This window comes from Nicotiana sylvestris, chromosome 12 (assembly GCF_000393655.2).
Source record: "Nicotiana sylvestris chromosome 12, ASM39365v2, whole genome shotgun sequence".
Lineage (NCBI taxonomy): Eukaryota > Viridiplantae > Streptophyta > Magnoliopsida > Solanales > Solanaceae > Nicotiana > Nicotiana sylvestris.
Genome location: NC_091068.1, coordinates 20,609,086 through 20,681,174, shown reverse-complemented (window position 1 = coordinate 20,681,174; position 72,089 = coordinate 20,609,086). Strand labels below are relative to the sequence as shown.

The window sequence follows — 72,089 nt, the reverse complement described above, 5'->3', positions numbered from 1 at the left end:
ACCGGTCAACCCAAATTTCCTTCTTCGCGTTTTAGGATCCCCCGCGCGTTCGCGAAGAACAAAGTTCGCACCAAAAACCATCAATTTTTCCTCACACGAAAATGGGCATAACTTTTTCATACGACGTCGGAATTGGGCAATTCTTGTTGCTATGATTGCGTAATTACGATACGGATCTAATGGTTCAATCCAATCATAAATAAAAGGTCGTTTTCTCAATATGGTACCCTTTATGTTCAGAGAAACAACGTTGAAACATCAAATAAGAGCGCGATACAACTCAAACACATCCAAAACACACCCGAGGCCCCTAAGACCCCGTCCAATTATACAGACCAGTCCCAAAACATAACACGAACATACTCGAGGACTCAAATCGCACCAACTTGAGGCCTCAAATCACACCAAACAACATCAAAACCATGAATCAACGATTAAATCCCCCTTTAACTTTCAAACATTCAAACTTCGACGAATGTGTTCGAATTACACTTAAACATTCCAGAATGACGCCAAACTTTACGTACAAGTCATACATTACGACACGAAATATTCCAAGGCTTAGAACCCCCAGCGGACATCGATAATACCAAAGTCCACTTCAAACCAAACTTATGAAATTCTAAAACCTTCAAATTGCCAACTTTCCACAATAAGCGCTGAAATGCTCCGGACCACCCAGTTCTCAACCCGAACATACACCCGAGTCCGAAATCATCATATGAACCTATTTGAACCTTCAAATCCTGATTCTAAGGTCATTTACACAAAAGTCAAACCTTGGTCAACTCTTCCAGCTTAAAGCTTCCGAATTGAGAATTTTTCATCCGAATCAACTCTGAACTTCCCGAAATTCAATTCCAACTGTGCGTACAAGTCATATTACATGAAGAGAATATACACAAGGTTTCAAAACACCGAACAACCGCTAGATCTCAAAACGGTTGGTCTGGTCGTTACATTCTAGGTGTTATTTTGGCGATTTCATCGCGCGAGCAAGTTTGTTTGATATTTTTGAACTTGTGTGGATGTTTGGTTTGGAGCCCCAATGTCACGACCAGGAATTTCCACCATCGGGACGGTGATGGCACCTAACATTTCACTTGTTAGGCAAGCTAACGTTAGAGAATTATTAAGTTAATCCTTATTCAGTTCAGTAAATAACAACAAATAAACTAAAACAAATTAAAGCGAGTGCAGAAATATATTTAACAGCCTCAATATTTACTACAACCCGGATCTGGAGTCACAAATTCACGAACTTCTAAGATTTACTACAAGTAAAAGTCTGAAAGAAATACAATTATTTTGAAAGGAAAGAAACAGTAAATTGCAATGTCTAGAAGGGGACTCCAGAGTCTGCGAACGACGGCAGATCTACCTTGAGTCTCGTGTAAAATGAATCCAACAGCTAACTTTACGATCAGCTCGGACCGACGCCAAAATCTGCACAAGAAGTGAAGAGTATAGTATGAGTACAACCGACCATATGTACTCGTAAGTGCCGAGCCTAACTTTGACAAAGTAGTGACGAGGCTAAGGCGGGTCACTCACACTACAGCCTGTACGTAGTATATATGATAAAAGCAAAAAAAATGCAAAATAGAATAAAGCAGTAAATTGCAAGAAGTAACTACAACTCCCAAAAATAAGTCAACGGCGTTCAGAAATTACCGATCCTTAAGCGCAAAAGAGAATACCGTAAAGCTAACACATATCAGGGAAATATAAACACATAGGTTATTGCGGGGCGCAACCCGATCCCACCGTACATCTCATATTCCTCCCTTATTTTGTCATAATAGCATAAACAACAGTGAATATAAATAAAAGTGTTGTGGCGCGCAACCCGATCCCACCATATCACAATATTACAATCATAGTTCACCCTTATAGCACAACAACAATCCACCCTTATCACACATGTTGTGGCGTGAAACCTGTTCCAACTTTACAGCATAGATTTACCCGTATTCCATCTCAATATATCACCCTTATTTCACCTGTTGCGGCATGCAACCCGATCCCACCATATGAACATCAAGTGCTATATATACATAGTAAATTCACAATTCAAATCAAGAAAACCCTTCACAATACTTAAATACCAAACCGAAACAAATATGAAACTTGTACACCATGAAAATTCACATAAGTAATACTACACAGCGAGACTAATTCAGAATATACAACTAAAAGGTACCGATAAACCAGCTTAAGAAAATAATAGGGAATAATGAAACTATGGAAGAACTAATATCACGAACAGGAGGAAACAATGACTAACAAGTAGCAATTAGGCATGGGAACACAATTAGAGCATGTAACAATTAAGATAGAGAAAGAGATAATATAAGAAAAATGGGAAAACAGATAATTTGGCGGCGCATAAGTACTCGTCACCTCATATATACGCCGCTCACATAAAATTCACATAGCAAATAATCCGAGGGTTCTTAATTCCCTCAAGTCAAGATTAGACATAACACTTACCTCGCTCCAAAGACCACTCATTGCTCAATCACAGCCTTGCCTCTTAAACAAGACTCTGGACCAATAGAATCTAGCAAATTACCAACCAAACGATTCAAATTAAGCTTTAGGAACTATCCACGATTTCAAGAATTCAATTTAGGCCATTTTTCAAAAAAGTCAACAAAAGTCAACAACCGGGCTCGCTTGGTCTAAACCCAAAATTCGAACTAAAATCCGATTACCCATTCACCCCCGAGCCCGATTATGTAATTTTTTTGGAATCCGACCTCAACTTGAGGTCTAAATCCCCATTTACCAAATCCCTAGTTTCTACAAAAAAAAAACAATTCCACCATGAAAACCTTAGATTTTAGGTTGAAAACTTGTGAAATATAGTGAAAGATTGAAAGGAAATAGGTTAGAATCACTTACCAATGATTGGGGGAAGAAGGAGTCTTGAAAAAATTGCCTCTAAGGTTTTAGGTTTTGAAAATTTGAAGAATGAACCAAAAATCCCGTCTAAGTCATATCTTGTTTAGCTGCAAATGTCGCATTTGCAACCTGGGCTTCGCATGGGAATAAAATGTTCGCAAATGCAAAACCTGAGGATCACAAATACGACCCATGTCTTCGCAAATGCGAAGAATATCCCTCCCCAGCTCCCATCGCAAATGTGAAACTTTGTTCACAAAATGCGGACACTAGCCATCCACAAATGCGACCTTATAATCGCAAATGTGAACCTAGGCTGACCCAGGCACACTTCGCAAATGCGAATAAATGGCTCACAAATGCGAACCTGACAGAAAATGAGAATGTTCGCAAATGCGAACTCTAATCTCGCAAATGCGAGATCAGAGGCCAGTTCCCAAAAATTGCAGACACCAGCAAATGTTCTAAGTCTAAATCACTCTGTAGCTTATCTGAAACTCACCCGAGCCCTCGGGACTCTAAACCAACTATGCACACAAGTCCTAAAATATTATACGAACTTGTTCGCTCGATCAAAACACCAAAAAAATACCTAAAACTACGAATTGAGCACCAAATCAAATGAAATTTTTAAGAAAACTTTGAAACTTCTATTTTCACAACCGGACGTCCGAATCACGTCAAACCAACTTCGTTTCTCACCAAATTTCACAGACAAGTCATAAATATGATATTGGACCTATACCTGATTCCAAAACCAAAATAAGGACCCGTTATCCAAAAAGTCAAACTTTGGTCAAACATTTCAAATTCATTAAGCCTTTAACTTTCAAATTTCGACAAAGTCCGATATCTCGGGCTAGCGACTTCCGAATTCAATTTCGGGCATACGCCCAACTCCTAAATCACAGTACGGATCCACCGGGACCGTCAAAACACGAATCCAGACCCTTTTACTCAAAATGTTGACTAAAGTCAACTCAAATAAAGTTTTTAAGCAATTTCTTTTTTCTTTTCTCAGTTTTTAACATAAAAGCTTTTCGAAAAGACACCCGGACTACGCATGTAAATCTAGGAAGGCTAAAACATGATTTTTTTAAGGCTTTAAATCATAAAATTAGGTTTCAAAACATGAAATGACCTATCGGGTCATCACACCCGAGGGCTCGGGTGAGTTTCGAATTGGCCAAGTAGTGAGTTTAGACTTAGAAAAATAGCTGGTGTTCTTCAGTTTTGGTGCATGACTCAGACCTTGGAATTACGAGGTCAGGCTTCACATTTGCGTTGATGCAGGCTCACGGTCAGGCTTGCAATTTATTTCCTCGCAATTGCGAAGAATAGCTGGGCACCACAGGTTCGTATTCACGAACAATTACTTCGCAATTGCAAAGTGGGACTGGGGCAAACTTGATCGCATTTGCAGTATGGCACAGTTCGCATTTGTGAACAAATCATCGCAGATGCGATGATAGCGGAAATGTTGGGACTTTGCATTTGCAAAGAAAATCTCGCATTTGCGGGGTTCGCAAGATCTCAATTGCGACAACTGCGCCTGGTCAAAACCTGAGTTAGACGGGAATTTTTTCATTCTTTCAAATTTTCAAATCTAGAGAACCCTAGAGGCGATTTTTCCAAGAGCCCTTCTTCCCCAATTCATTGGTAAGTGATTCTAACCTATTTTCTTTCAATTTTTCATTATATTTCACAAGATTTCAACCTAAAATATTTGGTTCATATGGTAAAAATTGGGGTTTTGGGAAGAATTAGAGGTTTTTGTAAAATTAGAATTTAGACTCCAAATTGAGGTCGTATTTCGAAATAAATTACATAACCGGGCTCGGGGGTGAATGGGTAATCGGGTTTTGGTTCGAATTTTGGATTTGGGCCAAGCAGGCCCGGGAGTTGAATTTTGTTGACTTTTTCAATAATGACCTATAAATTGAACCTTTTTTATTCGTGGGTAGTTCGTAAGGCTTATTTTGAATCGTTTGATTGATAATTTGCTAGATTTGGTTAGTTCGCGGTTAACCTTGACTTGAGGTATTAGGACTTGTTTGTCTATTTGCTACATGTCTAAATATTGGGTACAACGTATATGTGAGGTGACAAGTATTTATGTGTTGTTGTTGGGTCAAAGCATGCAGGTGGGACTTGTTTCTTGTAATTTATTTCTTTCTTCGATCATGATATCTATGCTTAGACTAGTTAATTACTAAATTGATCGTTTTTCTGCATTTATGAGCTATTTGTGATAATTGACTATTATTTTTGAAGTTGAGGTTGGTATAGTGGAACCATTATTGACGTAAGGTCTTCTTGCTCATTCAATCTCCCTATTGTTATATGTTCATTGTTACATGGTGAGGAGAGTGTTAATGCATGAAGGATGATGCGGTGCCATATTTGAGAGTTAATGCACGAAGGGTGATGTCGTGCCATATTTGAGAGTAAAAGCACGAAGGGTGATGTTTTGCCGTATTTATTATTTTATGGTGAGATTGAGAGTAAAAGCACGAAGGGTGATGTCTTGTCATTATTACTGTTTCATGGTGAGGCTGAGAGTAAAGCACGAGGGTGATGCCGTACAGTTTTATTCATTATGTTTTGTTCATTTTGTTGGTTGAAGGTTCATTGACTGATTCTTATTATCATTCTCTGCTGTAGTTATCGTATCGTGTACCCCTTTCACATGTCCCCTCCCAATAGTACTTGTTAATTCTTTATTCGTTGTTATGTTGTACGTATATTTCCGTTTGTATAGGTTTATTTACGTGGGTGTCCCGTTATAGCTTCATCACTACCTCGTCGAGGTTAAGCTCGACACTTACAAAGTACATTGGATCGGTTGTACTCATACTATACTCTACACTTCTTGTGCAGATTACTGGTACCAGCTGTACGTGAGGTGCATTAGCTTAGATTAGCATTTGGAGACTCGAGGTAGATCTGCTGGTATCCACAGACCTTAAAGTCCCCTTCAATTTTCCCTATTTACTGTTCTTTTTATTCTAGACATTTGTATTTATTTTAAACCCTATTTATAGAGACTCTAGAAGTTCGTGAACTTGTGACTCCAGATCAGGGTTGCACTTAGATATTATTGATTTTTATGTCATTTCGTACTCCAATTTAGTTTCATTTCGGTTTAATTAGTTTTACTTATTTGAATTGATTAAAAATTGGCTTAAAGATCCTCTAACGTTGGCTTGTCTATCAAGTGAAATATTAGGCGTCATCACAGTCCCAAAAGTGGGAATTCCGTGCCGTGACAAATGAATATAGCTATTTGTAAATTATTACTACTAACACTAGTTATTAAAAAAGTTTCATAACCCACAAATAAAAAAATATTATTATCAAACGAAATAAAGTAAAAAACAAGATTTGAAGAGAAAAATATAAAGAATTAAATAATGAAGTTCTATCAAAAATTAAAACCTGACGAATTTTTGGATGAAATTAAATTTACTTTTATATCATGATATTAATGTTTGATCTCAACTTCTGAATCATGATTAAGGAATGGAGCTTTTGACGAGTTAAATAGTTGTTCATGAATTTTTGACAATCTAACATACAATATTATATCGATTGCGCAGTAACTTTTTGACGAGCTCGTGCCCAAGACATTGGATGCATGCCAAGCATACGTCCCGGGCGCTTAAAGCAGAAGCTTCACAGGACAAGAGCCCCCACATATAATCTAAGAGTATTTAACGGGTGTCTAGCCCGGAGACCCTTTCAGTTTTGTCTAACCTCTATTTGGCAAGTGAAAACAAAAATTATTAAGATTCAAGAGCAATCTTAATATTTGAATAAATTATTAAGATTATTTGTTTATGTTGGAAGTCTTGATATTTAGGTTAAGAGCAATCTAGATTTTATTTTATATAAATTATTTCTTATTTAATAATGTAACATGACCATAATTTTTTTGGGTTAACATGAGTATAATTCATTCGATACTATCTTCGAACTCTTTAATTTATCTGCTCAAGTAACAATTTTCTTTTTATTAATTATTTTGTATAATATTTTAAGACGATACTCAACAATCAAAACAAATAACAACAAAAAAAGTTAAAAATATAGTAGAGATAGAGAGAAAGTAGGAGGGGGGAGAGAAAGAAAAACGATACTCGGATAATTTTTGTCATTGGTGGAACACCAAAAAATCACAATAAATCATATTTTTTATTTATTTATTAAGCCAATTAAATAAGATCAACATTCATCATTTTCAGAAATTTACATATTTTTAGTAAAAACATATTATTGTCTAATATTATACGATGTTTTAAAAGATTATATATTTACTAATATGGATACATGCACAATACATGTACCGTAAGACTAAGGAGTAAATAGAAAGATTTACACAAAAGGATTTGATTTGTTACTAATATTTAGAAACGGCAGTTGGGGTATACCAACAGGGACGAACAGGGGTACTTTGGTAATTATGAGTTTATTCAGGGATAAATTGGTAATTAAGTCAACACGGTACTACGTGTACTGCAGTTTTACTGTGTAAAACACTATTCCTCCAGTTTCTCCAATTTCAGTGCAGTCCAGAAATTTCTATTGCTTTTGATTTTGCACAAATTTTTCCAGTAAGATGTCTCGATGTTAAGAAATCTAAGAGAGGCGCAGTTCCACGATGTTTTAGAGATTTAGCTCTGTCAATTCATCTTCCATCGATGTTCGTCGTTTTACTACTGATACCAGACTTTCTTATAACTATTCTAGAAATTCATGTGGCTTTGGCTCTCCTTTTAACCGATTCTGCACATGCACCTGAAGAAGATGGGCAAGAGAGAAAGTAAGTCTGAATCTTGAACAACTATTTTTCTCTTTCTCTTACCCATCTTATGCATTTATTTTGTTTGCTCTTCTTTTGGCCTTGGATTTTGGTTTCATTTCAAAATTTTGGTTAGGTTTTCCTGGTTATTTTTTTAATTTTACTTAGTTTTTATCTGTTATTTCTTGATGGGCATGTAAACATGTGATTCTATTTTTCGATATTGATCTACAATCGTCATACTGCCTCTGGAATTCTCCTTGTATTTTTGCTTTATTTTTGTTCTTAATACATCGTGTGCAAGTTTGGTTATTTGATTGATGCATACATGGTCTTTACTTTATCTTCATGCTTCTTAGTTGATTTTGTAGATGCATGTGGTTGATTGTTTGAATTCTTCTTGGAAGTACACTGAAATTACAATCAAGAAGAGGACATAGTGATGGAAAGGGAACAACTTTGATGCAACAAAGATGTTTGATGATATGCCTCAAGTGCTGCTTAAAGAAGAAATAGTAATGGAATGGAAGAACTTTGATGCAACAAAGATTTTTGTCGAAATGCCTCGAGTACTATTTAATTTTTTTTTATTCCTTTTTTCTTAGGTGTCCTATAACGTAGAGATCTAGCATCAACCCCAAAGATACAGAATTTCTCAATAATATAATGTGCGTCAATAGTTAAATGAATACTTGTACGAAATGCATAATTTACTTATATATTTATGGTAGTATTATTGTTTATATAAATAAACAGGAAAAGTCAGATACACTCCAAACTGATGCTGAGTTCTTTGGTGGCTGCCATTTTGCTACTTGGTATGTATTGATGATTGAATTAGCTCAACATCAATTACATTTTTTATCAAGTTTAAAAACCTCTCAAAGGCTGCATTATAGCTACGATGCCTTATCTGTTACTTTTTATGGCTACAATAATTAATTAAACGTGTAATTTTCGTGGTTGTGCATGTGTTGGGTGTAAGAAATATGCCGAGATTTCAAGAGTTGAAATTTCAACAATGCCCTAAAATTAGTCAAGGCAAATTTTATCGAGGGTAATGCACAATGTGGTACCCATTTCTTTTGTGTATTTTTTATAAGGATTTATTTAGCATTTTTTTTTGTTGGTTGGATACTAACTTCTATTAGATGCCGAGTTCTTGCCTGATGACTTAGTGTTATTACTTACCTTATTACAGATGTGGGAACTCGACAGTTAGGTGAAATTATTTTTCCATCCTGAGAATTGCCAAACCTTTCTCTATAATTCAAGTAGCTCTTCTCTATGTTCCATATTTAAGCTTTCACATTCATATATTTTCATTATTTCTGTAGGTGGTAATGATAAATAAATTTATTTTACCTTCTTCTCTGATGAATTCAGCGAGCTTCATTGGTGAAAAGACATTGCAGTTCTAAGTGAGTGCCACTTCTCTTTATTCATCTTATTTCTTTTCATCTTTCTTATTCTGTCTGGATTGTTTAATTGAACTTGAGAATGAATAAACTATCGAGAAATTCACAATTGATTAAACAAATAGAAATGGAGGGAGTATATTAATTTTCTCTTTACAATTAGATTTCTGGTTAGCCTTAGTTAGATGAGTAGTATTGATAATTCACTCTTCTGTCAGGTGAAAGTCGGTAAAAGCTGCATGCTCTTTTCTTTGCGGTCAGTGATAGCCACATGTTCTTTTCTTTCCTAAATGCATACAATTATGCTTTAGTGCATCACATTACATAAAGTAAAAGTGGAGGTTAAATGGCAAAGATTGAAAATGAAAAGAGTATAAACTGAACAGGAGAATAAGAATGGAAGATATGAACATGTCCATTTGAGAATGAAATAATTTATAGGATGGCTATTTAACACATGAATACATATCATAGAAAATCCATTAAAACTATTTTCCATACCAAATCTATTCAATGGACCAAGTAAAGAGTGATAAAGATATCATTCGGTGCTCCTCTAGAAATAATGTTCTTTGTTTATAAATATACATTGTTTGGTAATATTTTATTGTCATTTGAGATAGTATTAATTTATTATCTTCTGTACTCTCTTTCTAAGCTTCCACTTTGCACTTAGGTTGTCTTATTTTGCATATTTATTTAGGAAGGAACATACGATATTTCTATGGCTTCGGTTTTGAATAGAAGTTCATTTCCTTTGGCCATTTTCTATTTGTTGGAATGGGAAGAAGAAGTCTTTGCTAGCTTCTTTTTATATTTTTGGTGGTGTAAATGAAAAGCAGCAAGACATTATTCTTCGATTGATTTGTTGCAACAATTTTCCAGGAAGGGAATGAACCAAAACTACGCCTGTCCATGAATTAACCCATATTCCTTCTAAGTTTCGATGCACTTCCACTTAATATTACTTTTCTACAAAAATATAAGAAGCTTAAATAGAGTAATTTGAGTTCCGTGGATAAAGTCCCATAATTAAACCTGGTAATAACAATCCCACAATTGAAACAAGGTAAATCGTTACTTAAAGCTAATACTGCCAAAAGCTCTTCAAGAATTATTACAATCCAAACAAGTTTCTTTCTTCTTTTCCTTTGTTGGTTCTTGGATATAACATAGAACAATTAATGCAGAAATCTCATATAACATTTTAAGATGATTCAATATGTTAGATGTTCTACAATTCTTTATATCGTGTATTTTGCATTTAGAATAGGACTTGGAAATCCTTTTGTTACATGCATCTTGTAAAATAAAAGAATCTAAAATTGTTTCAATGGGAATTTTACGACTTTATTTTCTTTGATGTTCAAGTTATCGTGTTTCTGCTTTGAGTTACATTTTGTGCATGAAGCACACAATAGCACTTTTGTAGTTCCCAATGCCTTTCTCACTTATATGCAGTTCATATTCATTCATTTTATGAAAGAACAATGCGAAGGGTGGGCTCTTCCTTTATAAGATTACTTTGGGTTCCTCTTCTTTCCTCAAAATTTTGAAATATTATTCATTACTTAGAGTTCCTTTTTCCCCTTCTAAATTTGTTTCTTCCTTACTGCAGGTGAAGATAACACTTTGAGTTTTGTACAAATCAGCAAATCTGAGTGTGACAGTGAACACTTGAGTTTGATCGGCCATTTTGGATTGAGAACATATAAACGTTTTTCTTGTTTAATTTTTAATATCTATTTTGTTCTTAAGAAGGTCGATCTGGAATAGTGAGATTCGTCTCTTTTCCCCTTTTATGTTCTTTCTTGTGACTACTTTGGTACTATGTCATTCAAATGAACGAGTCTCACTATTACATCATTGTACATCGTGTGCACCCTGTTTGATGATTGCCTGAAATGACTGAATAATTTTTATTTCTTTATTTTTCTGCAGGTGTTCGACAATATGTCATATGTCATCCAGGAGTCCAACAGGTACATTATCTACTTCTACTTCACATGATTGTTAAATAACATATATGTTGTATTTGTCATTTTGTATAAGAAATATGTTAGAGATGTACTTTGGTTCCTTACATGTGTTTTCTATTGCACTATTGCTATTGTTTGTCTAATTTTTTGTTAACAAAAAACATTAAATATGACTTATAGATATTCAAAGTTATAATACCAAATTCCATTTGCTTGCTTGTGATATGAAATTGCTGGCTGATTAAGGTTAGGAGTCCTGCAAAGAGCAATGAAAATGGTATAAAATATCTCAGGATACGCCATTAGACTCCCTTATGGATTGTGGGGTTGATTGTAATCTTGAAGCAATGTAAGAAATGTTATCAGCAGGCTGAAATACATATATTATGAGACATCTGCCTTGGTTTTGGGGTTGAGTCCTATTGGGAGGCTTGCAAAATATTGAAAATCCCATGATGGCAGTGACTGCTGTCACAGAACCTATGTCAATATTATTTGGCACAACAGTTGGATTGACAACTTCAACAAATATGAAAGTGGTAAGATTTTTGGAACTTGTTGATTGATACAAGGTACGTAGTGTCACCTCACTTGAAAGTATAGTGCAGACCAGCATAAGAGATTCTACAGAAGTTTGGCATGAATAGAAGTGTTTTGGATCACAACCATAGCCTGCGGTGCTTGGTGCTACTTGTGCATATTATAGATTTTGATTGCAGGAGAGGAATATAAAGAAGAATAGGGAGAACATGTCAAGGGGGAAATTTGGAGGTTCACAAAACTCTGTTTGAACAAAATTCTTATACTAGATGTGGTTCAAGAATCCGGGGATCTTTCTGAAGATGAGTTGGTGCAAAAGGCTAGCCTAGTCATGGAATTGGAAGAGATTGCCAAAAATGAAGAGTTAATTTGGAGGCAGAAATCAAGGGTTCAATGGTTAAAACAAGGGGATCGAAATACTAAGTATTTTCAGAGGATTGCAAATGCCCACAGAAGGTTCAACAACATTGACAAGCTCAATATTAATGGGATACAAGTGGATGATAAGGAAGTTATAAAGGGTGAGATCTTAGCCTTTTATCAGCACTTATACACTGAATCTGAAGCATGGAGGCCAAAGTTCAATTTTCCAGATTGTCCTAGAATTAGTGAGGCAGAGGAGCAATTGCTACAGAGGGAGTTTGAAGAGCAAGAAATCATAAGGGATTCAATGCTGGAAGGTGGTGAAAGAAGATTTGATGAATACTTTTCAAAACTTCCACTCACAGGAATTGTTTGAGAAGAGCTTTAATGCTACTTATGTAGCATTAATTCCAAAGAAGGCTGGGGCGATGGAACTAAAAGATTATAGACCTATAAGTCTCATAAGTAGTGTGTATAAGATCATTTCAAAGGTGTTGACAGAGAAATTGAAGATAGTAATTCTCAAACTGGTTGACACTCAACAAATGACTTTTATCAAAGGTAGGCAGATCATGGATGCAGCCCTAATAGCAAACGAATGTGTTGATTCCAGGGTTAAAAGTAAGATTCCAGGGATCCTTGGCAAACTAGATATCGAGAAGGCATATGACCACATAAATTGGAACTATTTGCTGGAAACTCTGAAGAATATGGGCTTTGGAAGGAGGTGGATCAAATGCATAGGATTCTGCATCAGCACTGTTAAGTTTTCCATTCTAGTTAATGGTTCTCCAGAGGGTTTCTTTTCTTCACAGAGAGGGCTAAGGCAAGGAGACCTTTTGTCTCCTTTCCTTTTTATAATTGTAATGGAAGGTCTGAATAGTATGATTAAGAAGGCAAACCAGGAGAGGTTAATAAGGGGTTTCAAGGCAGTGAATAATGTCAGTAGCAATCTAGAGTTACTCATCTGCTTTATGCGGACGATTCTTTAGTGTTCTGTGATGCTAAAGAAGAGCAAGTTAGACATTTGAGGTTGATCTTATCTGTCTTTGAAGCTGTCTCACGGTTACATGTCAACTGGAGTAAGTCACAGGTGTACACAGTTAATGAGGTCACCAACATTCAAAGATTGGCGGGGGTGTTGGGCTGTCAGGTGGGAAATCTCCCAACAACATGTTTGGGGATGCCCTTGGGAGCAAAAAATAGATCCCAGGAGTTATGGAATGAGGTGCTGGAGAGGTGTGAAAAGAAACTTGCTGTATGGAAAGGAAATTATCTTTCTCTGGGAGGGAGGATTACTTTAGTCAATAGTGTGCTAGATGCTCTTCCTACTTACATGATGTCTTTTTTCCCAATTCCTGTAAAAGTTGAGAAAAGAGTGGATGCTTTAAGGAGGAAATTCATACGGCAAGGGAAAAAGGAGAAGAAGGCCTACAATTTGGTAAAATGAAGCACTTTGCTAAAAAGCAAGAGGGATGGAGGTTGGGGAATCAGAAATTTGAGACAACATAACAAGAGTTTACTTATGAAGTGGCTATGGAGATTTTCTCTGGAGGATCAAGCTTTATGGAGGAAGGTTATCTGTGAAAAATATGGGGCAGATGGAAGGTGGTGTACAACAGGAGCTTCTGGACCCTATGGTGTAAGTGTATGGAAGTCAATTAGAAATTTATGGCCAGGATTTATCAGCAATGTTAGTATCAAAGTGGGGAATGGCAATAAAACTTCTTTCTGGAATGATGATTGGATTGGTAATGGACCTCTTAAAGAGGTTTTTCCAGATTTGTTCACTATACTGCAGCAACCCCAAGCTACTGTGGCTGAGGTATGGAGTACGCAGGAGTGGAATGTTACGTTCAGAAGGTTCCTCAATGAGAGGTTACGAGAGTCATTGAATTCTATAAATTGTTGGATGGCTTTAAGGGCATCACAGAAGAAGAGGACAGACTTATATGGGAAAGAAACAACGGAGGAGTATATACTGTAAAGTCAGCATATGGAGCCCTGAATAGCTCTGGTCACATGAACAATGGGACATGGCACTGGAAGCACATCTGGAAGGTGAAAATCCCTTTTAAAGTGGCTTGCTTTTGTTGGCTTGTAGTCAAAGAGGCAGTTCTAACTCATGACAGTTTAATGAGGAGAGGAATGCTTATGTGTTCCAAATGTTTCTTGTGTGGAAAAGAGATTGAAACAAACAGCCACCTCTTTTTACATTGCAAAGTACCTAGTAGGCTGTGGTATCTTTTCATGAGTATGAAAGGTGTGAAATGGGCAATACCTAGGACAACTGCAAAAATGTTAGCTTGCTGGAATGACCCAGGTATTCTGCCTCGTATTCTACTGAGGCAGAAGCATTGGTGGAGGTTGATCCCAGCATGTATTTGGTGGACAATTTGGTTGGAGAGAAATTCAAGATGCTTTGAAGATAGAGCTAACACTGAACAGAAGATCAAGATGAATTGTATATTTTTGTTTCACTTTTGGTGTAAAGAAGCTCTGGTAGAGGATGTAGAGTCTATAGGGGATATTATTGGGTCTTTGTAACTACCACAAGTCTGGGTTTGCGTTTTTGCTCTTTTTCGAGGGTCTTGTAACTATCTTTAACATTTAGCATAATCTTTATGCTAAAGGTTCTACTTAATTTATAAAACTTGTTACCTTCTCAAAAAAAAAAAAAAAGATGAAAGGAATCAAGGTGTAATCAAGTAATATATGTCACCGAGCATTAGGCTATTCAGTAAAAAGTCAACTATGCTCGACTAATGATCGATATACAATTTATACACAAGCTATGGTTTTGCATTCTGAGTCTAGAAAAGACAATGTATTTTTCTGCTGCATTGTGACATTACAAAGCTCGTGAAATTATTGAACATGTATGTAACGAATGTGGAACCAAAATCGCTCTTCTCCATCAGCCGCAAGTAAAGACATCCAGTTCTATTATAGTTTGTTTTGCATGTGTTAATCATATAGATAAAGGTGAGTCTATTTGTTATTCTTACCTGTGAGAGTGTGAATTAAGTATTTGTATTTCTGACCTTTGTAGCCATAGGCATACAATAGAAATTTCGTCTGATATGAGTTTAGTTCAAATTGGTAGCTAAAACTATCCTTTTTCAGGTAAAGCTGGCATAGGTTTAATACCCCTCTTATCTTATCTTGCAAAGTGAGCGCTGTTTGAATGCAAAGATGCTGTAACCCATCTTACTTATGTAAAGGTAAAATGGGATTTAGTTTTTGGATAGTATTCTGCTGAAAAGACATGTTTCAGCTATTCTTACATCACATATGGTCTTTCAGTCCCCCTACAATAATCAGATGCACAATGGATTATAAAGATCTAACAGTGTACAAAATGATGTCCTCTTTTAAGAATTCTCTTTTGTGATTTAGAAGTACTTATGACTTGCTAAACTAACACCATAAATTATACTTAAATATTTATTCTACTAGCTTATTACAGACTGTCAGAATAGTCACAGAGATGCTGACTGAAGAGTCGATAGAAACGAATTAGCTTGGTTGATGCATGTCTTATTGTATCCAAGAAATCGTGCTTCAGCGTGTAACAAAAAATGTATTGGTAGTTCTTGACTTTGCTATCAATATTTTTCTTGAAAACTTTATGATTTCTGCACAGCCCCCGTAATGAAGAGTCTGAGAAATGAGAATCCTCTGCGATGAAGAGGCAGAGGCTGAGAAATGAGAATTGCTTCTTCTTTTTGCATATCTAGGATTCTTCGAGTGGAAGAAGTTTATTTACATAAAGAAACTTGATTTGTGTCCTCATAGCTAACAAAAATTCTATGACAAGCACTATTTAAAGTAGACCAAACAGAAGCACAGCATAAACCAAAACTGAGCACGGGCTAACCACATCTAATGTTTTTAATAAGTTGCACTTGACTAAAGAAGCATTCTTTTCCATTCTACAAAACCACGTAACAGAAGAAAAAACACCCGAGCATAAGTGAGAATTGGAAAATTTTATTTTGTGTCTCATACAACTGACACTAGTTGTATGATGCAACTTTTTTGTCTCACAGTTTTGTGGACCCAGAAGTAGAAGATTGGGGTCCACAAATTTGTGAGACAAAAAGGAGCCTCATACAACTAGTGTAAGTTGTATGAGACACAAAATAAAACTTCTCGTGAGAATTCAATTGTGAACGCACCAAAAAGTACATCTAATATTTAGGCCTCATTTGTTTGCACTTAATGGATGTTTGAATCTTAATCATTCAGATTTCAGACATTAAGTGTGTTTGTTTTTAAAGTCAGAATTTTAATTATTTAGATCTTAATCATCAAATGTGTTTTTTTTTACTTCACAATCACTTAATGGGTCTGAATAGCTCTGTATGATTAAGATCTATAACAGAGACTTAATTTCATTAAGATGTTATCACATATTCATTATTAACTGCCGCCACCGCCATTATCAACTACCATCATGCCGCTACCACCACCATCATCCTCAATCATAGCCGCCACCATTATCGACCATCACCATCCCCACCACTCCGATCACCACCGTTCTCACCCATAATCAACACTCATCCACCTCAACTAACCACCTTGTCACCATCAACAACCACAACCGGCACTACTCATCATTATAACCTACCACCACTCACTCACAACCTTTCTCAATCACAATTACTACCACCACCCGATATTATTAACTATCACCACCCACCACCACCATCCTCAATTATAATCGCCACCATAACCAATCACTGCTAGCTACTAGCATGAACCACCATCATCAACCAAAACTACCACCAACCACCGCCTCTAGTCGGCATTCACCTGTTAGCCATCGCCACCAACAACTATCATATTTTTAAAAACTATATATTTTATTGATAGAATATTAGATTAGTTAGTATTTCATTTGAATTTTATGTTTATTAATTTTTAAATAAAGATAAACTTTATACATTCAAATGTTAAAAATCAAATAGTCTTAATTATTTAGTATTTAAATCTTAATACACATCTTAATATATTCCGATGTGTATTCAGATTCAAATGTTTTAATCTTAATACACATCTTAATATTCAGATGTGTATAGCTTTTGTAGCCCACTTCATAATACGATTACTGCGAGAGAACAAATTAAAAAAAAAATAGGGAGAATTGATAAGTGGAATTTGTCTTTTGCATAATATTAAAGTTTCCTTAAGAATTTGAACATTTTTGCCTTAAGCACAATGACGAAGCCGGAAATTTCATTAAGGGTGAGACTTAATATACGTATATAAAAAAATAATTTTTATACGCTATATAATTTTTATATACCCGGTATAATTTTTTGATGAAGGGTATTTAACTAATTACCCTTCATTGTATGTGGCTACACCAGCGACGATAATGCAAATAAATTTTACGTACACTATCAAGTCATTAATTTGTACATATTTTAGCAAGTAACTTAATTAAAAATCTTAACTTTTTATGGTGGGTTGTCCGTAGATATCTTTTGGTTAATCTAATCGTGTAAAAAATATACTGTTAATTATATATACACGTTAAACTCGTAACTTATATGTGTAGGCAGTGGCGGAGGCAGGATCTCCACGAAAAGGGTTTAATAAAAAAAATTGTAGTTAGTGGGAATTGAACCCCCTTGACCGCTAAACTACATTTTTGGATTATGTTAAGGGGGTTCAAAACTTAATATACAGAGGTTAAAAACAGATTTTGCCTTATATATACAGTGTAATTTTTCGGCCCCTAAATCCGCCCCTGTGTGTAGGTAATGGAGAAGTTGGAAAAAGCAGTAAGAGGAATATATATATATATATATTGTGGTGTGCTCGATTTGACCTGCATCCTTAGATGGAACTTAAATCTTGGAATTCCTGACAATTTTTTGGTCATAATGGAAAAACGCACAAGTAGAATTATCACAAGAATTAGATGGATCCCTATGATTGTATTGAACACAAGATTATGTCTAGTGGGCATTGAAGGGACAATTTTTGCTTTGTTAGGGCTCGTGTGGTACGAGGAATAAGGGATAATTAATCCTCAGATTAAATTTAAGATGAATTATTTCTCCAAGTTATTTATGGATTATTTTTGGATTGTTATTCCACTCTCTCATAAGTATTAAAATAGTATTATCCCTGTGATAACTAATTCCGGAATTAATTATACCGCGATTTTAATCCAGAAATAACTTGTTTCCACACCAAACGACCCTTAATCTGTACTGACAGTCTTGGCACATTAACATCTAAATAAGCTGGAGGTTTGTTCTTCATTTTATACATGTCACGATAAGTGATTTCAAGAACTTGCGGTTGGCCAATTTCTTAAAAAATCTACTAAGAATCGTTACATTAAAGTTTACTATTTTTGGTACCAAATTGTGATCAGTCTGAATATTTAGTATCCCTAAGATATGTTGACAAGGGCTATAGATACGAGTCCGAAACTGAAATAATGGCTTTTTGGACATAAAATATGTTTATACAGTTAAAAAGAAGTTACATTTCTAAATAAAACGCAGTATTATACTGCGTTTTACTTTAACGGAAAGTTAACCGTTAAAGTAAAATGCGGTATTATATTACGTTTTATTTAATTATTTGTTTTTTTATAGGAAAATGTAATATAGTACTACGTTTAAGGAAAATGTAGTATTATACTGCATTTTCCTATAAAAAAAATATAACCCCACCTTCTTCCCCAGGACAGAACCAGTGGCCATTTTTAAAAAAACCTCCCAACCATTTCTGTTGGTCCCCCCCCCCCCTTCGATTAAAAAAAATTCTTGGGCCCCACTCGTCACACAAAAAGTGAAGAGCGTAGGTCCCGCATACAACCCAAGCCTTGGATTCCTTTTTTCGGGGTCAAAATTTCAAATTTCCGATATTTCAAAAAACATAAATCGAGGTATTCCGATTTAGTTTATGTCGAAACCGTAGAGCATATGTATATTTGTTTTCTTGAATGTGTTTCCACGTTGATTTGTGTTACGTTTGCGAATAAATTTGTATGTTATTTTTACCCGGATTAAATTATTAGTGTTTTAAAATAATAGTTAAAACTTGAGAAATAATTTTTATTGTTAATGAAATTGTTCGCAAATATCTTTTACTGTTTTATATGTAATTTCGTGAATGTTATGTTCATATGTTTGTTGTTTTTATTTAGTTTAGATTATTTATTTGCTTAAAGAATAGTGGCCTTTTAGCGTAGTAAAATATAGAGCTTTTTAGCGTAGAGTCTCTGTAGCTTAAGTATGTACTAACTACAAACTCTATCCAATTACACTTTACAAAATTAATTGTTTAATTTATAAAATAAACTTACAGAACTAACAAATTAATATATGTTGTCAAATTAAATATCGAGCGTGGAACTCATAGTTGTATACCCTGTCCAATTAGAAATTAATTATTTAATTCATAAAACTAACAAAATTTTAAAAATATTGAAATTGACACACAAAAGAATTAAGGATAGTTTGGTGCTACTGAGCCTCAAATATCGAGTCTGGAACCCATAGATAATTAATTATTTAATTTATTAAACTAACAAAATTCTAAAAATATTGAAATTGACACACATAATAATTAAGGATAGCTTGGTGCTACTAGGCCTCAAATATCGAGCCTGAAACCCATAGATAATTACTCTATCCAATTAAAAATTAATTATTTAATTTATTAAACTAACAAAATTTTAAAAATATAGAAATAATAATTAAGGATAGCTTGGTGCTACTGGGCCTCAAATATCAAGCCTGGAACCCATAAATAATTACTCTATCCAATTAAAAATTAATTATTTATATTATTAATCTAACAAAATTTTAAAAATATTGAAATTGACACACATAATAATTAAGGATAGCTTGTTGCTACTAGGCCTCAAATATCAAGCCTGGAATACATAGATAATTACTCTGTCCAATTAAAAATTAATTATTTAATTTATTGTACTAACAAAATTTTAAAAATATTGAAATTGACACACATAATAATTAAGGATAGCTTGGTGCTACTAGGCCTCAAATATCGAGCCTAGAACCCATAGATAATTATTCTATCCAATTACATAATTAATTATTTAATTTATTACAACAGAAACACACAATTAATATTGTTTAAATTACAGTAGACAACATGGACTTGCCGCATGTGCATCCTAGACCAGCTGCGGATCAGATATTAGTGTTACAGGGCGACCATAGGTCCGCCTATGTATGGGAGGGACATCTATTGGATCAGTCTCTCCGCGCCAGGAGACCGAACGACTTGTGAGACTTTTTGAGGGAGAGAGATTTCTATCCCCACGTAGTCCATCGCTTGCGTGCTACGGGCTTCCTTAGGATTTTTGAGATTGGGCGGATGCAGCTCGACTGGTCTCTCATCACGGCGTTGATAGAGCGGTGGCGACCGGAGACACACACTTTTCACCTGCCCACTGGAGAGGCCACCATCACGCTTCAGGATGTTCAGGTTTTATATGGGCTGCGTGTTGATGAACTGGCCGTTGCACTGACCCAGTATATGAGAGCTACGACGCGTCCCCAGTATTTGGATTTGCTGGGGCAGTATACTGGTTTCAGACCACAGGGTGAGGCTGCAGTTAGAGGGGGCAGTCGCATTTCTGTGACAGCTATCAGACAACATATGGAGGTATTGCACCTCGACATTACCGGCGAGACAGAGGATCTCCATATTCACCGGTACACGAGGTTGGCATTGTTCCTTCTTTTTGGGGGTGTCTTGTTCCCGAACACTTCGAGAAATCTAGTGAGTCTGCGCTTTCTACATCATCTGCAGCAGCTAGATGAGTTACCCCAGTACAGTTGGGGTGCTGATGTTCTAGCATACCTGTACACGAGTATGTGTCAGGCTAGCATGGGCACCTAGGTGGACATGTAATTTTCTGTTGCTTCTACAGATGACAACATATTCGAATACTCTGTTCATTACTTCGAATTCTATATAGTCAAAATGACTCTTAAATTTTACGTCAACCTTTTATCTTAGGTTTGGGCCTAGGAGCGGATCCTGCCGTTGCAGCCACCTTTGCCACCACTAGAGTCAGGTGTAGCACCTCCGTTTCTCCCTCTATCTACGAGGTGGGTTCTCCGACGTGGGAACTACCGAGGCAGTGATGCTCATCATAATCCCCCCTTGTCAAGGATGTGTTAGATATGCTGGAGGCCGGACAGGTAAATATGTACCTAAACTTACCTGTTATAAATTTACTTGTGTTACGCATACTCACTTTTATGTTATTATTTGATAGTTCATCTGGACACCATATAACGACGAGTTGCTAGCTGATCTGCTCGATTATTGTTCGGTTGACCGACTACTTTGGAGCACTTCCGTCCCGATGGTGTGCCTCGATGTGGTAGAGCATCATGCCACAGAGCGTGTACTTGGCTAGTTTGACCGTCCCCAGACTATACCGAGGGAGCCTGCATGGGTGGCTACACTTTATCAGTGGGATGATTGTTCTAGAGTGGATGATAAATTTGTAGGATGGCTAGATACGCAGGTCCATATTTAGGACCAGCGAGAGGACTTGATTTTGCCACCACCTTCACAGATCCAGGAGGCGACTATTGAGCTCTATACGTCATGGTACCGCCGTCACACCCGACTGATGATCGAAAACCCTATTCATGTACCTGGTGGTCGGTTCAGACCATACGCCGGGAGGCACAAGGCACTGATATGTTTTTGTGGGATAAGTCTTATAATTGTGATATAGCGTTATTTAATTAATATTTTAAATATTGTGCAGGATATTGGGCATCACATGTTCTACCAGTTAGGACAGGAGATGTAGCAGCATGGCGACAATGCTGCAGTCATTGAGTATGGCCAGCGGGTGGAAGATCTGGCTCTCCGGACCCTGCAGCAAGCCAGAGAGGGCGCGAGGTTGGATCACGAGGCTGAGTATGCGGCGCCAAAGGAGCACCATCGGGGTAGGCCTATCCCACGAGGCAGGGATGCCCCACGGGGTCGTGGGGGACGGCGAGGAGGTGGTCCGCAAGGGGGCATTGGGGCACCTGTTGAGGCACCTAATGAGGATCTTGGAGATGATCAGCCGGGTTATTTCCCTCAGGTAGACGAACCTTCCAGCAGCATGCCGTCGTACAACCTTCAGCTGGATCTGCCAGCATCGCAGGCCACCCCGTCATATCTATTGTTGATCACGGGTACATTCGATAGAGATATAGACCAGTTCTTTTCAAGACCATCTACCGCAGTTGAGGATCGGTCGACCCGAGACGTGGATAGCAGGCGCAGGTTGAGTTATGTCTCATCCCCGGCGGTTGATGCGGATCTACTACAGGCGTAGGTATGTTTGTATTACTGTAAAATTTTAATTTGTTTTATTTTCCTTAATGATTTGACATAAATTAATTTTTAATTTTTTTATTAAGGCTTCGTCCCAAACCATCACGGAGGCCACTGCATGTGATGATGAGGACACCACGAATGCTTATACTTAGGAGGCCGACGAGACCATGGTGAGAAAATATTTTTGACTAAACACGTACATTACTAATATACATTTTCATATGCTAAGCTTAGTAATTGTTTTGTAGGTTGCTGACGGCCCGACGGCTCCTTATACCGATCCTGCCAGTTGTATTGTCGATGATGCTGCGCATCATCACATAAAGATGCGACTTGATGATGATCATCCTGATAGTGTACCCAGGCGACAGGGGATGCGACTCAGGCCAACGGCTGCACTGAAGCACACAGGCTGCGGGACTCATTGATTTATTTTTGTTTGTATTTTATGTAAATACTACATTATGTAAATAATGGCAACAATTGTATTTTAACAATAATTTTATTTTAACAGAATTTGAACAACGATTTTATTTAAACAATACAACACAAACACAAATATAGCAAACCTAAAGATACACATAACAAACACAAACAGTACAACTAATGAAAACACATGACAAGGGAAACATAAAGATACACTACTACGCTCAATACGTACATGTCATTGTTTAGTCACGACCGCCTAGTATTCTCTGCTCCAACCACTTGAATTGGTCTTCCAGCTTTTTTTTCTTCTTCCACCTCCTTGAGTTTCGCCTTCAACTCCGCAACTTCTTGTTTGGATTTTCGCTCTCTTTCCCACTGCTTCAAACACAAATTATAAAGATCTTGGAGCTTGTCTTTGCAGTATTCCTGCCGACAGGGTTCATCAATCCATACCTCAAAATTGCATGTAGGTTCGTCGGGTTGCCTATAAAACTTATTCATACACGCCCAGTAGCGGCGTCCAGCTTCTTCCCAACAATCGTGTATCATGCATTTTTTGTCGCACTCGCACCTTGGGACATAAAGGGGTTGTTGAGACATTTGTTAAAGAGAAACCTTGGTTTTATGGAAATATTTGCTATTGGTTATTGTTAAGCGCAAAAATAACTAGAATGCGCCCGTTATTTATATGCAAGATTTCACACAAAGCGTAGTATTATACCACACTTTATATATTAAATTTTTCTGAAATGAAACAGCTTTTGCGCAGTCGGTTCAGCTTTTTTTAGAATGACAAGACAACACACAAAATGTAGTATTATACCACGCTTTACATATTAAATTTTTTTGAAACGAAACAGCTTTTGCGCAGTCGGTTCAGTTTTTTTCAGAATGACAAGATAACACACAAAATGTAGTATTATACCACGCTTTATATATTAAATTTTTTTAAAACGAAAAAACTTTTGTGCAATCGGTTCAGCTTTTTTCGGAATGACAAGACAACACATAAAATATAGTATTATACCACGCTTTACATATTAAATTTTAAGAGGGATAATAAAGGATGTCTTGATTTTATAGGTTTTTTATATTTTTAGATTGGTCTTCTTTACTAACACTAATAAGTTCAATATTTGAACAACCATATCAACATCCCAATTCAAAAGGTCATGTTAAAAAATAAGATGTAACAAGATTATGGAACATAATTTTATTTGATAGATATTGCAACATACACAAGTATAGACACGTATTACAAAAAATAATACGAAAACAAAAGACTAGGTGTATCCTTGATAGTTGGGTACGACGAACTTGCACCAGGAGCTGGATTACCACCGCCACGCACACCACCTGAAGGACATTTATGATGGTCGTGTCCTGTTTGCGAGCATATGCCACATTTACGCGCATAAACGGTGTCACCAATATCCATTTGGTTATGTATACTCGTTCTCTTTTGCACTTGCAACTTGCACAAATAGTCCTTGTTACACACCATTTTAAAAGGTTCTGGCGTACAATAATGCTCAGCACCCAATGGCCGCAACTGCCCACTATACGTGTCTACGTATGCAGCAACACTATATTGCCTATAAATATAACTGGTTGCCCCTAAACCAACTTGTTGAAAGCACTTCAAGGCATGTGCGCATGGCATGTGGTAGATAGTCCATTTTTCATATGAACACAACTTGTTGGCTTCATTCACCCTCTATAGATTATTCCCCCGGTGTCCGCGGATAGCAGTCTTAACTTCAAAAACACCCTAGTCGTGATCGTACTGTAAAAATGAATGCCAATGTGCTCGCCTCCTGTACTTTTCAAATCTTCTCATCGGTATTGGCATAAATTGAACACCCATATCCATCAATGCCGATGCAGCTCCATGCCTTTCAACAAACCTCTCTGCAATCTGTTTGAATGTCATGCGGACCATGGCAGTGACAAGCAATCCACGGGCAGACTTAAACAAGCCGTTGAATGACTCCGACATATTTGTAGTCAGGGCTTCCCATCGTTTGCCGCCATCATCATGCAATGTTCATATGTGAAGCTCATGTCCCATCAGCCAAGTATAGGCTCGTGGATCTAACTGCCGGATCGCTTCCATGCGCCTCATGAATTTGCACTGCTGGTGCTCAATTGCAGCCATCCACATTAAATCATGCAAGGCCTTGTCAGGATATTTCTTCTGGAAATTGGCATTCAAGTGCCTCACACAGTAACGGTGGTATGCATAGGGTTCCTTCCATTCAGGCAAATGTCGTACAGAACATAAAATACCACCATGCCAATCAGATATTAGAAAAATACCTGAACGCTGTTTGACAACGTGTTGCTTCAAGTGGTTCAAAAAAAGCGTCCACGTCTCTTCGCTTTCGGTGGAACAAATGGCAAAAGCTAGTGGAAATATTTGTCCGTTGGTATCTACTGCAACTGCAATCAAAAGCTTAATATCATACTTTCCATAGACATGAGTACCGTCTATGAACATTACAGGAAAACAATGCACAAAACCATCAATTGCTGGTTTAAATGACCAGAACACATAGTTGAAAATATATTCGGGTCTGTCCGGACTTCGCTCATGCCTCCTTTCAATAACAGTCCCGGGGTTAAAGTATTGCAGTGCAGCCATGTACCTAGGCAGAGATGAAAAAGACTTATCTCAGTCGCCATAAATAAGTTCAAAAGCACGTTTGCGACCGAGATATGCCTTTCTTTTGGTTATAGCACAACCATACTCCTACTGGTCAACTGTAATACACTCTTTAATCTTGAACCTCATGGACACTTTCAAATATGGAATAAAGACAAGAGAAATCAAGTCTACATCCAGGTTGAAGTGATTCTCATTGAATGTGTCCATTTTACATCTGTGGGTGCTAATAAATTTACCCACTTTCCATAACCCTGATTTCTTCTTGCTGGCACACAACATCCAGTGACAACCCATAAAGTCTCTACGGCATACAACCTTGTACACCTCCGTAGTTGACTCCCTTACCGTCATCTCACGGCACTTTCTTACACTGTAGATTTTTATAGCCCTGATTAAGCGAGCTTTATCGGGGAAATACATGCCCTTTGCCAGCACCGCTGGTCTAGACTCATCCCACATTGCTGACCGAAATTTGTCATCATCCCTTGTGAGGGCATCCTCGTCCGGCATACTTGGCAAATTATCAAGGTAGGGAATTTTCAGCTTATGAAACGGCACGTGGGACTCATACACTCTTGGTCTAATGGGAGTTGGAGAAACATGCTCCCTCGTCAGCTCAGGTTTGACATCCACTTCCTCCTCGTCATCACCCTCATCAGGGAAGGGTGTGTCATCTCCAGACTCATCGGCATTGTTGCCATAATCACTATCATCTTCCTGACTCTACGCATCTGCCAAATCACGAGTCAGTACATCGTCTATGGGTAACTGTGTGAGGTCAGGAATATCAAGTTGCTCGTTTTCACTGCACAAAAAGAACAAAATGATAAGCTACTCAACTAGATAAATAATTTACATATAGCTATATCACTTTACTTACAAGTCGTACTATGTTGACGTTCCATGATAGATATTTTCTTGTTGGTGATGACTCTCGGATGGACCACCGTGGTCCAACACGCCAGAACTACGCATATTCCAACTAGGAGCGGGGTCATAACTTGTAAAATTCATATCCGGAAGGTACCCCCTATGAAAAATATGAGTGTTAATACAAATCCAATTCAAACATAAAATAAACATCGCTAAAGCATAGAAAAATTGAAGTTTACCAGTCGTCTTGTGGATTATATAAAGTCAAAAAATTATTTTGTGGCTGCTCATTCGCCGGTGGTGACAAGCTTAAATCAAGGCAAGCTCTTTCATCAGGAATCTGTCCGGTAAAAACTGCTCCAGAATAACCACCCGATGACTGGGGGTTATCCCTACTATGAACACCTTCATTATTGGGAACGTCTTCAACCTTGACGTACATTTTCAGTAATTTTATTATAATAAATTCCCTGTATTCATCCGGAATTCGCAAAAAATCTCTAAGAGTTTCATCATCTTCGATGTTAAACTCAGAATAATAAGCAAACCCCTGCGGAGTCACAAAATACAGAAATCTACTAGTTACTTTATGGTTCACCGAACGTTTCCTCACACTCATTTTTTTACGTAACAACGATACTAATTTATCGTACTCCATTGTAAGCGCAATTTAATATGACACTGTGGAGGTAAGCTATACCTCATAGAGTTATTCTCCATTACAACCTCACCCCCCCCCCCCAATATAATGAAACCTTTCTTTTTGGCTCTTCAGACATTATAAAAAATGCTTGATAAGAAGAAGAGAAGTATGAACGGAAGTTTGAAAGAAAGTTTTGAATGGATTTTCATAAAATTCTAACGCCTTTAAATAAGGCAAGTCATAGCTTGGGGAGTAGAATTATTTTTTTTATGTAAAACCCAATATAATACTACATTTTATGTATTTGAATTATTGTTATGTCAGTTATCCGCAAAACACTTATTGGTGAGCCCAAAAATTAGTGTAAAACGTAGTATAATACTACGTTTCAGTAAAACGTAGTATTATAATACGTTTTACAAATGCGTTTTAGTAAAACGTAGTATAATACTGCATTTTACTTTAACGAGTAACTTTCTGTTGAAGTAAAACGCAGTATTATACTGGTTTTAGTTAGAAATGTAACTTTTTTTTTAACTGTATAAACATATTTTATGTCCAAAAACCTATCATTTCAGTTTCAGACTCCTATAGATACTAGTAATATGAATGGTGGCAATATCCAACTTGTGACCTTGAAGGTAGGGGCGGATTTAGGGGCCCGAAAGGGTGTTCACCCGACCCCCTTTCGTTGGATAATTACATTATATATATACGGCAAAATTCAGTTTGTACTTCTATATTTTATATTTTCTATTTCTTGACACAACCCAAAAGCATAGCTTAGTGGTTAAGATGGTTCAAAACCTTTGTAAGGTCGTTGACTCAATTCCTACTGACAACGGTCTCTTTTAATTTTTTAACTTTTTCTTTTGTTTTTGAACTCCTTTTGCGGAAATCCTGCCCCGCCACTGCTTAAAGGAGAAAGCAGAAGTTTGAATTATTTGGAGAAGTTTCCTTGTACTTTTGCGCTGTACAAGTTGTAAGTCCTTTTTTCATTTCTTCTTTATAAAATATATTATTTTAACAAAAATATTAGACTAATTAAGAAGGGATTAATTAAACGGAGCTAAAATGGACAATAAAAATTCATGTGATGAATCCTAACTATTTATTGGAATTGAGACGTAATAATGCTAGTTGTTGATTAGTGGAGAAGCATAGTATGTTTAAAAAAAATAAAAGAGTCAATTATACTTTACACCAAACAACATATTTCTTTGTTTTATAATGTATTTTCCTATTGCTCACCTTTTTGACATCAGTTTTATTGTATGTTAATTTGTAATATATCAAACTAAACATTCACAATAAATAGGTACAAAGACTTGCTTATGATATTTGCATTACTAATCTCTACATTACAATTCCTACCTTACTAATCTTTCATAACTTGTCGCCAAACCAAATCACTTCTCAGGACTAAAAAATTTTTAATGTAACATATACGCATATAATAATCTCTATATTATTAATTACTGTATAATAATATTTTGTTATTATCTGCAATATAAGCAGATTTTGCATAGCTAGTTGGTAAACCAAATAGCCCCTTAGCTCACTTTGATGTAAAATTAATGGAAAAACATAAATTAAAGGATACATCATTTAATATTTTTGAATTATATAAGTACAGAAAAAAGAATTTCAATAATTTCTCATATATATTTTTCATCCAAGGTTGGTTTTTCTAATAATATAGTGTCTCATCAATCTATATGCATTTCGACTATTTAGATGAATACCAATAATTTCATACGTTAAAACAAGTTTTTGTAATTGCAATTTTCCCATGCTTTTTATCTCTCTGCACAGCTCGTTTGTACATAACTATTTTTTTCTTTTTCCATTTTTTTCAAAACAATGTTTGGTTATGAAAATTTTATAATTTTTCAAATTCAACTTGAAGATAGATTTTCAAATTTGAAAAAGTTCTTTGAACCAATTTTTCACGGAGAATCTATAACTTGAAATTCTTTTTGATTTTAAACATTTGCCCCAAGTTTGTAGAATTTATAAAAGGACCCCATCTATCCATTAGAATTAAATACCCCGCCAACTATCAAACACTCATTTCCCTTTGTTATTGCCTATAATTAAGAGAAACTATAACTTAAAAAAAAAGAACAAGAAGATCAAGGTAATGAGACGAAGAAAACTTCGCCAACAAAATTCTACATTGTGATTATCAAATTTTCTTCATCTTCAAAAAAATCAATTTCATCGACTTTCACTATCATTTCTACTAAAAAAATACGAATATAGTTAAGCATTAAGCATGTTTAATTATTTGTTTAAGGTAGGATAACTAAGTTAGAGTGATGTTGATAGTTTTTACAAATTGTTGGGTATAAATTATGTTGCATGATTTTGGGAAAAAGTACATCCAAGTTGTAAAAATTATAACCAAACACATATTTATCTTCAAATCAAACTTTAGTGAAACTCGGACGACAACAACAACAACAACAACAATAACAACAACAACAAACCCACTTCAATCCTATAAGTGTAGTTTGAAGAGCGTAGTGTGTATGCTGACCTTACCCCTACTTTATAAATGTACAATTTTCGATAGGCTCGGGATGAAACTCCAAATTTCAAAAAAAAAAACTTGGAATTTATGTCTAAACTCCTACATTAAACATGTAAATTCTAGCCGAAAAAGAACTTTAAAAAAAATAATATTCAAATTCACACAAATTGGGGACAAAGACATGACTCTGTCAACAAATTGTGTATGCTAAACGCGACTATCAAAGCAGCCCTCAGATTTTCCCCTTCCTTTATTCCTGCGGCTTTTTCGTTTTCTCTGTTTGCAAACTCATCAAAATACAAGCCTCGTCGTTCTTCATTCGTAATGGTAAATATCATTTTTCCAATTCAAACATTATTTTCGTGCTACTTTGATTGTATATCATGTGATTGTTAGGGTTCTGTTTTCTTTCTTTCTTCAATTTGGGTGTATTTAGGTCATTTTTAATGCCATAGGAGTGCAAAATAGAAATTGGCGGTGTTTTCATGTTAAAGTTGAAATTTTTTGTGTAGATTATTTGTTTTTACCCTCTACTTTTTGTCTTCTGTTTGCTGAGATGATTATGCTTTCAGCTGGCTTAAAGCCTTTAACTAATTAGCCCTCTATCTTAATTTAAACTGATAAATGATTACAAAGCTACTGGTTACGTTATCTTTTTTTTTTTGGTTACTTTTTTCTTTTGGCGGGGTGGGACGGGAATGATATTGGTGAGATTTGAACCAATATGACTTGAGTGTAACCTAAAACTTCAACCACTAGGCTATAGATTTAATCTCATCTTTGTTTAGCTTCATTATTAAAATTATTTTGTGGGTTGTTTGTGGGAGGAGGGGGGGGGGGTCTGCAAATGGGGGAAAGGGGAATCTCATGGGTGAGATTTTGGACCATGCACTCCAGGGCTTTGGTCTTGTGTAGGCTAAGTACTCGTCACGGGTTCGAACGCTGCCGTAGACAAAAGCCTGGTATTTGAATGGAGATGGGTAGAGGGGCTGGCCCATTATTCATTGAGTTTCGAATCGTCTGCTATTGGCCCTCGAGGCTTTCTCGGTTACCACAACAACAAAAAAACAAAGATTTGAAGCATGCACTACTTAGTTCAGTTGTGTGTTTTGGCGTTGGAGTGCCTTTTATCCTTTATGTTTCTTGGAGTAAATGAGGTAGTTAATAGTTGATGGAACTATGTGAGACATTTCCGGTGAATTAAGCTTCGGTTTTCAACGATTATATGCAATCATAAATTTTCTTGAAAGTATAAAATAGTTGAACACTTCAGAATGAATAGAGACAACAATTTCGGCTGCAAGGGTATGGTTGAGTGATTGAGGCATATGAGTGACATTCTGTAAATCTCAGTTTTTAGCCCAGCTACAACACTCAGTTTGAGATAATTAGCTTTGGTTTTGGTAGACAATTTTACCCGACACCTATATTGTGTGCACTCAATCTGGCCCAAACATCACCTTTGTTTTAAAAAATGAATGAAAATAAGCTTCTTATTATGCATACTATCCCCCCTCCCTTGGGGATGATCATTGTAATAATGTTGCAATAAAGATAGTATATTTCTATTGGATAGTTACACTAGAATAGGTTGTGCCCTCTAGGAATTCTATGGTAGCAAAATTGATGGTTAAGGGAGCAGTTTTGTGCTAAGTATATCCCACTGATGATATGTGTCTGTAATTGTTGCGTTGTCATGTGGTGGTTGACATATTGTAAAAGCAGATATGCTGAACTGATGAGTAAATCAGTTGTCCCTCTTTTACTTTTGGTTTTCTTAATTTATCTATTAAGTTTATTGTTTTCTGGGGGTGAACTGGGGTGCAAGAAACACTTCCTTGAGGAAGTTCCACTCTGAAATAAAATGAAACGATTAGAGTAGGTAGAACTTCTTTTCTAGTTGTGACTGAGCCTTTGGTACTTAAGCCTGTCTTTACTGATTTTGAACGTCTTAGCCCTATATATTGAGGACGTTTATTGATTCCTATGCTTGGTATTAGTTTCTTTTGCAATGGTATCCTGTTGCTCTCTCATGGCTACACCATCTGATGCTGCTTCAATAAGGTCTTGTCTCGTTTTTCTTGGGCAACATTATAATTTGACATCTTGTTTTATCATCTTTACCTTATAGTATGATTGCTTGGGCTGTGCTGGATCACTTTCTCTTTGAAATGTTCTTTCAGTGGAAAGATATTTTCTTCGTGATTTATGATCCTTATCCTGGGACGTACTGTATCACTTTCTTTTTTAAAATGTTCTTTCCGTGGAAAGAGATGTTCTTCGTGAATTATGTTTCTTATCCTCGAATATGGCTTTTACTCTTTTTTTAAAGCTAAGGTGCCCAAAGTCTCCAATCCTCTATCTGTAATATTGTCTAAACGAACACATACATAGACATTTTTGTCCACTTTGTCTACCTTTCGTGCCAAAGACATTTACAAAGACGCACGATATGCATCTAGCTAGAGGTAAAAGTTCTGATACATCTGCAACAACATTTTACTAACAGTTGAGAGAAATTAATCTACATAGTTCTGATTTTAAAATCTAAAAATCCTGTCCCAAGTTATGTAAGGCACTTTTGGACTTTGGGACATCCCCAAAGAGAATACAGCTACTTCATCGAGCTTACAGATTTTTAGGTAAGCTGTATTTGCATTCTGATTCTGAAAAGGGGTAAAGCTTGAACACTAATAGGAATGCTCTATGGGACAACATGTTCTCACTGGCATGATGCTTATAACTTAAATACATGGAGAACAAAATGAAGGCAAAAGTTACCTGCATATTTATTTGACAACTCTTTGGGTGTTATGCAGGCAAACCGGCATACTATTATTCTCATGCAAACATCTCAGAATAGAGCAACTCGCACTTTCATGGATTACGAATCAATAAGCCAAGCTATGGACGGTATGTATCATAGCACTACTACAAATACATACACTCTTGATATTTATCCTTTTGTGATTACCTATGTAATTGTTTTGAGACAATATTTGCTATTTCCTTTGAATGTAGTCAACCAGAAATAATGCACAAACCTAGGAAAAATTGTCAAGATCACAAACTTTTTTTTATCAATCAACATTATTTGTATCAGCTGCTTGAAATCTTTAACTAGAATCCTACATGCTTTGCATTCTATGACTAACACCTATGTTGCGCGGACTCTCCAAAATGCTGCCGCACCCGTGTCAGATCCTCCAAAAATACACTGCTTTTGGAGGATCTGACACGCACCTGGGGACATTTTCGGAGAGTCCGAGCAACATAGACTAACACTCATCCATTGCCTTCTCATTGAATTTTAAAAATTTTTGGTCTGGCTAATTCAAGTACGTTGTTCTGAACTTCCATTTTGTTCATCACACATTTAGATTACGTTGTACAGGAATTTTTCTGAACTAGGATGAGCCTATGAACGACGCATATCTTTTGACTTCCAGGTAAAGGAAATCAAGGCAATTGGAGAATCACTTCTTTGATGGATTAGATAGTAGAAAGGAACTGGAACCTATATGGACGTAGTCACTTACTTTCTAGGGATGAGTGTGATTGTTATGCTGAGGGTAGGGTCTTCTTAAATCTTAACAATACATTGTTTTGCTTTTCACTATTGGTGATACTTTGCATTCATAGGTGGTTACTTTCACCAAGGCTTGTAAAACACTAACAATATCACGACCCAAATCCAGGCCATGACTGACGCGTAGAGATTAATAAAGCAAGCCTTCAACCCATTCAGCCCGTAAAAACGGATAGAGCTTCCCCATGATTGGCTTCATTAGTGCTTTACATAACTTGTAGAGGTTACTGTTCCGTTTTTTTTAAACTCTCTCAGCATTGTCTTTTGCTCATTAAATAAATAAATTTATTTTTTTACCAATGAAAAAAGAAGATCGGAGAATTACTTATCACGAGAGTCAATTCGAGTAGGTTCCTCTGCTAATTGCATAGTCAATGAAGCAAGTGACAAATTAGTTGATTTTCAGGAACATGCAGTACCCAAAACTCAGTGCTATGTTTGTACCCGTGATTTGTGAAATCAAAATCTGAGGTCCTGATAGCTCATGTGGGGTCCGGGAGGCACAAGGTGGAGTCAAAAAAACTGTTATGGCTTGGTGTGTCAATACTGTCTTGCATTAAGATCTAGCCCATCTTGAAATCATCCTTGAGTAGTAAAAAGAATACCTTACTAGTAAGCTGGAGACCGGTGCATTAAAGTAAGGTTTCAAAAATGAGAATAGCACAGGGACAAGTGACAAATACAAATCTTGAAATTAGGGTACCTAGTGAACACAAATAAATATCTTGAATTTAGGGAACCGATTGAAACAACCAAGGTGGTTTATGAATCTGGTAAGTCGGAGGCAAGAGTTAGTGTCATCCAATGAAGATGTAAAATACCCAAACCAACACAGGCCGATTAGAGTTGGGTAAGTCTAACACACTGGATGCGTATGTTGCCCAATTAACGCGTCAGAAGAACTAGGTTAAATTGGGAAAGATAGAAATGGTCAAGAATCACAGTCATACCAAAACAATGGTATGGGTAGTATTGATGGGAGATAATTTCTGTAAATAGAGGAGAAAGAAATTGACCCATTGTGCAAATACTCTAGAGTTCCAACACTCCGACCATGAAATTGAAGGGGATGGGCAAGGACGAAACTACACCTGATATATTATGGTGTGCTTCAAGCATGGAGGAAGTAGTGAACTTGGTAATGAATGTGCCCAAAAAAGGAAAGTGGTTGTAGAAATGTCTATGTAGGGTAATTTCTCAGTACAATAGAGCTCAACCAGACCCTTTTTCAAGGTTTATCCTCTTTATTACACAAGGTCGGTGCCTTTAAGGCCATCTCAGAAGCATCTAAGGAGGACCCTCCTCTGTTTTTGGAGGGAGATACAACAAATGTGATGGGATGCTAGGGCATCACAAGGAGCTGCTGGTACCTTACATGAGAGACATAGGAGGGGGTATACTAGAGGTAGAATTAAGAGAGTATGAAGGATAAAGGCAAGATGGGGAAGGGGTCTGGATAAAGGTGAGTCTGGCTTGTTATTGCGGAATATTAGGATCATGGAGAACTAGAAAGGTGTGTTAGAGGGATGAGAAAAATTAGAGAGGCAGACTAAAAAGAGAACCTACATTTATTGTATGTGGGTACTTTTAGTTGGTGGTTGGTGACGGTGATTGGTGCCTTGTTTTCAGTAAAAGTCTCAAATTTTATGTCGTAGGTAGTAGGTTACAGTATGAATTTTGTAAAGAAATAGGTGTAGGTTCTTATACTTCTGTATACTTTTTGTGAGGGGGTAATTTTTCCCAACAACTTCAATAAAACCAACTTCATAACCAAAACTTTTGAAAAAAGTTTGGATGGAAGCAAAGCTCAAAATTTTAAGCATTCTATGATTTGAAGTAAAGAAGGATAGTGGGATGATATTATTTGATGGGTGATGTAAATTCTCTACTTTTTGGTATACTTCTTGTATACGGGAGTTTTCTCCCTTTTGATTAATACAATTTACCTTATAAAAAAATGATATTATTTGATGGGGTAGGAGAATGGGATGGTATTATTCGAAGGGAGAGAATCTTGTTAGTAATGTTTTACTTGCATATTTCTCAAATTCTCATCCTTTCTGGAATTTATATGATTTATAAGAAGGGTAAGGGGTGTCGGTGGAACGTGTTTTTCTTTCTTGCTCCTAATTGTCCTTCCTTGGCTTGGAAAATGGAGGCACATGAATGATTGTTGTGGTTATAGATGAAGGGAGAAAATCTTCAGGGGAAACAAGTTTTTTTTTTTTTGGCTAAATTTGTTACTATCTGCATGTAAATTAAGTTACAGTTTTCATCTTCTTTTCTTCTCTTCTGCTATTACCCTTTTTACAAAGTTTTTTGCCTGCAGGAATTTGTGCTTTGTATGAGAGGAAACTCAAGGAATTGAACCCAGCCATCAGAGAAATTACTTATGATATTTCAGATCTTTACAATTTCATAGATGGCCTTGCCGATATGAGTGCACTAGTGTACCTCTCTCTCTCTCTCTCTCTCTCTCTCTCGCTCCCCCCCCCTCCCCCAAACACACACAGATCCCACTCTTGTACCTCTGAATAGAATCCCATACCAGAGAAATATACAAGTGTTGCATATTGTGTTATTTACACAGCAAAAGCATATATGAACATGTAAATGTGGCTCCGTGAGAGCAGGTCGATGCATGCCTACCTCTTTTCTGCACCAAAATTTTCTGTTCATCTCAGTGATTTTGAAACACACACAGATGTCATAAGCATGTTTTCTTTAGACATCTCGGGTATCTGTACTTCTGTTTATTAACCGGATGAACTGCTATGTGCACATCAAATGATTGGCCCGTGGTCCATCATACTTAGACACGATTCTTAGCACTCACTACGCTGTTGAAATGTAATTAATTCCAGCATTCTTTTATGACTTGCAGGTATGATCACTCACTCCAGGCTTACCTGCCCTATGACCGACAATGGATAAAACAGAAAACATTGCAACACCTGAAAAGGCTGGCATCACATTGACTATTGTTTTAGAGGCTAGTTTCTATCTACCATATTCAGTTAATTTCCTATTGCCTTTTATGAAGAAAAGGCCATGAACTGGAGGGTCAGAGTCTGGAGTAAGAATCTCTTACAATGGGAACACTATGTATGATATGCTTCTTTTCCCTGAAATCCAAATCCTATTTGCAAAAGTTCAACTGGAAACCAACTGTTGTCGGAACAGCACGCTGTAGTGGCCTTGCAATTTGAATCGTGGATGTATAATTTGCATAGTTCCGTAAATTGTACGAGCATTTTGAACGTGATAGTGATTTTATGAAACTTCCTGTACTTTTCAGCTACTTATAGTGGATATATATACAAGTTTATCTATGATAAATGAGTGTGGTTTCTTGTAAATATAGTATATACTTGATCAAATAGGTGGGCATGAGCAAGTCTTGGTTGGACATAGACACCTTATTAAGGAAAGGAAGCCCAAAAGTGGTCTGAGTTGGATAGGTTTTGTTGCCCAACTCGTTGTTTTTTGCTTTACTTTATGCATCCTTAATCTGAAATGCTGTCTTGAGTAGTTTCTTCCTACTAGGAGTTTGTGCCATTCCCGAGGCTTGAAACCGAGATCTCTGATTAAGGGTTTAGGAATTTCATCATCAAATCACTCATTGATGGTATATGAATTCTTTGGTTGTTTCTATATCGTTTTTATTTTTGTTTTTGTTTAATTTGTAATGCCCTCCTTCAAAACCATGTATTTCTTGCTAGTGTTTAGACAATAACTACGTCAAAGTTGAAATATGAATGGATATTACTTTTAAAAAAGGCAAAATACATAAGTTACCCCCTGAATTATGGACCAAATCCTTATTACACATTTTTTACGGACAAAAATTACCTTACACACTTAACTTTTCTAAAGTGTAGTTAAGACGCACCACTTTTTTAAAATATGTGTAATGTCATGCACCAATAAAGTCGTGACAATGTCCTAACTCAAGGAACAAAAAAGAAAAATACTAAATTTACATCATAATTGATATATTTAAAAGAAAACAAGAAAAAACGAAAAATAACCCCCCGTCCCTCCCCCACGTCTCTCATCTTCTTCAAGCCCCCACATCCGTCGAATTACTCCTCTAAACTCCAACAGCCATGGAAATACCCATCAGAAAGAATCTATTTCAAGTTGAAAATGCACAAAAATGAACACCCTTTCATGAGTTCAACAAACGATCTTATTATTCAGCATGGCACTTCGTTGGCGGAAAAGGAAAAAAAAAAGTAAAAAATGATGGTGCTTTAAGTGTTGGCCATGACAGCCACCACTAACGCCATTAATTTTTAGAGCAAAACCTGCAAACACTATAAACTCCTTCACACTCATTCAAAAAAAATTAAATTTTTGAAGTCAAAAAAAGAATCAGCAGATCTAAAAATAAAGTTATGAAAACAAGTGGAGAAATCAGTCACTGATTTCATTAGCAGATCTAAAAATATTTAAACTTGAAGGAGATGACTAATTAATTTGGAACTTGGACCTAGCTCTAAAACTATTTTTTGTGTTTCAGAGTTTAATCTATGGAGAAGACAAAGTAGATGTCCAAGGGAAAACGAAAACGGGTGGGGTGTGAGGTGGGGGTGTGGAAAAGAGACCAAATTATTTGGAGATGAAATAACTAAAAATAGAAAAGAAAAAAAATTAATAAAGGCCGGGGACATGTTGCATTTAGATAATGGTTTAGACCCGAAAGTTTTATATTCACGCGCCTCTTTTTTTGTGTAAAACACGCGCGCGCCAGCTATCAAAAGTAGTGTATCTTAGCTACACTTTTGAAAGGTTGAGTGTGTAAGATGATTTTCATTACCAGAAAGTGTGTAACAGAGATTTGGTCCATAGTTCAGATGGTAACTTATGTATTTTGCCTTTAAAAAAAAAGGATATTACTTGTTGTGAAGACATCCATGAATGTGATTTTCTAAGAAGGATGATGTGTCTACTTGTTTTACTTGTCATTTTCAAATAACATTTATTTCATTGTAAAATACGCTTCTTTCTCCAACGTGTAAACTCAAGTTAAAGTATAAATACCAACTTCAACTCTTATGCGACACTGTCATGTTGAACTATAATGCACTTTCAATTAGAGGAGAAAATATCTTCAGTGAATAAAAAAGTAAAATTGACCAACAACATTAACATAAGTGGGGTCTAGGAAGGGTAGCGTATACGTAGACCTTATCCCTACCTAGTGAAGGTAGAGAGACTGTTTCCAATAGACCCTCGGCTTAAGGGGAATAAAAAAGTAAAATTGACCCAAAAATATTGATATGGTTGGTATTACATATAAGGAAGTAATTGTTTACCAGATGTAAGAAAAATCTCTAATTTCTTCTATGAATTTTCTAAGCATTCTGGTCCAGTTGTTGCAAGCTTGTTAACCAAAGCAAGTGCATTACTGGTCATGTAACTCACATTTGTGACTCTATTTAAGAGTAACTTAACTTGTTTTCTCCTCCTTTGGTCTTCAAATCCATCTAAACAAGTATCTTCATCAGTAAGTGCAGCACTTAGCCAAGTAGTCACATCTCCCATTTGGTCATTAAAAGTTTGGCTGCTAAGTTTCCTTAGCACACCAAGTGAGTTGTGAAGATTGTCAAGTGCATCTTGCAAACATTCAGCACAATCCAAAAGAGCAACTCTTCCTCTCCCTTTCAAGGAATTGTGTTTCTTCAATTTCAATAGGGATTGAGTGACACCTTTAGCTTGGCTTATTGTCACCGAGACCCCGGCCCGGGCCCACTTGCTAGGGTTGTTCTTGGCCGTGCTCGAGAATGATGCTAGCAAACGCATGCAGAGGTCCTGGTATCGAGTCACACTGCATGCATCGCGAACATAACTTTCTCCTCCCTTACTCGAAGCAGTTGATAAACAAATTAGTGTACTTAGCCATGCTAAAACTAACATAAATTTCCAAGTCATGAATAAAAGTAAAGAGATTTGATTGAAGCAAATAAAAATTGGTAATAATGCTTATACGAAGCCCCTTTTTAAAGAAATATGGTATATGAATAACTAGGATAAAGTTGGCCAGTTTCTTTTTTTGGGTAGTTAGTTATGAAGCAAGAAGGTGATGAATACATTAAAAGAGGTAAGTGTCTTAGATAAGAGGGAATTGGTCAGGGGAATAATGATGATCATGTAAAAGGGCCAAAAAGGCAGGTGAGGTTCACATTAATACAGGAGAAAAAGCTGTTTATATCTATTTCTAACAACACTTTTTTGGAAACTAAGGAAAAGGAAGTGAAACTAGAGAAAATCAAGAAAATATGAGATAAATCAAATCTTTATTTTTTTTAACCCACCAAGTGTAGTAGGATAGTTCGGATCCCTCCACCTTCAAGTAGAGGTCTTGGATTCGAGTCTTTGGAATGAAAACTTTCTTGGTAGGAAGCGTCTTACCCCTTAGCAGACCTACCAACGCGAGTCCGAATTAGTCGAGATCTCGAATGCCTAAGTAAAAAAAGAAAATCATCACTATTAACCGTTTATTACAGGGAAAATACTGTTCTCTTTCCCCTCTTAACCAACAAAAAAGAAGTATACTTTTCATTCTTTCCTCTTCTTTTCCTTTCCTTTTTCCTGTGGGTTCCAAACAACTTAGGGGGAGTTCTTGAAAAGGCATTCAGAACATAAAATTTAAATTAAAAAAAAAAAAAAAAGGAACAACAAAATAAGAAACTGTAAAAACTCCTGAGAAGTTAAATATAGTTGCAAAAAAGCATCTCTGAGGTTTCATATAGCACAATCCATTTCTGCAGTTTCAAGCTCTAAACAAGAATTTACAAATATGATAACAATAACATCCAATATACAGAAAATTGAGCCTTAAATGAAAAATCACAAGCTGAACGTGTGAATCACAATGTCCATATACGATCCACAAGAGATACGTGTTTTACATGTTTTCAGACTGTAGTTTCCATGTTCACATTTGTTATCTATGTGACAAAAACTCAAAAAGATACAGAAAAATGAATCTTCTATCCAACAACTTTTACTATCTAAAAAGAAATAATAGGTGGTGTCTAAAACTTGTACCTCGTAACTATCTCTATAAGTATGGTGTTACTTCCATAAAACGTGTATAATCCGCTATCTAGCATCCATGTTGTGAATCAGCGCGACAAGTTCAATATTTTCATTCTCAGTTGCTGGAGTTTCAATGTTTTCTTTTGAATCCGACACTTCATCAGGAAGGATAGAGGAGTTAGGATCGCTTCTTGGAACCAAAAACAGTACAAAAAGTGGAGTGATTCTCAAAATGTTCCTTATCAAGATGGCGAGCCAGAGATTATCAAACTGTGTCCTTGTAACTTTAAAGACATGAAGCAACAATCCACCTCCCCATCTTGACGTAAGAAGTCCAGTATTGTCGATTGACATGAGCAAGGCGAAAAATGTGCCTTCAATGCCAGGAGGACAGAGCTTAGAACTCAGAACAAGAAGCGGCATCCACTTTAGTCGTCCAATCATTTGAGATACACTTGCGTCTATCACCACGAAGAAATAATCGGGAATGCCAAATTTCAAATTTAAACGTAAAACCAGCAGCAAGTCTAGCATTCCTGACAGACCATGCAGTAACTGAGTCCAAAAGAGCAGGTCTCGGAAACAATAGTCTTTCAATCCATATTGGTACAGTATAGTCACCAATAGCGATCCAACGGAGCCTACTGCTGATATATATCCGATACTTTCCTGCAGGAGTAAATTGTTTACAGAATTACATTTCCATTGTTATCCCCAAAAGAGTACAAATAATTAATCCTAGTCTAATCATCCCTTATTTGTTTTTGTCATCATATCATTAATCTGGTATTGTTAGATAGAGAGAGGATACTCTAAGTAACAGCAGAACCTCTCGTGTGACGTCTCCCCACTCTAATTAAAGCCTACATGTTGGATATTTTGGAAATGAGTTACTTCCTCCATCCCAATTTATGTACAGTGTTTGACTCGGCACGGAGTTTAAGAAAGAAAAGAAGATTTTGAAACTTGTGGTCTAAAACAAATCAAAGATTTGAATGACTTTAAATCAATTCATTAAGGGTAAAATAGAAAGTTTAAAGCTAAATTGTTCCTAAACAAGGAAGTATAATATTTTTTTTGGGATAGACTAAAAGGGAAGTATGACATATAAATTGAGACAGATAGTGTATTAGTTTCCTTTAATTAACAGTAAGTTTAAGGAATTTATGATTCTACTATGTACTTGGCTTAATTGGAACGTAACATGTCTAGCAGTTATTCCACCTTCGAAAAATGTGGTCCTCCATCTGAATCTGTTGCCCAGTAGAACATTCCTTCCTGGATATCTAAACTCAGTGCAAAGGACAAGTACATATAAAGACATGGTCGCCAAACTTCCGGGCATTTCAAAGTTTTCCACATAGCCTTGGCAGCATCAGTGAAGTTCTGGTTTACCTGAGGATGCATTAGGATTTGGGATAATTACATTTTTGGGCACCAAAAACAATAATAGCCGGTAAAGTATATATGTTTTGTATATTAAGCATAAATATACATATTATACATAATCAGTGTATGTGTTGTATATTTGGGCTACCGCCTGTAATTATTTTGGGCTGGCAGGATAAAAAGAAAAAAAGCCCTTAGGATTTTAGAGACTGACCTATTCACTAAAAGTAGTCAGATGAGGTGTAGGTACCTGTTGATAAGCAAAGTTGTATGTTTGAGGTTCCTTGAGCAAAACTCCGACCAAAAACACAAGCACAGCTGGTATGGATAATAAGCCATACACCCCCTTTTATTAAGAGAAAAGGATTCAGAAGTAATCTTACTATATTTGAATATTCGCTAGACTTTAATGAGAATATAGTAAGTTGTTTAAATTATGGATAGAAAGCTAACCAGAGGGCCAAGTAAGTGAACTAAGGTACCACTTAAAGAAAATCCGACTAGAGCACCAATTGAGGAACTCAAGGAACATAAGCTTTGCATATCAGCTGCGAGGGAAGGATGAGAACCACTGTTTTGTGCAACGCATGCATCAACTGTCACGTCCGCAATTGCAACCCCAGCACTTCCTGCGGTCAAGGAGAGTAGTGCAAACACAATATGCAAGTTCTTGTGCAATGATAAAAACAGCATGGAGACAACTCCAAGAGAACCTGGAATCATTGAAAAAGCTGTACTTTGATAGAAAGAACAGAAAAAAATTGCAAATATACCAATGAAATAATTTGACACAGAAGATATTCAGTCATTTTTTTTCACTGAATTCTTTTAGTCAATATAGATGTCTCCTTATCAAGTAAAAACTTAAGTAACAAAATATATGTCAAACTCCATGATACTTCCTTCAAAAGACTGAATACCATGTATACAGTGTTCTTGGCTGTTAACATTTCTAAGATCAAGATACATTTCCAATTTTATCGTTCTAGGTCACGGCTGACTGACTCAAAACAAACTGCAAGAAAAGAAAGACGGAATTTGTTCTTAATAGGATGTAATGGAGTCATTTACATGGACTTGGAACCTTATAGCAGTCAATGCTTTTACCTATTTGTTTGCATCTTAAAGTAATTAGAATCATGGCACAGAGTTGAAACTCATGAAGCCTAATAGGATCTTCTAAACATATGCTATAAGTTCAGCCACCTCCTATTGCACTGTCAGATTGCTAAACAGGTCAGGAGCGTGTTAGTAAATGTGTGCCGCAGCTGGGTTATGCCGAGGAAATTAAATGGTTTGTTTTGGAGCCAGACTGGAATAAGCTCGACAATGAGGATAGAAGATTTTGGCTCAACTGGAAAGGAATTAGAGGTGTTTGGAGCGCAAGTGCAACCTGCTTGTATTTAGAAACTTAAGTGTTTGTAGTTTTTGGATTTTGGTGTGACATGAAGAATGTTTACGAGATAGAACCATGTTAGGTTTCCTCAGCTCCCAGCATTTATAATGGGAAAGTTAACTGTTCGCCTGTAACTACTCTGCGCTGTCTCTCTGCATTTCAATGGATAAAGTACCATTTACTTAATTGATAAGCATGGTTGGGAGTCACATATTATTCCTTCTCCTTCAAAGAATTCATTACAAAAAAGGGCAACCCGGTACACAAAGTATCCCGCATTCACGCAGTGTCCGGGAAAGGGCCGCACTCCAATGCACCAATAATTGCGAAGTTCTACTATTTAGAAGACGTTGTGTGCAGTTGAAGAACAACACATTTTTCTTTTGTTAACGAGTTTGCTTAGTAGCTAACAAGTTATCGAATAACCAATGCCAACTTGTGGTAACTGAATACTTTTGATGGATTGATTTCTGTTGGACACTTAGACCTGTCACTCCATTTAAATTTAATCCAACAAAGTTTAGGGGGTTGGGCCACTTATATAGCTGGGGCTCAATATTAGTACCTCAACATAAAACATACATCTAAGTTTTCATTCCATTTTCATGCACGAAAGTAAAGAGATGAGCACAAAAAAGAGAATTTGACAGAAGTAGACTCGATGGAACAAATCGTGGTAAGGTGTAACATACTTCTTAAAGGAATGTGATTAAACTTATAAGTTGTTCAGTACTTCTTTGACCAAATTGAATTACTTTAAGATTCTTCATGTAACAAACTGTAAGATCCACATCATTTCATGTATATTATTATGGTATTAGTTCCTAATGTCAAAAACCTCAGATCAATATCATTTCAAGAAACAGAGAACTTTAACCAGAAAAAATACTAAAACAGCGACACAAAAATTTGAGAGAAGGGAATCATTCATTGCTTCATCTACTCAGGAAAATCACATGATCATCTAATTATATGCTTTTCTACCCCTTTAAACTCTTGCTATTTTGTATTTCAAAGAATGCTTAGTAAAACTTACAAACCTCAATAGTAGGCACTGCAGATTGGTTTTGCATCTAGAGCTTTGATCAAATAGATACTTAAAAAAAGGGCAACCCGGTGCACGAAGCATCCGGCGTTCACGCAAGGTCCCGGAAAGGGCCGCACCCCAAGGGGTGTGACATAGGCAATCCATCCTGTTGCAAGCATTAGTGGCTGATTCCACGGCTAGAACCTCTAACCTATAGGTCACATGAAGACAACTTTACCGTTGCTCCAAGGCATTCCTTTAGGTGATCCAACTAAAACTATATTGAACAGGCTACCAAAAGAAGCTATTTTGAATTAACTATGGTTCTAGCTTTGAGCCTTACTGATGAGAGCTCTCTTCAGATAAAGAGATAATTATATGACTCTCATTCTTCCAATGACAGCTGAGGCTAAGAGAAGAGAAGTTTAACTATAGTTCTGGAAAAGATATCACATCTGGATCTTATCCTTTTGTACCAAGATTCCCAGTTATTTAGTGGACATCTGGAATCCACTAAATAATATTTTCATTTTTAGTGATAACTCCACTTATAGCATGGCATTTTCCACTTTTAGTAAGTCCTACAAGATTATATGGATAGATTCCAACTAGTTTTATCAGCCTTAAACAACATTAACTATATCTAAGCCAACAGATAATCAAGAAAAGTTCTAAAATCATCAAGAAACTAAAAAAATCAAAATGGCATTGCATAATTTACCCGCGAACAAGAAGTAAGGTCTGCGACGATACCCCAAAATCGGAACAACATCAGTGAGAAGACCCCATAAAGGCTTAACAATCCAAGGAATTGAAGTTATCCCAGAATAAACCTGAGATTCAGAAGGCTGCACTTTTTGTACATCCTTCATATAATACTCTGTCCCTATCATAGAAAAAGCTCCACCAAGTCCTTGGCTTACTCCATATACAATCACAACACCAAACACAAAACTCCAGTGCAATTCCACAGCTAGCATTTTAAACCAGTTGATTGGAGCACACAACATAGAACTACAACAGATCCCATTATTTTGCTCACTTTCTTGAACTTCTTCTTCACTATGAATTTGAAGTTTGGATTCTTCCCCCATAACTCACCAAAATGGATCTCAAAATACCAAGAAAACAAAACCCCAGTTCAAGATTTGAGTCTTTTCAAGATTTTGGTACAAAAAAATGTTTTGAAGAGTCAACTTCCAAGCAAATGGGGATCCCTTGGGCTTGTTTTACTCATGGGATTTTAGAGATATTTCTCCTAATTTACTATGAATACTCCCTAACTGTAAAATGGATTCAAAAAAACAAGAGAACCCAGTTCAAGATTGGGGGGTTTTCAAGATTTTGGTACAAAAAATAACTTGAAAAGTCAACTTCCAAGCAAATGGGAATATCTTGGGTTAGTTTTTCACATGGAATTTAACTTTGTCTGAAAAAAGATTCAAACTTTATCTGTTTTCTTTGCTAAATGCACAAGGTTGCCCAAAAATATGTCTCCTAAGACCATTAATTAGTCTTCAACTTGCATATTGCTACTAAATTTTACTCTCTCTCTCTCTCTCTCTCAAAAGGGTAAAAACAGATAAATTCAAGAAATGGTTATAGGGGACAGGTGAAAATTACAAGGAGAAGATGATTTTAACAAATCTTTGTTCACACTTCACGTCAACTTCTGTATATAGTATGTTATTATTATTGGCTGTCATAAAAACTAGTAGCATTTCAAACCAAGACTACGGCTACCTGCTTTTTCCTTCTTTTTTTTTTTTTTGGCTACCTACTGTTTTGTCTTTGTTAAAGTCCACGAGTAATTTGATAATCTCCTTAAATTATAAAGAACGGTGATTTCTAGTACTATATATATTTATGTGGTTCTAAATCTGATAATCAAATATTTGTATCATCCGATTCTAATCATTTTTTATTCATCACCAAAAGTTATCGCCATTTATCCTTAGCCAGAGGTTTCGAGTCCTTTGGACGGAGCATTTTACTTCGAAAGTGAGACTTTCGTAAATTCAAATTAGTCCAACTCTAGAAAAAGTAATAAACACCAGATAAAAAATACAAAGAAAAATTATTTTGGATGGAGGAAAACTTCTTTTGTCAAGCATTAAAGAGAATTTTACAACAACTTTTTCAATTTAGCATGAGCTAGCCAATTTTCGAATGGATAATAAAAAAATGGTCATGTTTGCAAAGTTATTGAAAAATAGACACTACTTTATGCGTATATAAAATCTGGATAAAAACATCCAAGCTGAAATAGGAAAAGTTCCAGCATAATATGTTGGATTATGGAGCTTCTGCCTATAAACTTCCAACATATTATGTTAGAACTCCAGCACATTATGAAATTATAGCACATTATGCTGGAATCTTATATTTAAAAAAATTCGAACTATAGTAAATTAACTGGTGTAAATTGACACCTTCTAAGTTGTAACACACGCTCTAATTAAGAGAATATCAATATATTTGGCAAATAAAAAAATTAAGTAGAAAAGCTATTAAACATTTTGTAAGTACAAATGTTGGTTTAATTTTATGGATTTGAAAAACCATAGGCGGTAAAATACAATGTGGTAGCAGCAGTAACGACAGAAACAACAAATCAATTAAGCTAAGTTGGTAAGTGCACTAATTACGTTAATTTTTTTCCGTCAAGAAAAGTAACATAGATAAATAAATAAAAATCAATATAAGTAAAAACCTCGTTCCCTTATGTCTGTCTTAATTTAATATACATATTAAGCTCGATTTCTATTTTTCTATCATCTTTTTTGTACTTTGTTTTGTTTATTTTGTTGTGGGAAAAGAGGGAACAAGTGCACATGCAGCAGAAGCGAAGAAATGAACTCTAATACTAGGACTTAGCACTTTCTTTGATTGTTGTTTCACACTTTCACGTGATTTTGTTGAAGCTCAACTCATCTGTTTATTTAACTAAATAAACTATCGAATTAAGAGTACAACACTTAGAGCATATCTTGCGAATAAAACAACACATTTAAAAATATGGATACATAGTTTTCATATGTACTAGTATTAGTACCCGCGCAGATGTGCGGACACTAATCATGTCAAATATTTAAGATATTTGGATTGTATGTAAATAATTTTTAAATTTACACTTTCTCAGTAAATATAGATAATTATTGAATATTAACTACATGAAAAAATTAACTATTTCTTCTATTTTTCTTTTTTGATGTCATTCTTGCTGGTGTCATTGGATCCTAAAAATAGTCAGGAAGCAAAATAATAACTCATATTTATGGCAAAACAATCAAATGTTGAGACAATGAATGACTTTTTGGATAAGATTTAACTCTTTTAATACTACTTGAACTCTTATTTGGTGTGTTGATATCACTTAAAAAATATTTCTTTCTTAAAATTTCAGTTTCTAAAACATTATTTTTCAATAATAACCATTTTTATAATAATGTAATTGAAAATATTATTCTTAATTCAAAACTCATTTTAGTTGGCTATCTAAAAATATAAAAAATTCTTTAGCTAGTAATTTTTTTTCTCCATTTTGATATTTGACATTGTCATGTTAAATATCTGAGTTATTTGAATTATATGTAAATAAACTTAACATTTAAACCTTCTAAATAATTATAGATAATTGTTAGATATTAATTAAGAAACACTACATGAAAAAAGATTAACATTTTCTCAATTCTCGTAGTGATAATTTTATTTTTGCACTATTCTCAAAGGTGTCATTGGAATCTAAAAATAGCCACAAAGTGAAATAATAACTCAAATTTATGGCAAAACACAAAAGTTGACACAATATAAACGATTCTTTGATTACGACGTGACTTTATACTACAACTTGAACTCTTATTGTCACGACCCGAACTTCCTACTCTCGGGAGTCGTGATGGCACCTACTAGTGTAAGCTAGACAAGCCAATTATTTTACCCTTTTTACTTTTTTATTCATTAACAATTATAAATTAACATTTATAAACAACAAAAATTAATAGAGCGGAAGAATGAAAATTTAACAATTTTAGCTAGTAACAATACGAATCCATAACATAAACTACCCAGAACTGGTGTCACAATCTCACGGACTGTCTAAGAAAACTACAAATAAAGTTGAACAAGAAAGTACATGTCTGCCTCTGAAATAGTAAAGAACAGATGAAAACTAGATAGGGAGGGGACGCCAAGGCCTGCGGACGCCTGCAGGACTACCTCAGGTCTCCTGGTGGACTGAAGGCAGCAACCCCTAGCTAAGGTCTGTATGCTCCAGTATCGAGATTTTCACAAAAGAGCGCAGAGTGTAGTATCAGCACAACCGACCCCATATGCTAGTAAGTGCCGAGCCTAACCTCGGCAAAGTAGTGACGAAGCTAAGACACCACAACAAACAACCTGCAACTAAACAGTATCTAACAGAATAACAGTAGAAAAAGCAATTCAAAAGTAACAGGGAAAGGGTAACATGCTATGGGGGAAACATTAACATAATAAATCACATTAGTAGTGGAATAAGACAATTAAGGAACTTGAACCGAAACGTCAAGAAATCAAAATAAACAGGTAATAAGTGCACGGCATCACCCTTCGTGCTTTTACTCTCAATCCTCACCAATGCAATCAAATAATAAAAATGTGCACGGCATCACCCTTTGAGCTTTATCTCTCTTTCTCACCATATAAATATTAGAAATGTGCACGGCATCACCCTTCATGCTTTATCTCTCTTCCTCACCATATGCATCAATATCAATAAAAATATACAGGCATCACCCTTCGTGCTTTATCTCTCTTCCTCACCATATGCATCAATATCAATAAAAATATACACGGCATCACCTTTCGTGCTTTATCACTCTTTCCTCACCAAATGTATAAATATGAATGTGCACGGCATCACCCTTCGTGCTTTATCACTCTTTCCTCACCAAATGCATAAATGTGAATGTGCACGGCATCACCCTTCGTGCTTTATCATTCTTTCCTCACCAAATGTAAATATGAATGTGCACGACATCACCCTTCGTGCTTTATCACTCTTTCCTCACCCAAATAATAGCAAAAACAATATCCCGTCAAGGGAATCAATAACAAGAGTAAACGCATCCCGATAAGGGAATCAACCATAAAAAATAAGTACGTCCCGACAAGGGAATCAACAGTAAGAAATAAGTACACCTCGGCAAGGGAATCAGCTATAACTAAACTTGTACCAACACTTAACTTCACAATCTAAACCTCAACTGGAGCCAATGCTCAACAATAAACAAATACCACAAGTTAATCATAGGTCTTACTCAACACGGAGAACCAACAATTTAGGCAATTCTAGTACTTATTAAGAAATACAACAATTACAATTTAAGACTCATGGGCATGCTTGACACCGACATATAGATACTCGTTACCACACCTATACGCCGTATACTACACTAACACATAGCAAATAAAGTACAATACCTATTCCCTCAAGCTAAGATTAGACTAAACACTTACCTCGAATTTCCACGGCCAACTCAAGCCTCAAACACCGCTTTTTCTTTAGAATTCGCCTCCAAATTACTTGTATCTAGTCCAAATTAATTTAACAATATCAATAAATGCTAAAAAATTCATACCTAATGCTTAATTATAACTTTTCTATCATTTTTCCCAAAAAGTCAAAAATTGACCCCAGACCCGCTTGGTCAAAACTTGAGGTTCGGACCAAAACCCGATCACCCATTCACCCACGAGCCCAAATATGCAATTAGTTTCGAAATCTGACCCCAAAATGAGGCGTAAATTTTAATTATTCAAAAAGCCCTAACTCTACCTAAATCCCTAATTTCTACCATGGAAGAACAATATTTAAGCCTAGAAATCTAATGGGTGTTGATGGAAAAGGAAGGATATGAGTTTAGGAAGACATGCCTATGTTTTGGGATTGAATTTGCTCTTAAAAAATCGCCTAAGGTCTGATTTTAGGGAAAGATATAAAAATGTGGCTTATTCCCATTTTTGGTTATGTTTTTAATTCACTGGACAGGTCTTCTTCGCGTTTGCGAGAAGCCTGTCGCGTTCGCGAAGGGTTAACCCCCTTGACCTTCGCGTTCGCTAGATCTATGTCGCGTTCGCGTAGGGTAAAATCCCTTTCCCCCCAGTTCCTGGCCAAATGGCCTTCATGTTCGCGATAGCCAGGTCGCGTTCGCGAAGGGTAACACCCCCAATATTTCGCGTCCGCGTAGAGGAAAAATTCCATCATACTGACTTACTCTTCGCGTTCGCAAGAGTTTCTTCGCGAACGCTAAGAACAATACACCAACACACCAGAAGCATCAAAACAACAGAAAATCTTAAGTCCAAAACACCCCAAAACCTATCCGAAACTCACCCGAGCCCTCGAGGCTCCAAACCAAACATGCATACTAACTCAAAAACATCATATGGACTTACTCGTGCGATCAAATCGCCAAATTAACACCTTTAACAACGAATTTAGCATCACAATCAAAGAAAAATCTCCTGAACTCTTAAGTTCCATTTTTAACAACCGAGGGTCCGATTCACGTCATAGCAAGTCTGTTTCTTACCAAATTTTACAGGCTCAACCTAAATACCATATAAGACCTGCACTGGGCTTCGAAATCAAGGTACAGTCTCGATACCATCAATTTCAAATACATTTAAATTTTCAAAAACTCTTAAAATTTCAATTAAACAATTTTCTTCAAAAATTCATTTCTCGGGCTTGGGGCCTCGGAATTCGATTCCGGGCATACGCCCAAGTCCCATATTTTTCTACAGACCCTCTGGGATGTTCAAATTACAGGTCCGGGTCCATTTACCCAAAATATTGACCGAAGTCAAATTAAATTTAATTTTAAAGGCCAAATTAGCATTTTTATCAAATTTCCACATAAAAGCATTTCAGATATACGTTCGGACCACGCATGCAAATCGAGGTGAGATAAAAGGAGGTTTTTAAGGCCTTGAAACACAAAATTGACCCAAAAGTCAAGTGATGACCTTTTGGATCATCATATCCACCACCTCTAAAACAATCATTCGTCCTCGAACGGACATAGAAAAGAAGTACCTGAGTCGGGGAAAAGATGGAGATAACGGCTCCGCATATCGGACCCGGACTCCCAGGTAGCTGCCTCGGTAGGCTGACCTCTCTACTGAACATGAACTGAAGGGAACTTCTTCGATCTCAACTAACAAACCTGTTGGTCTAGAATAGTTACCGGCTCCTCCTCATAGGTCAGATATTTGTCCAACTGGACAATAGTGAAGTCTAACACGTGGGATGGATTGTCGTGATACTTCCGAATCATGGACACATGAAATACTGGGTGCACAACTGATAAACTTGGCGGCAACACAAGCTTGTAAGCCACCTCTCCTACTCTATCAAGAATCTCAAAAGGACCAATGAACCTAGGGCTTAGCTTGCCCTTCTTCCCAAATCTCATCACACCCTTCATGGGTGACACCCAGAGCAACACTCGTTCTCCTAACATGAATGCCAGATCACGAACCTTGCAGTCGGTATAACTCTTCTACCTGGACTGAGCTATACGAAGCCTATCTTGAATGATCTTCACCTTGTCTAAGGCATCGTGCACTAAATCCGTACCAAACAACCGAGCCTCTCCCGGCTCAAACCATCCAACCGCCAATCGACACCGCCTACCATATAAAGCCTCATAGGGTGCCATCTGGATGCTCGACTGGTAGTTGTTGTTGTAGGCAAACTCTGCTAAAGGCAAGAATTGATCCCACGAACCTCCAAAGTCCATGACACAAGCTTGGAGCATATCCTCCAAAATCTAAATAGTACGCTCGGACTGCCCATCCGTATGGGGATGAAATGTTGTGCTCAACTCGACTCGTGTGCCCAACTCACGCTAAACTGTCCTCCAGAAATGCAAGGTAAACTGCGTACCTCGATCAGAAATGATAGATACTGGCACACCATGAAGACGAACAATCTCTCGAATATAGATCTCAGCCAACCTCTCAGAAGAATAGGAGACTGCCATATGAATGAAATGCGCTGACTTTGTCAGCCTATCAACAATGATCCACACTGTATCGAACTTCCTCTGGGTCCATGGGAGTCCGAAAATAAAGTCCATAGTGATCTGCTCCCGTTTCCACTCAGGAGTCTCCATATTCTGAAACAAACCACCAGGTCTCTAATGATCGTACTTTACCTGCTGACAATTCAAACACCGAGATACATAAGCAATAATGTCCTTATTCATCCTCCTCCACCAATAATACTGCCGCAAATCCTGATACATCTTAGCGGTGCCCTGATGAATAGAATACCGACAACTATGGGCCTCTTCTAAAATCAACTCACGAAGTCCATCAACATTAGGCACACAAATACTGCCATGCATCCTCAGAACTCCATCATCTCCAACTGTAACCTGCTTGGAACCTCCGTGTCGCACTGTGTCTCTAAGGACAAGAAAATGAGGATCATCATACTGCCGATCTCAGATACGCTCAAATAATGAAGAACGAGTGACTGTGCAAGCTAGCACATGGCTGGGCTTAGAAACATCCAACCTCACGAACCGATTGGCCAAAGTCTGAACATCCAAAGCAAACGGTCTCTCACCGACTGAAATATATGCAAGGCTGCCCGTACTGGCTGACTTTCTACTCAATGCATCGGCCACTACATTGGCCTTTCTCGGATGATACAAGATGGTAATATCATAGTCTTTCAACAGCTCCAACCACCTCCTCTACCTCAAATTTAGCTCCTTCTGCTTGAACAAGTATTGCAAACTCTTGTGATCCGTGAACACCTCACACCACATGCCATATAAATAATGCCTCATAATCTTCAGTGCGTGAACAATGGCTGCTAACTCCAAATCATGAACTGGATAATTCTTCTCGTAGATCTTCAACTGTCGCGAAGCATATGCAATAACCTTGCCATTCTGCATCAACACCGTACCAAGTCTAATGCACGATGCATCACAACACACTGTATATGGCCCTAAACCTGTGGGTAAAACCAATACCGGCATCGTAGTCAAAGCTGTCTTGAGCTTTTAGTAGCTCGCCTCACACTCGTCCGATCACCTGAACTGGGCACCCTTTTGGGTCAACCTGGTCAGACTGCAATAGATGAAAACCCATCTATAAACCGACGGTAATAGACGGCAAACCCAAGAAACTCCGGATTTCTATAGCTAATGTGGGTCAAGGGCAGTCCTTGACTACCGCAATCTTCTTAGGATCCACCTGAATACCTTTTGCTGATATAACATGACCAAAGAGTGCAATTGAATTCAACCAAAACTCACACTTCGAGAACTTAACAAACAACTGACTAGCCCTCAGAGTCTGAAGAACGACTCGAAGATGCTGCTCGTGCTCCTCCTGGCTGCGGGAATAAATCAAAATATCATCAATGAAGACAATCACGAAGGAATCCAAAAGGCTTGAACACTCGGTTCATCAAGTCCATGAAAGTTGCTGGGGCATTTGTCAACCCGAATGACATCACTAAGAACTCATAATGCCCGTACCGAGTGCGAAAAGCTATCTTAGGGACATCGGATGCTCTAATCCTCAACTGATGGTAGCAAGATCTCAGATCAATCTTCAAAAATACCTTGGCACCCTGAAGCTGATCAAACAAATCATCAATCCTCGACAATGGATACTTGTTCTTGATGGTGACTTTGTTCAACTGCCGATAATCTATATACATCCTCATCGACCCATCCTTCTTCTTAACAAACAACACCGGTGCACCCCAAGGCGAGACACTCGGTCTAATAAAGCCTTTATCCAACAAGTCCTGCAACCGTTCTTTCAATTCTTTCAACTCTGGCGGGGCCATACGATATGGCGAAATAGAAATGGGCTGAGTGTCCGGAGCCAAATCAATGCAAAAGTCAATATCCCTGTCGGGTGGCATCCTCGACAAGTTTGAAGGAAATACCTCTAGAAACTCACGAACAACGGGCACAAAATCCATAGAAGGAACCTCAGTACTAGAATCACGAACATACGCCAAATAGGCCAAACATCCCTTATCAATCATACACCGAGCCTTCATATATGAGATAACCCTGCTGGTAGAATGACCAGGAGTCCCTCTCCATTTCAAATGAGTCAACCCCGGTAATGCTAAGGTCACGGTCTTGGCATGGCAATCCAATATAGCATGATATGGGGATAACCAATCCATCCATAGAATAATATCAAAATCTACCATGTTGAGAAGTAGGAGATCTACCTGGGTCTCAAGACCCCCAATAACAACCATGCAAGCACGATAAACACGATCTACCATAATAAAATCACCCACCAGTGTAGACACATATACAAGAGCACTTAAAGAATCATGAGGCACAACCAGATAAGGGGCAAAATAAAATGATACATAAGAATATGTGGACCCTTGATCAAATAGATCTGAGGCATCTCTACAGCACACTGAAACCGTACATGTGATAACTGTATCAAAGGCCTCAACCTCAGGTCTGCCTGGCATAACATAACATCGGAGCTGGGCCCCACCACTCTGAACTGCATCCCTAGGACAGCCTCCTACTGGCTGGCCTCCACCTCTAGCTGCCTGACCTCCACCTCTAGCTGTCTGGCCTCCACCTATAACACCTCTATCCCTACCCCTAGCTGGCTGAGCGGGTGGTGGAACACCCGGTGCTGGGACCATAGCACGAGAACCTTGGTGCTGAGAACTGCTCGAGGCTCGAGGGCAAAACCTAGCAATATGCCTCGTATCACCACAAGTATAGCAAGACTTGGGCTGCTGAGACTGTTGACCTTGAAACTGACCCTGACGGCCTAGATAACCACTTTGAAAACTCCGAAGCGGAGGTGCACTGATAGGAGCTGGTAGTGTACTGTAGGGCAACTGATCAAAATACTGTATATGAGAACCACGACCACCTGGAGCACCATGAGAAACCTGAAGTGCTGACTAGAATGGCCTAGAAGGATGGCCTCTACCAAAAGAATCCCTGCCTCCAAACGAGGCACCACTAAATCTGCCTGAATGACGAGGCCTCTTATCGGACCCCTGACCGCTCTCCTAAGCCAAAACCATCTCAACACTCCTGGCCACATTGGCCGCATCCTAAAAAAATCTCGCTACCTATCTCCTTAGCCATCTGCAGTCTGATAGGCTGAGCGAGTCCCTTAATAAACCTCTTCAGTCTCTCTCTCTCGGTGGGGAGTATCAGAAGAGCATGACGAGCCAAATAAATAAACCTCATCTCATACTGGGTGACAGTCATAGAACCATATTGGAGAAGCTCGAACCGCCTGCGGTACTCCTCTCTCTGAGTGACGGGAAGTAACTTCTCAAGAAATAGCTGCGAGAACTGGTCCCAAGTGAAAGGTGGTGATCCAACTGGTCTTGCCAAACAATAGTCTCTCCACCATTTCTTGGCGGAACCTGACAGACGGAAAGCAGCAAAGTTGACCACATGGGTCTCCACTATCCCCATATTTTGAAAAACCTCATGATAGCTGTCTAAGTAATCCTGGGGATCCTCTGAAGATGTACCACCATAAGTAGTAGTGAATAACTTGGTGAACTTGTCCAACCTCCACAAAGCATCGGCAGACATAGCTGCTCCATCACCAGTTTGATCTACTACACCTAGATGAACAACTACAATTGGCTGAGCTGCTGGAGTCTGAAACTGGGGAGCCATCTGCTCCAAAATGTGGGTAGCGGGAGTCTGTGCTCCTCCTCCAGCCTGAGAGACGGCTGGTGCTATAGAAAATAAGCATGCCTGAGTGACACTCTCCATAAGGCCCACTAGACGGACCAGAGCATCCTGGAGTAGTGGGTTAGCAATGAACCCCTCTGGGACCTGAACTGGGCCCACCGAAACTGCCTGGGCCGGAACCTCATCATCAAACTCAACCTGAGGCTTCACCGCTGGTGTTGCTGCTCTGGGCTGAGCTCTGCCCCTACCTCGGCCCCTAGCACGGCCTTGCCCTCTACCCCTCGTAGGTACTGCTGTTGGGGGCTCAGGCTGCTGATCGGTGGATGAAGAAGCACGTGTTCTCGTTATCTGCAAAAGAACGAAGTAGAAGTTCAATTAACATTGAGAAACCAAATCGCACGACAGAGAAGAATATAAATAAAACTGTTCCTAACTCTGTAGCCTCTGGGGAATAAGCACAGACGTCTCCGTACCGATCCCTCAGACTCTACCAAGTTTGTCTATGAATTGTGAGACCTAAGCAACCTAGAGCTCTGATACCAACTTGTCATGACCCGGACTTCCCACTCTCGGGAGTCGTGATGGCGCCTACTAGTGTAAGCTAGGCAAGCCAATTATTTTACCCTTTTCATTTTTTATCCATTAACAATTATAAATTAACATTTATAAATAGCAGAAATTAATAGAGCGGAAGATTGAAAATTTAACAATTTTAGCTAGTAACAATACGAATCCATAACATAAGCTACCCAGAACTGGTATCACAATCTCACAGACTGTCTAAGAAAACTACAAATAAAGTCTGAACAAGAAAGTACATGTCTATCTCTAAAATAGTAAAGAACAGATGAAAACTAGATAGGAAGGGGACACCAAGGCCTGCGGACGCCTGCAGGACTACCTCGTGTCTCCTGGTGAACTGAAGGCAGCAACCCCTAGCTAAGGTCTGTATGCTCCAGTACCGGGATATGAACAAAAAAGCACAGAGTGTAGTATCAGCACAACCGACCCCATGTGCTGGTAAGAGTCGAGCATAACCTCGGCAAAGTAGTGACGAGGCTAAGACACCACAACCAAATAACCTGCAACTAAACAGTATCTAACAGAATAACAGTAATAAAAGCAATTCAAAAGTAATGGGGAAATGGTAACATGCTATGGGGGAAACATTAACTTAATGAATCACAGTAGTAGTGGAATAAGACAATTAAAGAACTTGAACCAAAGCGTCAAGAAATCAAAATAAACAGGCAATAAGTGCACGACATCACCCTTCGTGCTTTTACTCTGAATCCTCACCAATGCAATCAAATAATAAAAATGTGCACGACATCACCCTTCGTGCTTTATCTCTCTTCCTCACCATATAAATATTAGAAATGTGCACGGCATCACCCTTCGTGCTTTATCTCTCTTCCTCACCATATGCATCAATATCAATAAAAATTATACATGGCATCACCCTTCGTGCTTTATCACTCTTTCCTCACCAAATGCATAAATATGAATGTGCACGGCATCACCTTTTATGCTTTATCACTCTATCCTCACCCAAACAATAACAACAACAATATATATACTTGTACCAACAGTAAGAAATAAGTACATCCCGGCAAGGGAATCAACAGCAAGAAATAAGTACGTCCAGGCAAGGGAATCGGCTATAACCAAACTTGTACCAACACTTAACTTCACAATCAAAACCTTAACTGGAGTCAATGCTAAACAATAAACCTATACCACAAGTTAATCATAGGTCTTACTCAACATGGATAACTAATAATTTAGGCAATTCTAGTACTTATTGAGAAATACAACAATTACAATTTAAGACTCACGGGCATGCTTGACACCGACGTATATATACTCGTCACCACACCTATACGTCGTATATTACACTAGCACATATCAAATAAGTCACAATACCTATTCCCTCAAGCTAAGGTTAGACTAAACACTTACCTCGAATTTCTACGACCAACTCAAGCCTTATACATGATCGAGGCCAACCCTGCACTACTATTGAGTAGCGAGAGAGGTCGAAGCAGCTTTTACCCGATGAGGTCGGGATCGATTTCCACAGGGAGCTAGATATTGGAGTTGAGTGACTATCTAAAGTGGAGTTGTGTATTTGTTCTAAATTACACTCTAAACATCTTGGGTTTTGATCTTACTTCTAATTGTATAATACTACGATGCTAAATTATGCTAAATAAAGCTAAGACTAGACTATTGAGAATTGATCAAATAGATAAAAGGCACTAGGGTAGTGACTTTCTCCTAGGTGGTTAAAGGATTCTTGAGTCTAAGGCTAGATTGTCATATTTAGGGAGCATGATATAACCATTGCACGATTCTACTCACTCTACACCTCTCGGTGGTTCAAGTGATTTTGCCGTAATTGACTCTCTCAAGTCCAATTGGGTATGAATATTTGTGCAGGCAATTGAGGTTCAAGTCGGGTATTAGTATCTCTAGGTTTAACCCTTTAATTGGGTCTATCAATCTCTTGAGTATTCCCCAATTCCTTGTTGGACCAATTTCAGAGACTTAGACTCTCTTTCTCAAGAAGAGCCAAAGTCAACTAAACAATAACTAGTGTTTGCAACCATTAATTCAACAACTAAACATGAAGTTAGTCCAAATATCAAACACCCATAGTCAATCAAGCCCTAAAACACAAGACCCATCAATTACTCACACTAGGGTTGAGCCACAACCCTAGCTTATGGTTCTAGCTACTCATAATTAGAGAAGGAAACAAGACAATAGATGAAGAAAAGCTCATAATAATTAATTGCTAAATTAAACTTGAAGATTCAATGTTGAAATTAAGCTAAAATTACTCAAAATAGGTAAAAGAAACAAAGTCACGAGCGCAGATCTCAGTACAAAACTATTTAATAACCTAAAAATGGGAAAATAATCTATTTATACTAGGCTGAAAATTCTGGACAAAAATTCCCCTGCAGAGCTAGTGCGGACTGCACAAAATCGAGTGCGACCGCACTAAGGCTCTAGGCTTGAATAATCAGCTCTCTGAACTTGGGCAATACGGACCGCACAAAATCGAGTGCGATCGCGGTGGCTTTTAGTGCGGTCCGTATGAAATGGAGCGGACCGCATTGAGCTGGTTTTTGACACCTTGCCACCTTGTTGATCAAACCTGCAATAAAGCACAACTTGTGAGCCTTTGGGACTATTTTGTACACATTTCTAATCAAAACTTAAGCAAGAAAGAGTGTAAAATGCATCATATTTCCTAGTTATCAACTCCCCCAAAATTAAACTTTTGCTTGTCCTCAAGCAAACAAAATAAGACCCACCTTTTAAAAGAAAATTCAACTGTCCTAAAGTGACCTCATCTAGCATCAATTGGGACTAACAATTGCCCTCAACACAAATGAATCATTAACAACATTCACTCTTTTAAACACCATGAATTTAGTGTGACACAAGAGCATCAAGAGTTGACTCAACACATCAAAGAAACTCTTTCTATTACTTTAGTCATTGTGGAACCCAAAACTCACACATCCTCAACTCTCCCTAAGCAAACCTCACTTTTAGGTTAGTGGCGCTCAGAACGAAGTTAATAGAAATACACTCATCTCTCTCAAGGAAAAGTCACAAGTCCGTCTCTAAGTACCATATGCTTGTCCCTTATGTGAGTCACCACTAATGTAAGCTTTATTCAACTCAAGATCATATAGGGCTTTTGTGGAGACCTAGTGAAGGCTTATGGTTCAGGGTAGTAAATGTTTGGTCTAAGTAGGTTCCATCTTCCCTTAAGCACTTCTTTTGCTTCATTTTGCTTCATTCACTTGACTTTTTAAGTCATTTCACTTCTTTCTAAGGGGTTAGAGAGACACACTATCACTCTTTCTTGTTCATTTCAAATCTTTTCTCCTTTATCAACTTTCTACACCTTTCATTCTTTGCTTTTCTTGAATCCCTTTTATTCATTTCTACATTGAACATTCTTTTTGTCTTTTTGCTTTTTTTTTTCTTTTTCATTGCCTTTCCTTTTCTTCATTTTGTGCCTTTTACCACTTTGTTGCAATCTTCGTCTCTCCCCACCCCCAAACTTATACTTTTTCCATGTACTAAGGAAAGATCGGGTGCCAAGAGATGGTATCTTTTAGAACGGGTAAAGGCTTGTATTATGGTTCTTGAAGGAAAAAGGTCTAAGGCTCAAAAGGGCTGACTAGGAATTTTATCATTGGTAGGATATGGAAGTGTCCAAGCTATCATTTGGATCAAGGAGAGCTTATAATCATGTCTCAAGTCAAATTTCACTTAGGATTTCACCTAGACAAACATTCAGGGCAAGTTCTAGACCAATGGCTCGGGACTTGGACTTGCAATGAAACTTCTCACCACACAAGCTATGGGATCGCTAACGACATAGAGTCGGGGGCCCACAACAACCTTAGATAAGATTTGAGCACACAATGGTCCCGAAAAACCACTTGATGGTTATCAGTCAACACAAGAGTCTCAAGGTCACGACTTACACCATCCTATACACAATGATTTGTTTTTGACCATAAGATCAAAGGCAAATGTGTTAGGCCCAAGAGAAGCTTTGATTGAGGCACCCTTACCACTAACTACTAAAAAGCAAACAGAAAAACGGACTCAAACCATTAAGAAGGTTGTCACGCCATCCATCATTAGGAAGAGCCACTCGGTTCACACAAATTCCACCTTTGGAAAGAACCGTGGCATTAAGAAAACCAAAGGCTTATTGTAAAAGTTCAAAATAAGAAGCTACGAACATAAATAAGAATCTAATCAAGGAAAAATGCGTAAGGTAGAATGAATATGTACAAGAGGGGATTAAATCGAATATACAATAGGGGATATGAATATATACAATGTAACATAACTTTTATATGCAGAACCAAAGTAAAAAGTACAAAAAATGTAATGAAGTGCTGAAATTATATACATAACAAAGATGAAAAATAAAGAAAGAAATAAAATCTGTCATATATGTACAGTCATCCAAATCAGTCAAAGTAGGGTCTACCCCCTCAAATGAAAGTTGGCATTGTCCTCAATGCCGACTAAGCAAAATAAGCATCAAAAATAGAGGAAAGAGGATACAGAAACTCCCTATGGGTTGTTTGTCAGCATGGGATCTTGAGTGGTCCCTGGGTCCTCAATGTGCTCGGGAACCTGAGGTTGGCTCCCTGTGACCTGTGGCTCTGCTGTTGGGACTTAGACCTGGACAGACTCCTGGGCTGCATCATGTGGCTGACTGGAGGAAGTCTTCGGTGGGTCTGCCAACTAGATAACTGCATCATCTGAACTGGGAATCATCCTCTTCCTCTTGGGAGGCCTCTGGGACTGCTCTGGCTGGGGATGGGCTGCTGGCACAGGGTCCTATAATAACAAATCCAAAGTTAGGTGATCTGCCTTTAATCTCTCTACCTCGACCCTCAACTCCTTCACGGACTCTTTGGAAGCCCTAGTCTTCCTCATCTTCTTGGCCTCCCTAGCAAGCTCCTTGAGAGCATTTCCATGTGAATCAACAATGTCCGAGAGCAATTTCTGATTCTCAAGGATCTTCTTCTGGTTGTTCAGAAGATCCTTGAGAGCGTCCTTAATAGACTTTGGGACCTGTGGAGGCGGAGATGCTGACTGAGCTACCATGGTAGTAGATAATACATACAACTTGGAAGTAGATGTCTGCATCCAGTTGTTGATGCTGGTGAGGGCCTGGCTCAGATGGTGGGCAGTCAATGGATAGACAGTGGTGGATGGAATCTCTGGATCAATGGAGATGGATGGACCTGGGGCTATATCTGCTGCAGCGGGTGGAGGCTGTGGAGTAGTCACTACCATTACGGACGCTTCAGACTAGCCAGTTGAAGTAGTGGAATTTTCCCTTGAAGTGTTTGCCCTTAGGGTTGTCATTACCCTGTAGGCTATACCACGAGAAGAGTGACTTTGCCTTCACCTTCACGTCAAATTTTCTCTTCTCCACATTGAGGTCCTCAAATACATCGTCAAGAAGTTGGAGAATGGGTAGGACCTGTCACCCTCATCCACCACCTGTGAAATGACCCGAGACATCACATTCCTGACGTTGATCGGGTACCCTGCCATGATGGATGCTACTAAGATCGCTCGGTGAAGTGGGAGTGAGTTTTCATGGGTGGTAGGGTCTAGTCTGCTACACACGAATGTCTCCCACCCATTGGCTTCAAAATTTAATGTCCTCCTCAATATCTTCACCCCCGCAGTCAACCACTCGGGGGTGGTACCTGGGATTGCCAAGTACGCCGCCAACCACGGGCGGGCTTCTTCACCCAACTTCATCTTCTCCAAGTATAGGGACTCATCCTCCTCTGCGAAACCCAAGTAGTCATTGATGGATTTGCCATCGAATTTCACTTTCAAGTTCCGCACCTTTGTGACCTTGGTGCCCTTTTTGATGTGGGCCACATTGGTGTAGAACTCTTTCACAAGATGTTCATTTGCGTCCCCCACATGGTCAATGAAAAAGTCCCATCCCGTTCTGTCTATGAATTGCCTCAACATATTTAGGTTATGAGGCATAAGGTCCCGGGTGACTATTTTCCGCTCACTTATCAATTTCTTCTCGGGCCACCACTCTCTGAATTTGTGGTAGGCCACTTTACTCACGAACCGGTCTTGCCATACTTTTGGTTTCCTAGTTTTCTCTACCCCTTCAACCTGAGGTTCACCCCCTTCTACTTCTTCCCCTTCTTCTGGTACTGCACCCTCTCCGGATAATGAAGTTGTGGGAGAGGTGGAGTATTCATTTCCACTACCGACAGCTGAGACCTCAGACAACTCAGAAGATACACGCACTAAAGCTTGGGCAGTAGGGAAAGCTGGAGGTGAAGGTGTATCTCTCAACCTGTTTCTCTCCGGCTAGTCAACAACGTACTCTGGTATGGAGTCTCAAGATATATCCCGGGAGGGCTCATACTCACTCCCCGACTGGTCAATAGCCCTATCTGTAGCTTTATTGATCTTTCTTTGGTTCTTTATGTTCTGTCAGACTTGCAGGGTCAATCTTATCATTCCTTGTTTCCCTTTACACCCTGGGAGGACTCCCCTCTGCCTGGTCGTTTACCACATTTTCCTATGGATTTCACCATTGTGTGTAAACAACATTCAGTCATGCTTTGTTAGTGTCTATAAAAACAATGAAATGCAAAGTTGCAGTAAAAGAAAGACGTTGCAGACAGTTCAGTTATTGCAGAGTGTGGACCGCACAAAATACAGTGCGGCCGCAAAGAGGCCATTGCAAACCGCACAAAATACCATTGAGGTCCGCACAGAGGTGGGGTTCAGACTACCCACGCTCTGAATATATGCATCGCGGACCGCACAAAATGGCAATGCGGTCCGCATTGAGGCACCGTGGATCGCAAAAAATGCAATTCGGCCGCGGTCCTCCATTTATAAGCTTGCAGGACTTTGATACTGCGGTCCGCACAAAATACCATTGCGGACCGCACAAAATCCACCGCGGTCCGTACTGAACGCCCATCAGCAATACCAACCTAGGGTTCAAGTGTTGATCAATTTTAGTCCAATTTTGCACTTAATGATGAGTCCCTAGGTGTTGGTTTAGTGTTCTAACTACCTAAACTAACTTTAAACAAAAATACCCAACCTAAGCTACATTATTGAAAGAAAAACGAGTAGGGCAAGAAGAAGAAGCAAGAAAAAAAACAAAAATTAAAAGAGAATACAAAATTAAACAAATGAAATGGGATTAAAGTACCAGAAATGAGATGTTGAGATGATGAACAAGACTTATTAGTCAGTTACGTGCAATAAGTGGAGATGAACAATGATTTTTAAAGCTCTGAGAGTAAAAGGATCGAAAAGGGTAAAAGGAGGGCCTCAGGTCCTATTTATAGAGAAGGTCCTGGGGCCCAGCATACCTACCCACCGCGGACTGTACAAAATGTCACCGTAGTTCGTGGTGCTCGAAACCACAAGTCACTAACAAATTACCACTACGGACCGCACAAAATATGATGCAGCCGCAGTGGACCACCGCGGTCCGCACAAAATGCAATGCATCCACGGTGGTAAACTTCAGAGAACCTCCATTTTTGTCAATTCATCAGTGCGGTCCGCATTCATTTCTTTCCCCCGCACTGAGGTCTTTGCGGCCACACAAAATAGCAGTGCGGTCCGCATTGACAATCTTCCGAGAGTAGTCATTTTCCAACTTTTTCCTGCACTGCATCAACACAATCCTACAACATCTCACAACTAGTCAGTCTAAAAATAAATCCTACACTACAATGAAAATCAAAGAAAAACAAGAAGAAAAACACGTGGGTTGCCTCCCAAGAAGCGCTTGATTTAACGTCGTGGCACGACATATGTTACCATCAATTCACTTGAGATGAAGAAGTTCCGCCACGTGGCTGTCATTAATTTTGCCAAGATAGTGCTTTACCCGGTGCCCGCTAACTCTGAAGTCCTCTCCATTCTTTTGTCAAATCAAGGGCACCAAAATGAGTCACAAGCACCAATTCAAAGGGTCCACTCCATTTTGACTTAAGCTTTCCCGGAAACAAACGTAACCGAGAATTGAACAATAGAACCAAATCACCCACTTTGAACTCCTTTCCACGAGCATATTTATCATGAAGGTACTTCATCTTGTCCTTACACAGGGATGAACTGGAGTAGGCATGGAATCGGAATTCATCAAGTTCATTAAGCGGCTCCACACAAAGATTGGCTGCAACATCCCATTCAAGATTTAGCTTGCTCAAAGCCCACATGGCCTTGTGCTCTAACTCAACCGGTAGATGGAAAGCTATCCCAAACACCAACCAATTCAGAGACATACCAATCGGGGTCTTGTAAGCAGTTGTCACGACCCCAACCCCAGTCATGATGGCGCCCAACACACTGCTAGGCAAGCCCGACCATTTAACAACATTATCCCAAATTTTTATTCAGATTATAGATAAATATCAAAGAGAATTTACTAAGTCATTTCATTCAAGTGTATAATTAATAATAAAATTTGCGGAAGTTCAATTAAAATACCACACCATAGCCCAAATGAATCCGGTGTCACGAATCTAATACAGAATATCCACCTATTACAAGTTTGTCTAGGAAAAATACGGAATAAAAGATAGAGATAAAGGGGAGAGATCAAGGCTGCGAACGTCATGCAGCTACCTCAATACTCCCGGATACTGCCTGCTCAGCTAAACAATTCCTCACTTAGCCTGTGGTGTACCTGGATCTGCACGCAAGGTGCAGGGAGTAATGTGAGTACTCCGACCCAGTGAGTAATAAACATAATAAAGGCTGAGAATAAGAAATCATGGAAAAATACAAAGTAAACTATAACTGGCAGTTTAGAACAACAAATAGTGAAGCAACAAGTCAATTAAGTCAGAGTACCAAATATTGAGACAGGTGTAACAGATAAAAACAAATGCATGAGTGCAATGCAATGCATATGATGGTACACTCTAGTACCCACTGCGGCGTGCAGCCCGAGCATACATTTATTTATCGTCAACGGCGCTCACTGGGGGTGTGTGCAGACTCCGGAGGGGCTCCTACAGCCCAAACGCAATATCAAGCCATCTCGTGGCATCAAATCTAGGCCTTCGGCCTCATATCAATCTCAGTATAATCACCCAGGCTCTCGGACTCAATATCAATCTAATCAACCAGGCTCTCGGCCTCAATATCAATGTAATCAACCAGGCTCTCGGCCTCAATATCAATATAACTCTGCTGCGGCGCGGTACCCGATCCATGCTCAATCCAGAAATCATCATAAGCCCCTTGGGCATTTGTAAACAGTAATTCTCAGCCCGAAATATCATTTAGAAATATCATTTAAGTTTTCAAATCTTAGAAAGATGGCTGAGTTTGCAAAACAGTATTTAAAACCTTGGACTGAGGTCAAATGATATGCAAAATATGCGAAAGTATTGATATCAATCCCTGAAGGATTCAAATAATTGGCAAGAGGCCCAAATGTAACAATTAAATCCAAGTAAGGATGATTCTCAATTTAGTTCAAGTAGAAAACACGGTAAAAACATCTCTCAGGACGGACCAAGTCGCAATCCCCATCGGTGCTCTACCCCACGCCCGTTATCCGGCGTGTAAGTCACCTTAATATAGTGTTACGATGTGAAATTCCGGGGTTTCAAACCCTCAGGACATCATTTACATCAATTACTCACCTCAAGACGGTCAAAGTCGAGCTCGCTATGCCCTTGCCTCTCAAATTACCCTCCTCGTGCGACGAATCTACCCAAAATCACAACGAATATGTCGCATTGTGCTAAAGAGACAATACCCAATCGAAAGCAATCGAAAAATATCAAAATTCATGAATTTGACAAAACCCGAGCCCCGGGCCCACATCTCAAAAAATCAGAAAATTAACATCAACGGATTCCTTGTCTCTCCACGAGTCTATACATACCAAGAATTCCCAAATCTGAGTTCAAATGACCCATCAAATCCTAATTGTTTGGTTTCAAAATTCTAGCCCTAGTTCTTGATTTGTAGGCTTATATTTCATGAATCTCTAGGTGGAATTCACAATAAAAACGAGTTCTAAGTCCAAGAAACTTATCTCAAGTCGTTCCCCCTTGAATCCCTCTTTAATCTCCACCAAGAAGCTCTCAAAATGATCAACCATGGAGGAAAAATGACCCAAAATCGCGGATGATTTGTTTTGTAAACTCAAATTTTTCGGAAGTACTGTTCACCCGCGCGGTTACTGTTCACCCGCGCGGTTACTGTTCACGCTGCTAAAAAAAATACAGCAGCAACCAAAGAAATTGCAGCACTTTTCTTTTTACTAAAATGACTCTAACGCCATTATACGAACTCGGAATTCGATGATTCTTGTTCCTATGAGTCACAAATAATGATACAAACATAGTCCTTCAATCGAAACTCAATACGGAGCTCGTTTGCTCAGTGCGATATCCATTTCGCTCGTTAAATAATTAACTCATGTTTCGTGTCAAAAACCCAATCGCGACTTGATGAAATTAGACCAAACTTTCCACATCACTCCTATAATTCATTATTTAAATTCTGGAAATCTCGAAATAAAATTTCGATCTCTAGAACTAAAAATGGACCTTTGGATCATTACATGCTTATGCTCAAACGGCAAAAGTCTTCCAAAAACTCTTCCAAAACTTATCTGAGCCTCATGGGACCCCGACCAAACATGCCAACATAATTCATAACATTATTCAAACCTCTTCCAATCATCAAAACACCTCAAACAACATCAAATTACCCAAAGCTCATCGAATTCAAGCCTAATTTTCTAAAAACTTCTGAAATACACTTTCGATCAAAAACTCGACCAACCCACGTCCGAATGACTTGAAATTTTGCACACATATCCCAAATCACCTAACGAAGCTACAACAACTCTCAGAATTCCATTCCGACTCTCGGATCAAAATCTCACCTATCAACCGGAATTCGCCAAAATACTAACTTCGCCAATTCAAGCCTAATTCTACACCGGACCTCCAAAATTACTTCCGATCACACTCCTAAGTCACAAATCATCCCCCGAAGCTAACCGAATCATAGGGATTCAAATTCGAGCCCTCTAACACATAAGTCAACGTCCTGTTGACTTTTCCAAAACAAACCTTCCTTAAAGAGACTAAGTGTCTCATTTCCTACTAAAACCAATTCAAATCAACTCGTTCACACCCAACACTGATAATGAAGCATAAAGAAATAGGAAATGGGGAAAACGAGGTGGTAACTCACGAGACGACGGGTCGGGTCATCACATCCTCCCCAACTTAAACAAACGCTCGTCCTCGAGCGTACCCAGAGTTGTCCTAGAAGCCAACCAATAGATGAACGACTTTACCAAGAATATACCTGTGGGTGATCCCACACTACCCTATCTCGCATAGGTCCGATAACACAACATAGCTGAAATTTCACAATCCATCTAGTCCATAAACCATAGAACCACACTGCACCTTCCGAAATCATACACAAGATTAGAACTTCACATCCATACTCAGAATAAGCCCGAACCAGCTGTAATAACCCATACCTGCAACATCATGTGTAATTATCTGATATACCACATAACTCAAACACTCGGAACGATAATTTCTATTCACAGTAGCTGCACATAATAATCGAATATCGATAGGAAACCTCTTAACAACTAAAGCCTCATTCCAACACTTTCACATACTGCCAATGATAAAGGAAACATGCAATAAATCATAACCATTTCCTATGTCAACCATTCATGAAGTCATTTCTCTCCTGGTAATTACGATAGCAAATTTTGAACCAAACCTCAATATTTACCCATCACACATACTGAAATCGAATCCGTTCGCATTCATTAATGATTTCAACAATCTCTTCTGACCAAACACACTACTTAGGTGACATGACACATCAATACATGCCTAAGCCACAACTTGCATAATACGTGCACCCATAAGAAACGGTCCGAACATACTCAATTCATGAAAATGACTCAACTGAGAGAGTTGTACCTCAAACTCACCAGTACTGCCACAACACAAGGCTGAGACCCTGTCTCACATCATAAAAACAGGACACACAAATTTGACCAGCAATGTCATGTTTCCACACAGCTTTACTGCAACGCGCGTTCCTATCCAAATACTACTCCACAGGAAACACCTCAAGTCACTATGCTTGAAATCGACAACCATGCTCAATTGATGTTTGGAGCCAAAGCAAATCATTACACCCATGGTGAAACAAATAACACACACCACGCAAACCTGATAGAACATAACCGATACGTTATTCACCGAGCAACACCCAATTACTCATCTCGCGACTTCCACTACTACAACTCCTATCGGAGCCAGACGATCCGGTGCCCGGCCCCAAATTAATACCGAAATCAACAACCTCACCCGGCGACATGCCTAGCCTTATGAAACTCATCTGAAAAGTCCCCCAACACCGGAACTGAATTAATGATAGCAACCTTTACACTGACATCCATCACGAATGCCCAATTAAGAAAGCAATCCTTCCCAACCGTCCGCTGGTCCTTTGAAATATAAACCACTCTGCTAGAACATAATCCAATGCACTTCATCACTCAAACCGTGGCATTTTCGGTATTGCCCGTAGTGCAATAGTTCAGAATCACTCAACACTAAGACAACCAGTCTGAATTCTGACATCACATCCAAAATCTAACATACCAGCAAACAAAGATCCACTCGAGCCTCCAATCCCGATTGCCGCTAAACGGGTGCCGAATTCACACGATCCACCACCACAACCTAGCCTGTACAGGAGAACTCCCAGTCTCCAACTCCATATGGCACACAAATCATCATACCCGATTCTAGTTTCCACCGTGAGAATACATGCACACCTTTGATACCCAATCATTCCACGACAGATACTCAAAATTTCCCTATGCTACCAAGCAAACCCGAATACCACCAGTGGACCCACCAAGAACATGCTGCAATACTACCGAAATATCATCAGTTTAATCACATTACCTTTTTCTGAGACATATACTCTCATCAAATCACTTCCAATTAGCAGTACCATTTCCTTAATCATCTGAAGATCATTCACCCTAATCATCTGAAACTCATTTCTCTAATCACCTAAAGCTGCCCGTACCGCCTAAGAATGTTATGAATTTCCATTCAAAACTGAACTGTAACCTTACACACGCAAATCTCAACCCTTCACAACATATCGCATATACCATACCATCCTAAGGTAACATGAGGACTTCACCTCATTTCCGAACCATGAACGTTTACGTACTCAACTAGTCAAGACCTATGTATGTCTGAATGACATACATAGGTCTCGTTCAAATTCTTACAATACCGATACGACAGATAAGATCTGTATAAATTCATAACACCGCCGAATCAACAATTCATTGGGTCTATACTTCTGGCAAGAACTATCACCTCATTCTGAACCAAACAATGGTCTTAACCCCTTAATTTACTTCATATACTTAGATTGCACTGATCTCGAATTCAATGATCTCGTCTCACCCATTACGAACTGCTCAGGCAATAAGCCATCCCAGACATAATCAAAAACCGCATATGATGCCCCAATATGCCAACAGGTTACCAATTCGAACGCGATACAAAAAAAGAAAACGAACTCTAGAAGGAATTACCAATCCCACGCACTAATACGGACTTTCCTTAGAAAACAGGAAGCAAGGCATACAAAATAGCATATAGAAAACTATACTCAACATCACACTGTTGCAAACTTCATACTTGGTTTACATCTTTAATCAATCAAGTGATCACATGCCACACTTATATAATCTTCCCGTGGGACACACTCCCACAACCTACCACAACAATATCTAGAGCGTACATCCAAACCACCAGTCGCACTAACGCTAAAGAGCGATCAAGAATTATTAACCAGGATGCAAAACCCTTTTTACAAAACACCGATCTTAGGTGATGCTGAAGACAATACCAACTTACCGTAAACATCAAAACTTATCTCCTGCTCATCCGAGCTCATGACATCTTGTCAAAAAAATTTCTTCACTCATGCCATTCTCGACCCAATTTCCACAACCAGAACTGATTCACCAGCATGGATCAAATCGGAACTAACATAGTACATAACCGCACAATCCGTTAACCAATAGCAAGCTTCCCAACTTGGCTCGAAGCCATAGATCACAACATACTATACTCATAACGCATATACTCCATTGTTGCCTCAATACCATAGTGAGATTAAACTTGATCCTTCATAAGCTTGTGGAAGCACAAATCATTTAGAATTTTTAACTCTTCTGCAAATCTCGCATTCACTCACACAATAGTTAAGCCCACTCTCTAGGCGATCCAATTTAGATTTCAACACATTTTATTCACTTGCAATTGAGGTCTTCTAATAGATAACATAAGGATAACACAATTTTAGAACACCCCGCAGGAGATGACCCACCTACTTTGCCCCCAACTAACATTTCTGCATACCTTCCACCGCCATAAGCATTACGTAGTCACTTGATCTTCCTGAGTCTGTACTCATACCGCAACATGAAATTTACTTCACTCCCAACTAGGAGACATGAAAAGATTCTTCACACTCCCATAACTCGGGCTATAACTTGAATCACGATGGACTTCAAGCATCTATTAGTTCTTCCATCATTTAGAAGACCATTCTCGTCGCTTCCAAATCATATAGATATGCATCGCAGTACTAACATACTCATCACATAGCCACAACCATCATTTCCACTAACAAGGACACTACCGAACATATAAGTTCAAAAACACTTGTTCGCACAATCAGCACCTCGGCGCTCCCGCCATAGGCAAAGATCCAACCTCAAGTCCTCCAGACTGGCCCACCATAAACTCACATAGATAACACCTCGCCCCGCGATCAGGGAATCACAAGCCATCGAGGCACATCTAATACTGAGCGCTCATGCGCGCATACGAATGCGTGGAAGGAATTTCAAAAGTTTCTTTTCAAGATGAATCAAGGACGCACGATAAGACTTCAAGAATGTGAAGTTTTCCTAAAGGTTCTACAGCCTCTTGAGGATAAATACAGACGTCTCCGTACCAATCCGCGAGACTCTACTAAACCGGCTCATGACTCGCGAGACCAATTAACCTAGGCTTTGATACCAACTTGTCACGACCCCAACCCCAGTCATGATGGTGCCCAACACACTGCTAGGCAAGCCCAACCATTCAACAACATTATCCCAAATTCTTATTCAGATTATAGATAAATATCACAGAGAATTTACTAGGTCATTTCATTCAAGTGTATAATTAATAATAAAATCTGCGGAAGTTCAATTAAATACCACACCATAGCCCAACAGAATCCGGTGTCACGAATATGAGCCTCTAATACAGAATATCCACCTATTACGAGTCTGTCTAGGAAAAATACGGAATAAAAGATAGAGATAGAGGGGAGAGATCAAGGCTGTGAATGCCATGCAACTACCTCAATACTCCCGGATACTGCCTGCTCAGCTAAACAATTCCTCACTTAGCCTGTGGTGTACCTGGATCTGCACGCAAGGTGCAGGGAGTAATGTGAGTACTCCGACCCATTGAGTAATAAACATAAATAAAGGTCGAGAATAAGAAATCATGGAAAAATACAAAGTAAACTATAACTGGCAGTTTAGAACAACAAATAGTGAAGCACCAAGTCAATTAAGTCACAGTACCAAATATTGAGACAGGTATAATAGATAAAAACAAATGCATGAGTGCAATGCAATGCATATGATGGTACACTCTAGTACCCACTACGGCGTGCAGCCCGAGCCATCCATTTATTTATCACCGACGACGCTCACTGGGGGTGTGTG

At 38.2% G+C, this 72,089-nt stretch overlaps 3 protein-coding genes and 1 long non-coding RNA gene across 15 annotated transcripts; 2 read left to right on the top strand and 2 right to left on the bottom strand.

The window, feature by feature from the left end:
- Positions 1-7,459: 7,459 nt before the first annotated feature.
- On the top strand, positions 7,460-15,466 carry LOC138884123 (uncharacterized). Of its 11 annotated transcripts, none has more exons than XR_011404249.1 (6): positions 7,460-7,729; positions 8,080-8,376; positions 8,465-8,526; positions 8,694-9,129; positions 10,745-11,108; positions 15,135-15,466. It is a non-coding gene; the product is annotated as an uncharacterized lncRNA (long non-coding RNA). The 11 variants fall into 11 exon arrangements; XR_011404252.1 differs by having other exon boundaries at positions 8,080-8,526; positions 8,694-8,765; positions 9,046-9,129; XR_011404247.1 differs by having other exon boundaries at positions 8,080-8,277; positions 8,465-9,129.
- A 14,210-nt stretch (positions 15,467-29,676) lies between these two features.
- On the top strand, positions 29,677-36,435 carry LOC104238220 (enhancer of rudimentary homolog). Its single transcript, XM_009792521.2, has 4 exons — positions 29,677-29,834; positions 32,327-32,420; positions 35,426-35,546; positions 35,981-36,435. Exons 1-4 carry the CDS (start codon positions 29,712-29,714, stop codon positions 36,072-36,074), a joined length of 432 nt encoding a protein of 143 aa, XP_009790823.1. The 5' UTR covers positions 29,677-29,711; the 3' UTR covers positions 36,075-36,435.
- A 1,737-nt stretch (positions 36,436-38,172) lies between these two features.
- On the bottom strand, positions 38,173-39,087 carry LOC104238221 (pectinesterase inhibitor 6-like). The gene has a single exon (XM_009792522.1). It carries the CDS (start codon positions 39,031-39,033, stop codon positions 38,446-38,448), a length of 588 nt encoding a protein of 195 aa, XP_009790824.1. The 5' UTR covers positions 39,034-39,087; the 3' UTR covers positions 38,173-38,445.
- Positions 39,088-39,923: 836 nt separating this feature from the next.
- On the bottom strand, positions 39,924-45,360 carry LOC104238222 (probable folate-biopterin transporter 2). 2 transcript variants are annotated; one of them, XM_009792523.2, is made up of 5 exons: positions 44,677-45,360; positions 41,986-42,245; positions 41,783-41,878; positions 41,368-41,538; positions 39,924-40,812 (listed from the first exon to the last, which is right to left on the bottom strand). In XM_009792523.2, the coding sequence occupies exons 1-5, from the start codon at positions 45,047-45,049 to the stop codon at positions 40,207-40,209; spliced, it is 1,506 nt and encodes a 501-aa protein (XP_009790825.1). In that variant the 5' UTR covers positions 45,050-45,360; the 3' UTR covers positions 39,924-40,206. The 2 variants fall into 2 exon arrangements, with proteins under 2 accessions (XP_009790825.1, XP_070021458.1); XM_070165357.1 differs by lacking the exon at positions 44,677-45,360 and adding an exon at positions 43,969-44,055.
- Between the last annotated feature and the right edge of the window lie 26,729 nt (positions 45,361-72,089).

Coding starts and splice junctions, on each gene's coding strand:
- LOC104238220 (XM_009792521.2), top strand. CDS start 29,712: ATGCTAAACGCGACTATCAAAGCAGCCCTCAGATTTTCCCCTTCCTTT. Junction 32,421..35,425: donor AATAAGCCAAGCTATGGACG/GTATGTATCATA, acceptor TTTTGCCTGCAG/GAATTTGTGCTTTGTATGAG. Junction 35,547..35,980: donor GCCGATATGAGTGCACTAGT/GTACCTCTCTCT, acceptor TATGACTTGCAG/GTATGATCACTCACTCCAGG.
- LOC104238221 (XM_009792522.1), bottom strand. CDS start 39,033: ATGACTTGGAAATTTATGTTAGTTTTAGCATGGCTAAGTACACTAATT.
- LOC104238222 (XM_009792523.2), bottom strand. CDS start 45,049: ATGGGGGAAGAATCCAAACTTCAAATTCATAGTGAAGAAGAAGTTCAA. Junction 41,879..41,985: donor TTCACTTACTTGGCCCTCTG/GTTAGCTTTCTA, acceptor TCTTAATAAAAG/GGGGTGTATGGCTTATTATC. Junction 41,539..41,782: donor ACAACTTTGCTTATCAACAG/GTACCTACACCT, acceptor ATGCATCCTCAG/GTAAACCAGAACTTCACTGA.